At 38.2% G+C, this 72,089-nt stretch overlaps 3 protein-coding genes across 3 annotated transcripts; 2 read left to right on the top strand and 1 right to left on the bottom strand.

The window, feature by feature from the left end:
• The first annotated feature begins 29,155 nt into the window (after positions 1 to 29,155).
• On the top strand, positions 29,156 to 45,407 carry LOC136232984 (formin-like protein 14). Its single transcript, XM_066022489.1, has 18 exons — positions 29,156 to 29,366; positions 29,873 to 29,982; positions 30,101 to 30,807; positions 30,900 to 31,121; positions 31,196 to 32,781; positions 32,943 to 33,072; positions 35,697 to 35,768; positions 37,010 to 37,108; positions 37,718 to 37,759; positions 37,834 to 37,914; positions 38,000 to 38,050; positions 38,129 to 38,210; positions 38,294 to 38,388; positions 40,659 to 40,730; positions 40,848 to 40,964; positions 41,269 to 41,337; positions 43,855 to 43,921; positions 44,418 to 45,407. The coding sequence occupies exons 2-18, from the start codon at positions 29,910 to 29,912 to the stop codon at positions 44,615 to 44,617; spliced, it is 3,765 nt and encodes a 1,254-aa protein (XP_065878561.1). The 5' UTR covers positions 29,156 to 29,366; positions 29,873 to 29,909; the 3' UTR covers positions 44,618 to 45,407.
• Positions 45,408 to 45,521: 114 nt separating this feature from the next.
• Positions 45,522 to 48,530, bottom strand: LOC136232985 (urea-proton symporter DUR3). The gene is given in 9 exon segments (XM_066022490.1): positions 45,522 to 45,748; positions 45,751 to 45,881; positions 45,952 to 46,601; positions 46,683 to 46,921; positions 46,996 to 47,258; positions 47,425 to 47,645; positions 47,724 to 47,902; positions 47,987 to 48,094; positions 48,177 to 48,530. Coding segments are annotated over 9 exon segments (2,034 nt in total). The 5' UTR covers positions 48,381 to 48,530; the 3' UTR covers positions 45,522 to 45,709.
• A 15,688-nt stretch (positions 48,531 to 64,218) lies between these two features.
• On the top strand, positions 64,219 to 71,659 carry LOC136233887 (cyclin-dependent kinase F-4). Its single transcript, XM_066023613.1, has 19 exons — positions 64,219 to 64,435; positions 65,438 to 65,698; positions 65,820 to 65,871; positions 65,967 to 66,531; positions 66,616 to 66,694; positions 66,816 to 66,884; positions 66,969 to 67,058; positions 67,154 to 67,292; positions 67,606 to 67,708; positions 67,808 to 67,860; positions 68,609 to 68,675; positions 68,785 to 68,893; positions 69,099 to 69,164; positions 69,300 to 69,368; positions 69,456 to 69,519; positions 69,619 to 69,735; positions 69,972 to 70,003; positions 70,497 to 70,575; positions 71,069 to 71,659. Exons 4-19 carry the CDS (start codon positions 66,524 to 66,526, stop codon positions 71,287 to 71,289), a joined length of 1,365 nt encoding a protein of 454 aa, XP_065879685.1. The 5' UTR covers positions 64,219 to 64,435; positions 65,438 to 65,698; positions 65,820 to 65,871; positions 65,967 to 66,523; the 3' UTR covers positions 71,290 to 71,659.
• The last annotated feature ends 430 nt before the right edge of the window (positions 71,660 to 72,089 follow it).

Genomic DNA, 72,089 nt, shown 5'->3' with positions numbered 1-72,089 from the left:
ACATAAATTTAATTGTCTCTTAATCATGGATGATTTTGTCAAATCAAAATCTTGTGGAAAGGTGTTTCAACAGGTCTCACCGTAGTCAATACCTTCTTGCTGACTGTAGCCCTGAGCTACAAGTCTTACTTTGTTCCTGACCACGCTCCTTTGTTCATCCAGCTTGTTGCGGAAGACCCATCTTGTTCCGATGGTCTTCTGGCTTCTTGGTTTTGGCACTAAGTCCCATACTTCATTTCTTCTGAACTGATCAAGTTCTTCTTGCATTGCATTCATCCAGAACTCATCGTACTCAGCTTCAACGAAGTTCTTTGGTTCCTGAACTGAAACGAATGCTACGTTGCTGAGGTATCTCCTGAGTTGATTTCTTGTCATCATGGTGTTTTCAACAGCATCAAGAATGGCACTTTTTGAGTGTCCTCTTGGTATTCTGATCTCTTTTGGAAGAGTGATGTCTTGAGCTGGTTGTGTTTCAACATTCTCTGCATGTATAGATTGGTCAGTGAAAAAAATTTGAGTTTCGCTTTTACCTTTGGTCAGCCCTTGAGGTAGTGACTCAGCGGCTGTTTCTTGGTCAGTGGGTGCTGAGTATGGATCATCCTCAGTCAGCTGCTTATCTTTTCCTGCAGGGTTAGTTTCATCGAACTCAACGTGTACTGACTCTTCTAGGACCTGAGTTCGTTTATTGAAAACTCTATATGCTTTGTTGTTTGTTGAGTAGCCTAAAAAGATAGCTTCATCAGCTTTTGAATCAAACTTAGCAAGGTTGTCTTTGGTATTTAGAATAAAACATTTACAACCAAAGGCACGAAAGTATCCAATGTTGGGCTTTCGTCCTTTCCAAAGTTCGTAGGGAGTCTTCTTTAATATGGGTCTGACTAGAGCCCTATGAAGTATGTAGCAAGCTGTGTTGACAGCTTCTCCCCAAAAGTACTTTGGAAGCCTATGCTCACTCAGCATTGTCCTGGCTATTTCAACCAAGGTTCTGTTTTTCCTTTCAACAACCCCATTCTATTGAGGCGTTTGATAGGGGTCAAAAACCCCTATCTTTGGGTACGGTTTTAGGACGGTTTTTAGGTTTATTTGGCTAATAAGCGAGCAATTCTCGCATTTAAATGCTTTTGTGTGAGTTAGTTAGAAATTGGAAACATTCTATTTACTTTTCGTCGTTTAGGCTCGTTTTGTGATCAATTTAGGCAAATACGGTCGAAATAACATGCATATTAGAATTCCGTTATCTTTTGAAGCTAATTGGTCCGTCAAAAGTCGCACCAAACGAAGCGTTTGCTCAAAATAAGCGATTGACAGATCAATTTGGCTTTTGGACTAATGTTTTCTGGAGTTTTTATGCGTGTGCAGGTGTAAGTTCGGACGAAAAAGGGTTTGGAAGTCATCCGGCACGGATCGAGCGCGCTTCGGGCGAAAACGCTCGGCGAGCAGGGCCCCCCGGGCCATTTCTGCTCGGCGAGCAGGCCACCAGGCGCCTGCTCGGTGAGCAGGGGCTGCTCGTCGCAATCCTGCTCGGCGAGCAGCCTTTCCTGCTCGGCGAGCAGACCTGCGGGAATTGGTCAAAAAGACCAATTCCGCCCCCACGAAGCCACGTTCGGCCCCACATCTTCCTACACCAACAAGGACACGAAATTAGGTCAAAACGAGACCCAAGACGCGGCTATAAATAGGAATTTCCAATTGTAAATTAGATATCTTTTACTTTTGTAATTAGCTTAGCTTCCACCTTGAGAAATCCTCTCCACCTCCTCCATATCCTTCAAACCTCCATTGAAGATACCTTCGAAGCTCCGTTCACCGAGGATTACTCAAGCTCCATCCTTAAATCCTAGAAAGACGCCTGCATTGGTAGACAGGTTCCCTGAAAGGGATTTTTCTTCTTTTATACTCTGTCTAGCCTTTGATACATGCTATGAATTCTAGGTTTATTGTAACTTCATGACAATACATTCATCTTTGATATATAATATAGTTTTTGTTCATTCAATTGTTTTGATGTTTTAATCTTTGTCTCACGCTTTGTCTGATTGGTTTAACTCATTCGATAATCCCAAAATTAGGTTGGCACATATTGCGAGCTGAATCTGACCTAGTCAGTGCCTATAGGATTGACGACCCTATAGAAGATTAAGCCCAAATTACTGAGCCTTAGAGCTAGTTTCGGCCTTACAAGGGAATCACGAACTAGGGACTTTAGGAGGATAGGTCGGGTTAATCGCCTTGGACACAAGCGACTTAGTTTCAATTCAATTGCTTAAACATTCTATCATTGTTATCATCGTATTCCTTCATGTTCATTCAGTTAATTGCTTTGGTAAAAGATCAATTAGGGGTAGAGTAACTTAGTTAGGGTTAGAATAACTTAGTTAGAATTAGATAACTTAGCTAGGATTAGTATAATTCAACCTAGGAGTAGATTAATTTAATCAAACCAACTCAAACCCCCTAAGCCTAGATAACATCCGAGACTTAGTAATTCGGTACTTGCAGAAATAAATCCTGTGGACGATAACCTGGACTTAAACCCAGAAATTTATTACTTGATAACGACGGGGTACACTTATCCCTTAGTGAGTTCCCATCTCTAACCCAGGTGGGGACGCACCAGCGTTCTAGGAGCAGAAAAATTATGGTCAATGCCGTTGGCTTCACAGAATTCAACAAACTGTTGGTTTTTGAATTCTCCACCATTATCACTTCGGATGTGAGCTAACTTAAGGTCTTTATCATTTGAAGTTTTCTTACTAAAGTTGAAAACGTCTCAAAGGTTTCATCCTTGCTACTCAGCAAGATGATCCAAGTGTACCGAGAAAAGTCATCTACAATGACCAAGGAAAATCTTCTACCACCCAAGCTCAGCGGCTGGACTGGACCGAAGAGATCCAAGTGTAGCAACTCTAATGGACGCTTAGTTGAGACAATGTTTTTACTATGAAAAGATTGTTTGGTTTGTTTTCCAGCTTGACAAGCGTTGCATAATTGATCTTTTTCGAACTTAAGTTCTGGCAATCCCTCAACTAATTGCTTTCTTGCTAATTTGGCTAGGAGGTCTATGCTTACATGACCAAGTCTCCTGTGCCATAGCCAGGAATTTTCTTCCTTTGACACTAAGCATACAGTTTTTGAAAATTTCTTTTCTAAATTCAGCATAAAGACATTATCAATACGAGAGGCAATTAAAATCAACTCATTTGTTTTACCCTCGAATATTTTACATCCAGTTACATCAAATATAACTTTTCTCCCATTATCACATAGCTGAGCTACGCTGAGTAAGTTATATTTGAGTCCGCTGACTAAGGAGACTGACTCAATAGTAGGATTACCACCAACGGTTCCTGACCCTACTATCTTACCCTTTTTGTTGTCTCCGAAACTTACACTTCCTCCTCGTTTACGCACAAATGTGATGAACTAAGTTTCATCACCAGTCATATGCCTCGAGCATGCGCTATCAATGTACCACATCTTTGACTTCTCAGCACACCTCAGGCTTACCTGCAATATAGCTAGTTATCTTTAGGTACCCAAGTCTTTTTGGGTCCTTGTTTGTTAGGCTCAGCAGGTAAAGCATCATATTTAATCTTATGACGACACACTTGGACAGTGTGTCCATTTTTCCCACAGAAGTCACAGCTGACCTTCCGTTTAGGATATCTCACTGACTGGTCAGCACCCCAGTGTTGAGCATGCCAGCACACCTTTGTGGTGTGTCCTTTCTTCCCATAGAAGTCACACTGGACATTCCGCTGAGGATTCCATCTCTGCTGACTAGTACTTCGGTACTGAGTGTTCAGAGGAATATTTCTTTTATTCGGAACCTTGAGTTGGTTCTGAATAGATGTGACGTCCTTTTTTAGTTTCTTAGAATCTGACTGGACCTCGGAGACAAACTTTTGCATAATTTCTACGTTAGTATGCAAAGTTGAGTTATCTTGGAGAAGATATCGAAGGTCACTCAGTTTGACCTCTTCAATCTCGTCACATCGCCTGCTGAGTGCTCTAACCTTCTTGTTACTCTTTTTGACAAGTGTGTAGAGGTCACTCAGGGCATTAATCATTTCATTTCTGAGCAACGGTAGTGATATTACCTCAGTTGAGTGTACCTCATCGTCAGATGCAATGGAGGGGTCAGCATGCTCAGAAACACAAGGCTCAGCAAGCTCATCTGCCATGAAGCAGATCTTTGCTGACTCAGTGGCATCAGCTTCTGATGATGATGACTCATCACTATCACTCCAGGTTGCCACCATTGCCTTCTTGCCGTTCTTCCTTTCCTTCCTTAAGGTAGGACAACTTGATTTGATATGGCCAGTTTGATGACATTCAAAGCATATAATGGGCTTTGAGTTGTCCTTCTTGTACTTACTGTCGCTGGACTCAGCTTTGTACTTGTCAAACTTCTTGTAAGGCTTCTTAGAATATTTCTCATTCTTTCTGAACAGTCTTTTCATCTTTCTAGTGAACATTGCCATTTCTTCATCATCTGTTGAGCTCCCATCAGCGGAGTCAGCTTTCATGACAAGAGACTTTTGCTTCTTGTCTTCAGACTTCTCCTTCACCTCAAAGTTCTTCATTGAGATCTCATGGGTCAGCAGCGAGCCAATGAGTTCATCATACTTGTAGGTGGTTAAGTCTTGAACTTCCTCAACAGCAGTTTTCTTGGCTTGCCAGCTTTTAGGAAGACTCCTCAGTATCTTCTTGACTTGCTCTTCCTCGGTAAAGATCTTGCCAAGTCTCTTGAGCTCGTTGATTATGTTTGTGAATCTTGAGTTCATGTCAGAGATTCCTTCATCATCATTCATTTCAAAAAGCTCGTACAACCTCATGTGCTGGTTCACCTTGGACTCTTTAACTTTGTTGGTTCCTTCGTAGGTGACCTCCAGTTTCTTCCAGATCTCCTGCGCTGACTCACAACCTGAAATTTTGTTGTACTCTGCAGCATCTAACGCACAGTGAAGCATGTTTATAGCCGAAGCATGATTTTGTAGCTTCTTGAGATCATCTTCTGTCCACTTAGTTTCAGCTTTAACGACCATTTGGCCGCCAATAGTTTCAACAGGAACAAATGGGCATTGGACTACAGAAAGCCATGCACTCATATTTGTTGCCTGAATGAAATTTTTCATTCTGTTCTTCCAAAAGGTATAGTTAGACCCGAAGAACAGAGGAGGCCGAGTGATGGACAGTCCCTCAGGTAAAATCTGAGTTGTCTGATTTCCTGGGAGGAAATGAGTGCTGTTCTCAGCCATTGTGGGGATCAGCTCAAGATAGTTATATCTTGCTCAGTGAGCTTTTAAGCTCTGATACCACTTGTTGGTCCCTTATAACGTGACAATGTTAGTTCCAAGGGGGGGGGGATAGGAACTATTTAAAATTTTGTCCATTAAGGCTGACTTCTTTTCTTAAGAAAAGGTTTACACAGCGGCGCTAAGTAGTTTTGAGACACAAGCTTAGTCAACTTGTGACTAAGTCTGTTTCTTTCCTTGAGTCAGGAGATAGCACTTAGAGTATATTCCTGAACTCAGCTTCTTAGTGCACTCAACTCAGCGTGAGTTAGTTACTTAGTCAGTTTTATAGCAAGCAATATATAAAGGAGTTTAAGGGTTATAAATATGTTACTCAGCAGACATATCCTGGTTCGGCCTCTCCGCCTATGTCCAGTCCCCGGAACGCGTTCCGAGCTTTTTGAATTCTCTACTGAGCTCTTTAAAGGTAGAGCACGAAACCTTTTACAATAGAAGCTGAGTATACAAGAGTACCTTCCTCTATACCTCTACTCACTCCTATAACTACCGCTGAGTACTATAACCGAGTACTCAACCTCTCCTTTCTATTCTTTTAGAAATGATAAAGTGTTTGTCCTAAACAACAATTGCTAAGACACTTTAGATGATTGAAATCACTCTAGACTTTTACACCATGATTGGAAATTGGTGTAAGATTTTGCTTTGCTTTTCTCACAGAACTTCAAGTATGAATTTGGACAGCGTTTCGACTAATTGAAGATCTGCATCGAATGAAGCAATTGAGAGGCCTTTATATAGTGACACTTCAAGCACCGGTAATTTCGAATTTCGAAATAACCGTTGAAGGCAAACGGCTTCCTGTCGTTGTCACTCAGGACGTGCTCACTGTCGTTGGCCAATGAGATTCTTGCATCTTCTGTCTACGGCAGTTGTAGACACCGAGTCGGAGGACCTGTGACGAAAACCTGAAACAAGACGGTCGAAGCGATTGATTCCGGAAGTTTTGAAAAATATATAAAGAATAATAAGCTGAGGAAAATTAACGGCACGGCGCGGGCACACAACGGCATCCCGCACGCGGACGACGATGGTCGAACGCCCGCTTGACGGCTCGAGACGTGCGCACGGCGTCCGTCGGACGCACCGCGAGTGGCACGCTCTCGACGCCCGAGCAATGCCTGGGACCGCTGGCGGTGCGCGCCCTCGTGGGCCGTTGAGCACACGTGCCTGGCAACGCGAGGCGCGCATTCGTCGGCCGCGACGTGCGAACGTCTAGCTGCACGGAACGTGCGCTCGGCGGCCACGGAGTGCACGCGTCCGACGGCGCGGGGCACGCCCCGAGGGTCGCCGGGCGGGCACCCAACCACGTCGGGCGAACGCCCAACGCGTCGGGCGAACGCCCAACGCGTCGGGCGGACGCCCGACGAGGGTTGGGCGCGGGCGCCCAACCTCGCGTTGGGCGCTCGCCCAACGCCGTTGGGCGCTCGCCCAACGCCGTTGGGCGATCGCCCAACGCCGTTGGGCGGTCGCCCAACAAGGTTGGGCGGTAGCCCAACACTAGGTTGGGCGGCCGCCCAACCACAATGGGCGACGCCCAATTTTTTTTGGAAGTCGCCCATTGTTCCGGGATCCGTTTCCCTATATAAGGGCACGGATCCCAAGGTGAAGAGAGAGGATTTTTTGGGGGAGAGCTTTCTCACACTAGATATTTTTCTAGAGAGATAGGAAGTGGATTTTTTGGAAAAAATTTTTTTCCTAAAATTGAAAATCTCTAAATTTCCTAAGTTCAATTTTTACTAAATTTTTCATAAAAAAAACGGAAGTTCGCGGTTGGTGGAAACAATCGGTTTCGACGGTCAGATACTGAATTAAAGGTATTATCCGAGGACTAGACTCTTTATTTTATTTAATTTATGCTCTCTTTCTATTTATTTTTTTTATGCTATACTTTTTATTCCTTTAGTTATTTATTTATTTTATCACGTTTTATTTAGTTAGCGTATTTATTTAATTTTCGTTTCGTGTTAAATAAAATTCGGTTTTGTTTTAAAATAAAAAACCTCGTTTTGGATATCCCAATACGAACCGTGATCCGATAAAAAGGTAGTTCGGGTATCGAAAATGTTGTAATTATAAGTTTTTTAATTTAAAAGAGGTTTCCAAATAACGTTTTAAAATGAAAACATCGTTTTAGGAACTTCCGTTTTCAACTATGATCCATCTTTGGTAGTTCGGAAGTGCAAAACGATTGAATTAGATTTAATTTAAAGCTTTTGAATAAATCTGGAAAATATTGGAGTGCTGCTGTAATTTGCCAATTCTGTCACTAAATGCTGTTTACCGACGGATTTTCCATCGGTAAATCTGCTCAAATGTAAAAAATGTCATTTCGGTCCCTTTTTCTTAACTTTTAGACTTTTAATCCTTAGTATACATATATATAGTTAGTTAATATACGATTTTCAAATTGTTTTAGAACTTTAACATATATGATTATTTTAGGAGATTGGTTTTTTCCATTTTTACTCTATTTTTATATATATGTATATATTATATTACCTTCCTTTTTATTGTTATCCATTCAAGTTACATTAAGTTCTATTTTAAATGTTATTTACTTGGGCATTTTGGGGAGATAATTAGTAGATATTAGTATATATTATTTTTGATGTTTAAAACTATAATAATTATGTATATATGTAGTTTTGGGATAGTTGGGTTATTTCATTGATTATTATTTTTGGATAAATGTTATTTCCCTAGTTATAAGATTCATTTGCTATTTTCAACACTTTTAAAATGTAAATGTACTATATATAGTATTTTCATATATGCATTATGCAGTCCCTTTTTATTAATTTCTATTCTCATAATCTCCTTTTGATTTAAAGGTATATGTATATGTTAAGTTATTTTCTTTATTCTTTTGGCCCATTCATGGGCCCATATTTCAAGTGGGCTTTGTTTAAGTATAAATGGTGGTTTAAATGGATTTGTTAATGTGATTATAATAAGTAGAGAGTCCATTAAATAAGTGGGGAAAATAAATCACAAAAAAAGAGTTTTCAAATTGAATTATTTAAACTAATGTTTTTTTGTAATGTAAATAAATAGAGGCATTCTTGTTAATATTTCAAACCGTCTTCAAAATATCACGTTTTAAAACCTTAGCCCGTTCCAACGACGGATTAAGCGAACATTGTAATTAAAATCGTTTTCTTGGCAAATAATAGAGTTTTGAACCATTTCCTTAAAGAATTTGTACAAAGTAAAACTGACTTGTATGTTTAACCACGTTTTCTCATTAAAGGTTTTTATCTCAAACGTTTTCAAATATTCGAGTCGTTCCAACGGCGATTCGAGTGAACTTCATCAAACGGGGTTTTGAAACGCACCCTAATCGTTCCAACGGCGATTAAGGTGCGAACCATGTAAATAAATCCGTTTTGGGGAAATAAGTTAATGTAGAATAAGCACACGACATACTATTTAACACGGTTGTAAATAAACCACTTCTTTCTTCCCCCTCTCTGTGTATGTATAAACATAAATGGGTGATTCTTTACTAGTGTGGCTTTTCAATATCATATGCTCAAAACGGTTTCTAAAAAGAGAAAGAAAAGGGTTTCAAATGAATTTTAAACTTAAAGAAGTATACGATTAGTCCGTTATCGCCTAACATGCTGAGTAGGAGGCCGGTGGTTCATAACCGGGCGATGTCGGGGTGCCTAGTAGCCTTTCTTCGGAAAGGAGCTAGCCTTCTCGGCTCGTACCTAAGTTTCCCGAACCCACACCGGTCTCCCGCAAGGGATCGGTGTTCATTTTCCCATTCGTGGGTGGCGACTCTTCCATATCTCCGAGCTCCGGTCTTGCCGAGCAGCTTGATTCCACGATTGGTTGCTTTCGGCGCCAATCACCGCTTACGTCGCCATGAGGTTGTCCACCCCCCGATCCGCCCGGGAGATTAGGCCGCGGCACCTCGTCTAACAAGTGGCGACTCTGCTGGGGAAGCGAGAAATTTGATTCCGGAAGGCATGCACTAAGCCCTTAACGGGGACGGATCGTTTTACTTCTTTTCGTATGCATTCACGAGCATTATTGCAAACCCTTTGGGTAATTTCCGCGAAACCTCTAGCGAGAGTCCATTCGTCGCTCGAAAGAGGCTAGCGTAAGTTCCCCCTTACAGTAAGGCGCCAGAGGATCCCCATCCATTCGTTAGGGGCGAATCTGTGCGGTCCTGTGAGGTCCCGCAGTCAGCCGTGTCAGCATATAGTAGCCTTAGAAGTTTCCATAGGATTACCCGTTACTATTTTTGATGTGATAAATTAATCAGTTCGTGTTTTCAAACCGCCATGATACGTGTCTAATCCTAAATTATGTAAAGAAAATGAGACGATGCGTTAATATATACTCATGAATCGACATACTAATTACCCTAAAACATCGAAACGATTTGAACTAAAGACGACTTAGTCATCTCATATGAATGAACATGTGCGACCCGCCTTGTCCCTTTCGGTGTCCCGACGAAGGCACGTGTTCAGGAAATACGTTATGACGTAAGCACGTATTAGTATTAATCGGTTCGGTGTTAAGGATAGTTGCATTTCGATACAAAAGACTATATTAACGGTAGCCGTTATTCACATTCTTTAAATAAATTGGGATAAAACGAGATCACGATGAAACGAAAACGAAGAACATTTCTGTTTCGAACGACCTTGTTGTAACGTGAAAAGTTTCGCACAAGTAGCCCGTCCCTTCCGAATAAAAGACGAGCTTTTACGTTATGCCTTGTGTCATTCTTAAGAGAAATGGACGTGTCCGCAAAAGGTGACTAAGAAAATAAAAAGACAAAAAGGAACTAATCGACCAAAATCATTCTGAATCTACGATATATGTTAATCCCGCGAGTAGTTAAAGAAAATAAACCAATATCGTTGAATACGTGCCTCGGACGAGAGTATACCCCGTTTAAAATCTCGAAGCCGAATTAAGCCAAACCATATAATTGCGCCATATGGATGAGACTGCGGATTTTGACTAACGACTCGATCATTTCGACCGTTACCAAAACTGCAAGAAATATGGCCCGATATACGTGTTTGCTTAAATTCGCGCCTAAAGGAAGGAAAACGGTGATATCCTCGCTTCGAATAAACATGCGATTCAACGAAACGTTGATTTTCTATAACCACACTGAGATGATATATCCCGTGGATTGGGAGGAACAAAGAGTTGTAATTAGCCGAAAGATTATCGTGCGCTCAAATAAGACTCGCCGTCTTTTCATGTAGCAAAATGAGAAAACGGAATCTCAACGCTAAAAACAAACACGTTACGCAATGAATCCGTTCCCTAAAATAAATCCAAAAGTGATTCCATCACTAAACAAACGCATGGTTATGTTCTCGATAAAATCCCCATTGTAACCCAAAAATCAAGACATGAACCCACGCGAATAAAAGGGAACGAGTCATTGACAATAACGAACGATTGGACTAGAAGAATAACTCGAACCATGTCTAAAAACCAAGATGCGCTCAAAGGGAGTCAAAACCCGAATTAACGCATCTCGCGAAAGGACAAAAGACGAGTTATTCCGAAAGGACAATCCAACTTGGTCGATTTCTTAGTAACTGAATATGGATACGTCAAAACGAACCGTATTGTCTGATGGTTGATTTACTTTCCCACAATAATCGACGGCATCACGCGTCCCCTGGACCGCAATGTGAGCCAAAAAAACCAAAATCCTAGGAAAGAGACCTGGACCAACGAGTGTGTGGAGGAATAAGGGTGGAAGAGAGATGTTGTGATACGTGTAATTAGAACTAACGTTTGTTCTTCTTATCTTATAATCGCAAATAAATAAACGCACACACCACGAATCATGCATATGAAATCATATATACATACTAATGGATACCGTTCGCGCAGACGTCATCATTAAGCGGTTGTGGTTTCGCGAGATTAATCGGCTTGTCAGACAGTTTGATCAGTCGCGAGTAGACAGTCCCGAATCAGTAGTTGTGGCTTCTGAATCATCTTCATCCGAGTATACTCAGTCTTCCGTCAGTATGTCTGCAACCGACGAGAAGGTGGCTGAATTGGAGAATTCTGTGAACAATATCAACGACCAGCTGGCCGCAATCTTGGCCCAGCTAGCTGAGTTAGCACTGAAGGACAACAAGAGTGGTAGTAAGCGTGCGGAGAATGAGGTGAACGATGGCCCTCACTTTGGGAATGAGGAGGATTATCAGGATTATGTCCGAAAACAGTTAGAGAAGGAGAAAGCTAAGGAAGAGGAGTGGAGGCAACACATCACACAGGAAGTGCAGGACTTGCGTGGAGGAAGCTCTGAAAGTCAGGATTTCTATAACTTGAAGAATTGCTTGACAGCAACAGCTTTGCCTCTGAAATTTCGGCTCCCTGACATGAAAAAGTTCGATGGAACGGGAGATCCCACCGCTCACATGAATCAGTACGTTGCGGTAATGAAGCACACGATCCTGACCGAGGATCAAGTCTTGGGGCTGTTTAACACTTACCTGGAGGGGGATGCCCTCACATGGTTCAATGCGCTGCCAATGGTGACAAAGAAGGATTGGAAGGAGTTAGCGAAGTCATTCATCGCTCAATATAGTTTTAACACCATGTTGGAAGTCACTTTGAAAGAGTTAGAGAGCACTAAGCAGCAGACTGGGGAATCCCTTTCAGACTTCGTGAAGAGATGGAGGGCTAAGGCCGCGGTCATGAAACAGAAGCCGCTTGAGCAAGATCAGATCCGAATGGTGATTGGCAATACGTTGCCGTATATTAAGAATGAGTTGAGATATATGCCGTTCACAGATTTCAATCAGATGTATAGTTGTGCCTTGACTGTCGAAGGTGATGGGGAGCCGAAGAAAGCTTATACCAAGTGGACGAAGTCTGGATATAGTGCCGGAGGGCGTAGCGCGAGTACGGAATCTGCGACAGTGAAAGTGGTTGATCTTAATGCTATCGAAAAGAGGCGGTTCGCCAAGTTCGATCAGACCTATGCGAAAGTTTTTGAACGTCTACAGAAGAAGGGGTTGTTGAAAGCCCTTACCCCGTATAACAAAGCTCAACCTACTCCGCAGATTCAGGCTAGAGGGTATAGTGAATTCCACAGCAGTTATGGACATACGATTGAGAATTGCGAGAGGCTGAAACACGAAATCCAAGATTTGATTGAGGAGAAGAAGATAGCTGATCCTTCATCAGCAAACCCTTCCGTTAGGCGCAATCCATTGCCTAATCATAGGGTGAGCGTGATCGGAGTTGGTTTGACGGAAACTGTAGTGATGGAATCTTTTGAGGAAGATGTAGAGGAGTTGTTGGACTCCGTCGAAAGAAGCAATGTGGGAAATGGTTTGTATGTGTCCTTCTTGGGTGAGGAACAAGAGGAAGAACCAATGGAGGAGGGATCAGATGGTGGAGCACCATATGACGAGGATAGTGCTGAAGAGACCGGTGAAGGGGCGTCTCGGACTATCGTGCCAAATTTGGGTTTGTTCAGTGGAGGAAGGGATCCCGAAGTGCACTTGCGTGAGTATATGCACGACATGTTTATTGAATCCTTCGGGGTAGATGAAATTGCTCAGTGGTTCCACCATTCGCTGGTAGGTGAGCCTTTGCAATGGTTTCATTCATTGCCCGACTCTTGCAAGCACGATTGGGATCGGTTGTCGGATTTGTTTCTTGAAAAGTATCAGAGAACTGAGGATAGAACCGCGGAGCACTTTGCAATGCAGATTGGACCCATCAAGCATCCATTGCCAAGGGTGAGCAAGTATAACGGCAATAAGGACCCTATGGAGCACCTTCACTTCTATTTGTCGGCTATGACAGCCTTGAGTTTCAAAGAGGAAGAGATCACTAGCTTGTTTTGTAATTCATTGATGGGTGAACCGCTGATGTGGTACATGTCGCTGCCGATGTATGTTAAGACCGATTGGGCAGCTATGACGAAGAGATTTATCAAGGAATATACGGTATGGATGTTAGCAGAGCAAACCCCTGATTCCCAGTCTTACCAAACACCTGATGCGGTGTTAGCGATGCCTAGGTATGGTGGATACCAGGATCCTGTGGAGCATGCAAGGATATTCCGCGATCATATGTATAACGCTAGATTTCCACAGTGTGAGTTGCATGAACATTTTCCGGAAACCTTGATGGGTGAAGCCTTATTGTGGCATCAGGGTCTGTCGGAGGAAGAGATGTGTCATTGGGTACCACTCAGAAATGCCTTTGTGGCGAGATACGAAATGTACATTCCGTGGACGGGATCCCTGGATGATTTGGACAGGATTAGGCAATTCCCCGAGGAACATTTTGTGGATTATGCTAGGAGGTGGAGGCACCGTTATGAGCGGTGTAATGAGACAATGAGCGATAAGGTGCAGCTTATGTGCATACAACGAGGCGCTATTCCGTTGGCCGCAAGAAGGATGAGTAGAGTGTCCCTCCGTGACTATGATGAGTTGGTAGGTTGGGCCTTGTATGGATCGACGGATCCCTTTTTCCTGAATCTGAGTGTTCCTCACGTCATGGATTTAATGGTCGTAGACATTTGGGCGAGTTCCTCGGACGAGGAGGATGCCAATCGAAGGGTTCCTATTAACATTTGGGATGAGTCGGAGGACGAGCCGGAAGTTGCGGTGATGACGAGATCAGGTCGTGTGGCCGAGGGAAAGGCACCAATGGTAGAGACTGAGATTGGAGAAGGTTCGGCTCCTAAGCCCGACGACCAAGTTCTTGAACAGTTGAAGAAGACGCAAGCTAAGTCTACGGTCTGGGAAGTTTTATGCCACTCTAAGTACCATCGTGAGAACCTGATGAAGGAGTTGCAGAATTTGGTGATCTCCACCGACACTGAGCCGGCAGCGCTAGTAGGGGCAATAATGGCCCGAAAGAAGACTGAGATCACGTTTACCGATGAGGATCTCCCAGAAGAGGGGAAGGCTCACAACAAGCCATTGTATATCCGAGCGGAAATTAACGGGAAGAAGACTAGCTGTGTGATGGTCGATGATGGATCGGCCATTAATGTTTGTCCGTTGAAACTCTTGTCGAAGTTGGGAGTGGAGAGAGGAGACTTGACAGCTTCTGAAACAGTGATCAGAGCATACGATGACAGCCGTAGGCATATTGAAGGAGTCTTCAAGGCCAAATTGAAAGTAGGGCCGAATGAGGAAGAGACTGAATTCACAGTGTTGGACATCCCGGTAACTTTTGCTGTGTTGTTGGGACGCCCTTAGTTCCACAAGCTGGGAGGTGTGCCCTCCACGCTCCACCAAATGATCAAGTTTCCTTTCGGGGAGGAGATAGTAACAATTAGAGCTGAGAAATTGAGCTCGGTGGCAGCATTGGGAATTGAGCCTCAACTCTTCTCCGGATTCCAAGTCTCTGGGATTTACGAGTCGAGCATGACCACCGATGTGGTGAAGATGATGAAAGGAGGTTTCATCCCGGGAATGGGATTAGGAGCACACCATCAAGGGTTGTCGGAGTTTCCGGATTTTAAAAGTCAGAAAACCCGGAGGGGTTTGGGATATGAGCAGGGGAGTCCATCCAACATGAGTGCAGAAGGAAAAATAGGCTTGAGGAAGCATTTGGTAAGCGAGGGGCATGAAAAGCCATATTCGGGAACCTCCGAGTCGTGGACTAGCACGGAAGGAAAGATTCTGCCAGGGTTTGAAATCTTCAATGATGTCGCCGACTGGGGCAAAGGAAAGGCAAGCTGCTTTGTCGAGGAGATCATGATGCTGGATTCAAATGCCGAGGAGCAGGTCATTACCATTGAAGCGGCTACAGGAGCTGAAATTGAGCCTAGTACCTCGAGAGTATATGAGAAGTCCGAAGATATTGAGGATGAAAATTGTATTACTGCTTTGTTTGAGTCCGATGATGTAATCACCCACGCTATCAATGAAATGAATTCTGATTTTGCTTACTTGCTTGATGTTGATCATGATCATTCCATGCATTCTCATTCATATAACATGCCTACATTTGAAATCAATACAATAGAAATGTCAACTTTCAATCTTGGTACGGATGACAATCCTAAACTTATACAAATTGCTCAAGAATTAACTATTGAAGAGAGAAAAGAATTTGAGAGAATAATTAAAAAATACGAAATTGTATTCGCGTGGACATACGAAGACATGCCTGGAATCGATCAATCAATCGTAACTCACCGTATTCCAACATATCCCAAGGCGAGGCCCGTAAAGCAGAAGCTCCGACGTATGAGACCCGAATGGGCAGATAAGATCAGAGAGGAGGTGAAGAAGCAGTTAGAAGCAGGATTCATCGAAGTGATCGACTATCCCCCTTGGGTCGCAAATGTAGTGCCCATCGCGAAAAAGGATGGCAAAGTGAGGATGTGCGTGGATTACAGAGATCTTAACAAGGCATGCCCCAAGGATGAGTTCGCCTTGCCTCATATCGATGTATTGATCGATAGTGCAGCATCCAGTGTCTTACACACAAATATGGATGGTTTCATGGGCTACATGCAAGTTCAGATGGCCGAAAAGTACAAAGCGAAAACCTCGTTCACAACTGAGTGGGGAACATACTGCTACAGGGTAATGCCGTTTGGTTTGAAGAATGCCGGGGCAACTTACCAGCGAATGGCTACAGCACTGTTCCATGATATGATACACAAGGAGGTAGAAGTCTACGTGGATGACATGATGGTCAAATCAGAGACAAGAGAAGGGCATTTTGCCGCACTCGAGAAGTTTTTGGCCCGAATTGCAGAATTCAAGCTAAGGTTAAACCCGAAGAAGTGCTTTTTCGGCATTTCGTCGGGGAAAATCTTAGGCTATGTAATCGGAAATAAGGGAATTGAGGTGGATCCCGATAAAGCGAAGGCTATAAAGGAAATGCCGGTGCCGAGAAATGAAAAGGAAGTGAGAGGGTTTCTGGGGCAGGTTCAGTATATCAGTCGGTTCATAGCAAGACTCACCGCAATCTGCGAGCCAATCTTTAAGTTGCTAAGGAAAGACCAACCCGCTATTTGGAACGATAAATGTCAGCAAGCGTTGGAGAGCGTCCGGAGCTACTTGTCTAATCCGCCAGTGTTGAGACCGCCTAAACTGGGAAAGCCACTTCTCCTCTATGTAGCAATTGAGGAGCGATCTATTGGAGCAATGTTAGCTCAAGAGGGAGACACCGGTGTGGAACACGCGGTGTATTATTTGAGTAAGAAGTTCCTAGAGTATGAGCTCAAATACAACATGATCGAAAAGACATGTGTGGCAGTCGTGTGGTTGACGAAGAAACTGCGGCACTATTTCCAATCGTATAAAGTGATCATTATTTCTCGGATGGACCCCGTGAAGTATCTATACCGAACTCCATCCTTGACGGGGAAGTTAGCCAGATGGTTGTTGCTTTTGTCCGAGTTTGACATTGAATATGTGACAAAGAAGGTTATCAAAGGAAGAGCCGTGGCAGAATTTTTGGCTAATCAACCCCTGAATACAGAAAAAGAAGAGATAAGCTATGATTTCCCCGATGAACATTTGAATGCAATCGAAGTTATACCGTGGAAAATGTTCTTCGACGGAGCAGTTAATTCGAATGGAGCCGGAGTAGGAGTACTACTTATCTCCCCGGAAGGAGAAAGAATCCCGATGGCGAAGAAGTTATCCTTCCCCCTTACCAATAATATGGCCGAATACGAAGCATGCATTTATCGTTTGGAGTCATTAGCAGCACTGGGAGCGTCATATGTCGAAATTTGGGGTGACTCCAAGTTGATCATCGAACAGGCACAAGGAAACTGGGAAGTGAGAGAAGAAAGGCTACGTCCATATCTAGATCAGCTAGAAGGGTTGGCATTGAGATTCCAAGAATGTCGCTTCTATCACATTCCTCGAGCTCAGAATCAGGCCGCGGATGCCTTGGCCACTTTGGTGTCAGTTTGGGACAACCCCCGGAACCTTGCTTCGAAACCATTGGTATTGAGAAGATCTCACAAACCGTGCTACGAAGACGTAATGCTGTTAGGGGCAGATGAAAAACCGTGGTATTTCGATATTGTGAACTTCATAAAAGATGGAACATATCCGGCAGAGTCAGAACCTAGGGATCAAGCTGTGATTAGAAGGCTAGCTCGTCAGTTCGTCATCCATAACGACTTGCTTTACAAAAGGCACATTGACGGATTACAACTAAGATGCTTGGATGCGGGTGAAGCCCGCGAAGCGATGGAATCAGTACATTCGGGAATTTGTGGAGTCCATATGGGAGGAGCAGTACTAGCTAAGAAAATTATCAGACAAGGCTTCTATTGGCTCACCATGGAAAGAGATTGTAACGAGTATGCGAAGAAATGTCACGATTGTCAAATCCACGGCGATTGCAGTCATCTTCCGGCCATGGAACTACATGTGCTAGCACCTATTTGGCCATTCGCTGCCTGGGGCATTGACATCATCGGTGAAGTAAGGCCTAACGCTTCGAACGGACATAAGTTTGTTGCAGTCGCCATCGATTATTTCACCAAATGGGTAGAAGCTGAGTCGTTTAGCAAACTGGGATCCAAGCAGATGAGAAAGTTCATTGAAAAACACTTGATCACCAGGTTCGGAGTGCCTCATCACATGATCACGGATAACGGAGTCCAGTTTCAGGGGGAAGTAAGGAATCTTTTCCGAGAATATGGCATTGAACATCACAGGTCTTCTCCGTACCGTCCACAGGCTAATGGGGCAGTAGAAGCAGCTAACAAGAACCTTAAAAGGATCCTCGTAAAGACGGTGGAATCACATCGGAACTGGCATGAGCACCTCCCACTCGCGTTGTGGGCTTATCGCACGACAATCAGAACCTCGACTGGGGCAACACCATTCTCTTTGGTGTATGGCATAGACGCAGTTTTGCCGATTGAGATTGAAAAGCGATCGTTGAGAATCGCAGTGGAAGCAGAAATTCCCGAGGCGGAATGGGTAAAGAGGCGATGCGAGCAGTTGGCTTTAGTTGATGAAAAAAGGATGGAAGCCCTTTACCATGTACAGTTGTATCAAAGAAGGATGGCTCGGGCTTTCAATAAAAAAGTCAAGACCAGCCCTATCAAAGAAGGAGATTTGGTGCTGAAACAGATCCGTGTGACGCACACCGACCCGAGGGGGAAGTTCAGGCCTAACTGGGAAGGACCATTCGTCGTAAAGAAGATACTAAGCAAAGGAGCGGTGAAGTTAACCATAATGGACGGCATGGAATTCTTCGAACCTACCAATCTGGATAGGCTTAAGAAATACTTTTCGTAAAAAAAAAGAAAAATAAAGAAAAATTCCCGATAGGTTGAAAACCCGCAAAGGGCGACCTATGCAACAATAAGGGAAATCCCAATGGGTGAAAACCCGAAAGGGCACTCATTTAAAAATTCCGGGATAGTAAAAGGAGAGGAGAAAAATCGCCGGGATCCGAAAACCGAAAGGCGGGTCCTGGTAACAATAGTTATAACTTGAGCAATTACAAAAACAATGTATAAGAGACTAAGTATTTCTGTTGTTTGTAAATAAATAAAGGCATGAATATATTTGACGAGAATGATTGGAATCATTATAATCTACCGAATGCATGATAATATGAATCACGGGTTATACATTTCCTATCCTACTTTTCACAAAAAGCCTACCTACTATCCACCCCACTCCATATACATCAGCTATACATCGGGGAAACTCTAATAAAAGCTACAAAGCAACAATGAAAGCTACAAAGCAATACATAACGAGCCTAATACGGAGGGAAGTCCCAATAGTTCTCAAAATCTCTCAGGTGAGATGCCCGCTCCGCAGATAGTGCCTCCTCGGCAGCACGCGCTCTCTCATCAGAAACTCGTGCTCTCTCATCAGAAACCCGTGCTCTCTCATCAGCAGCTCGTGCTCTCTCCTCTGCAGCAAGGCGTCTGATCGACTCATCACGCGCCCTCTCCTCGACGGCAAGGCGACCCTCAGTCTCCCGTCGCATCATCCCCGACCAGTGGTCGTTCCTCTCTTGATACACATGACCAACTCGGGCATCAGCTTCCCGCACTAGCTCGCTCTGTCTCCGCTCGTGGGCATGCAGATCACTCTACAGAAAAAGAAAAAAAAAACAGATAAAAGGCAGCATAGGCAAAAGCATAAATCATACATACATGCATACATTTCACTACACTAAAGTACAGTAATGATAGATACCAGGTGATCGGTGCAGCGCAAGCTGAGGCGGTCTCGGAGATAACCAGACAGCCCCACGTAATCCGTACAAGTCTCTCTCGTGGTCAGAGAAGCGTCCGAGGGATCAAATGGGACCCTCGAGGAGAAGATAGGAGGGGCCGCCTCAAATCCCGCGTAAGGTGCCCCGGACTCGTCATAGCAGATCGTAGCATAATCTCTCCCATAGTCTGGTATAGGCACGCCTATGGATGACCCCTCCGGTCGAGCTGCACTGGATGACTCGCCGACAAAATAGGGCTGCTCGCACACCGGTGTTTGAGTCCGAGTGCCATCGAAAAAATCTGATAGGTGGGCACTCCGCCAGGATCCCTCCTGCAAAAAAGGCAAAAAAAACACACGATAAAACCTCCGAGCATATCATGAATAAAATGAAAAGAGGGCGGAATCACTTACCGGAACCTCCGCCTGACCAAAGACGGCCTCGACCGCCTCTCTCAAAAACACGTCCGCCACCGGATCTACCTCCATCGCTGCCGTCGGGGCATCCCTCGCGCTCAGTAAAGTGGACAAATAAGGCTCGCGGTCCCCGGCGTGAACCCAGACTACTCTACCGACAAAATGACGGGTCAGATCTCGACAAATGGTCGATAAAGGCAGAGTCCGCACAGCAAACATGGAAACGAGAATCTCCCCCGGCGTCCAGTGAACATCACTCACTCCGGTGATGCCTTGATCTCCCAAATACCACGCCCGCACACAAGGGCCGGTGAGCACGCACTGCTGCTCCTGGATCATCGATGTGTATGCATACTCGGGACCGAAGTCAAGGTCGTCCCACCTGAACTTAATCTAAAAAATATGCACAAAGAAAAGGGTCAGAAAGACTCAAGCCAAAGTCTAGCGAGACTAAGCGAAATCTACCTGTGTGAGGACCAATGAGTCAATCCGATCTAGGAGCCATGGCACTGTCCGCCTCCTCTCAGCGCTCAGATCAAAATCTCTCCATCGAACCATAAAAGGCGGCCTCTATGCTCTCAATCGAGGTCGAGATCGACTGGGAAGGATGCGTCTCTCGTACGCCCACACCTGCGGTATAAACAAGGACTAAGAGTGTGAGAAAGAAAAAAGCAAAGACCGGCGAATCAAGAAGGCGTCACGTACCAGCAGAGCAAAGGTGTAACCACCGAAATCCTTGCGCTTCCGGCAAGTCAGGTCTAGAAACTTGTAGAGAAAAGCTAAGCCTGCCCCCGCCCAATCGTAGGAAGCTGCGGCATCTAAATCACTAAGGGCCTGGATGAGACCCGCATGTACCTTTCCGCCCTTCGTGCGGAAAATCGTCTCACTCAGAGCATATACAAGGAAGCTACGAACCGCCAGATCAGTAGCATCAGTCTCACAGAAGTCCCGTCTACTCAAGAGGCTAGCAGTCGAAATAAACTTTGCCGGGGTAGATTTGACGCATAGGGGAACTCCTGGTCCTATCAAGGTGGCAAGCCTAGCAGGGTCGACCCGCGGTCGCATCATGCCATAATAGAAAGGGACGGGGGTGTTGCTCCCTCGTAATCCGGTCAATAATGAGAAATCTCGGGGCGAGATGGTCATCTCCCCAAAGGAAAGGTGGAAGGTGTGGGTCGAGTCAACCCACCGCTCACACAGGGCCCGTAGGCCAAAGGGATCGCACACCCCGTTGGTGCGGGGCAGCGCTGCAATGAAGGATCCGAAGCCCAACTCCTGCACGCGGGCTCTCGCCGCGGCGCTCAGCCTATCATACCATGAAAGAACCTCGGCAGTGGTCCCAGAAATCTCGATGAGCTAAAGAGGAACAAGATAAAAAAAATTTAATACAACTCCTAAGGCAAGCAAGTGATAAGAACGCGTTAAGACTAGGTATTCTTTCATTTTCTAACCTAGAGACATCCGGTCAGTTAGGACCAATTTTCTGTAAAAATCTCTCATGTAGGGTCCTTCACGTAAGGTTGAGTCAATTCTTTGATCCACTCTCGTCTGCGGTGACGAGAAGCGTAGATTAGGTTTTACTATTCACGTACGTTAACGGGTATTAGGTAAGTTTTTACTATTCACGTCGTTTTCACTATCCACGTGCATTAGCTAAGTTTTTACTATTCACGTTTTTACTATTCACGTGCACTATTCACGTCTACTATTCACATGCATTAGCTAAGTTTTTACTATTCACGTTGTCACTATTCACGTGCACTATTCACGTCTTACTATTCACGTGTATTAGCTAAGTTTTTACTATTCACGTTGTCACTATTCACGTGTACTATTCACGTCGTTTTCACTATCCACGTGCATTAGCTAAGTTTTTACTATTCACGTGCACTAGCTAAGTTTTTACTATTCACGTGTACTATTCACGTTTTTACTATTCACGTGCATTAGCTAAGTTTTTACTATTCACGTTGTCACTATTCACGTTTTTACTATTCACGTGCACTATTCACGTTTTTACTATTCGCATCGTTTTTACTATTAACATGCATAAATTCGTAGTGTACTATTCACATGCATATAGCGCGCATTCTTACAAAAACAAACAGGTGTTACGTGTAAATAAAGGAATTCACGTTTTCTAGCTAAAGTCCTCTAAGGCAGTCTAAGAGTTAGCATGCAAATCATGTTCGTATAGGAGTGCTAAAGCCTAGAGTTCAAATCAAATAAAAGTGAGAAACTACTTACCTCGTTGCAGCGTGTCCTGCTCAAGTGTGTCGTAGGGTCGTGGAAGGTATCCACTCTATCCAGGTTTACGTAAACCTCGTCCATGCCTCTGGTGCCATCCCATTCGTCTAAATCCATCCCGAGAATAATCCAAATTGAAGTCTAGTTAGAGAAAGAGGAGAGAGAAGGTGTGGGATTGAAATGAAACCCCACCACCTTATATAGGAAAAGGGAATGGCATTCCCGTAAATAGGGAAAAAAGTACGATTTGACATAAAGGTAAAAAGTAAATAATTAATTACCAGGTGCACAGACCTCCGATTTGCAGTCCGTTTCAGCCTGCATTTCTCCCAGACAGTGACTAACATTGTCAAAACATCAATTCCAGACAACAGCTAATTTTTACAGAACAGTGACACCAGTCAAAATACAGACGACAGTCAACAGAAAAACAATCAGTAGTCTATTTCATTTCGGACTCAGACGTGTGCCCATCGAATCATCGAGATGATAGCTCCAGTGAGAAAATACAGACAACAGTGTGGTAAGAAAATCCAGAAACAGAACCCGCTTTTTAGCCATTTGACTCACGGTCGCAGACCGGAGTTGCTTTTGAGCCATTTGACTCTCGGTCGCAGACCGAAGTTGCTTTTTAGCCATTTGACTCACGGTCGCAGACCGGAGTTGCTTTTGAGCCATTTGACTCTCGGTCGCAGACCGAAGTTGCTTTTTAACCATTTGACTCACGGTCGCAGACCGGAGTTGCTTTTTAGCCATTTGACTCTCGATCGCAGACCGGAGTTGCTTTTTAGCCATTTGACTCTTGGTCGCAGACCGGAGTTGCTTTTTAGCCATCTGGCTCGTGGTCGCTGACCGGAGTTGCTTTTTAGCCATCTTCACCACAGTCGCAAATCAGGGTAGCTATTTAGCCATTATCCCCGTGATCTTGAAATAGGGTAGCTGTTTAGCCATTATCCCCGTGATCTTGAAATAGGGTAGCTGTTTAGCCATTATCCCCGCGATCTTGAAATAGGGTAGCTGTTTAGCCATTATCCCCGCGATCTTGAAATAGGGTAGCTGTTTAGCCATTATCCCCGCAATCTTGAAATAGGGTAGCTGTTTAGCCATTATCCCCGCAATCTTGAAATAGGGTAGCTGTTTAGCCATTATCCCCGCAATCTTGAAATGGGGTAGCTGTTTAGCCATTATCCCCGCAGTCGTAAACCAGGGTAGCTGTTTAGCCATCATCCCCGCAGTCGTAAACCAGGGTAGCTGTTTAGCCATCATCCCCGCAATCTTAAAATGGGGTAGCTATTTAGCCATTATCCCCGCAGTCGTAAATCAGGGTAGCTATTTAGCCATTATCCCCGCAATCTTGAAATAGGGTAGCTGTTTAGCCATTATCCCCGCAATCTTGAAATAGGGTAGCTGTTTAGCCATTATCCCCGCAATCTTGAAATGGGGTAGCTGTTTAGCCATTATCCCCGCAGTCGTAAACCAGGGTAGCTGTTTAGCCATCATCCCCGCAGTCGTAAACCAGGGTAGCTGTTTAGCCATCATCCCCGCAATCTTAAAATGGGGTAGCTGTTTAGCCATTATCCCCACGGTCATAAACTAGGGTAGCTATTTAGCCATTATCCCCGCGGTCGTGAACTAGGGTGCAGCCCGAAGCAGAGTCTGATGCAGTCAGAGAGCAACGCCGGAGCGCGCAGCGCAAAGGTCAGGTATGTTTCCTCCTACTCGTTACGTGTCTTTTACTTTTATATGTTTTACATTGCATGTGTTACGTTAGCAAAAACGTTTTCGAACCACACACATCACTGTCAAAATAGAAAAGTAGGGGCAACTGTAGACACCGAGTCGGAGGACCTGTGACGAAAACCTGAAACAAGACGGTCGAAGCGATTGATTCCGGAAATTTTGAAAAATATATAAAGAATAATAAGCTGAGGAAAATTAACGGCACGACGCGGGCACACAACGGCATCCTGCACGCGGACGACGATGGTCGAACGCCCGCTTGACGGCTCGAGACGTGCACGCGGCGTTCGTCGGACGCACCGCGAGTGGCACGCTCTCGACGCCCGAGCAATTCCTGGGACCACTGGCGGTGCGCGCCCTCGTGGGCCGTTGAGCACACGTGCCTGGCAGCGCGAGGCGCGCGTTCGGCGGCCACGACGTGCGAGCATCTAGCTGCGCGGAACGCGCCCTCGGTGGCCACGGAGTGCACGCGTCCGACGGCGCGGGGCACGCCCCGAGGGTCGCCGGGCGAGCACCCAACCACGTCGGGCGAACGCCCAACGCATCGGGCGGACGCCCGACGAGGGTTGGGCGCTCGCCCAACGCCGTTGGGCGATCGCCCAACTCATGTTGGGCGGCCGCCCAACAAGGTTGGGCGGTAGCCCAACACTAGGTTGGGCGGCCGCCCAACCACAATGGGCGACGCCCAATTTTTTTTGGGCGTCGCCCATTGTTCCGGGATCCGTTTCCCTATATAAGGGCACGGATCCCAAGGTGAAGAGAGAGGATTTTTTGGGGGAGAGCTTTCTCACACTAGATATTTTTCTAGAGAGAGAGGAAATGGATTTTTTGGGAAAAAAAAACATTTTTTTTTTCCTAAAATTGAAAATCTCTAAATTTCCTAAGTTCAATTTTTACTAAATTTTTCATAAAAAAACGGAAGTTCGCGGTTGGTGGAAACAATCGGTTTCGACGGTCAGATACTGAATTAAAGGTATTATCCGAGGACTAGACTCTTTATTTTATTTAATTTATGCTCTCTTTCTATTTATGTTTTTTATGCTATAGTTTTTATTCCTTTAGTTATTTATTTATTTTGTCACGTTTTATTTAGTTAGCGTATTTATTTAATTTTCGTTTCGTGTTAAATAAAATTCGGTTTTGTTTTAAAATAAAAAACCTCGTTTTGGATATCCCAATACGAACCGTGATCCGATAAAAAGGTAGTTCGGGTATCGAAAATGTTGTAATTATAAGTTTTTTAATTTAAAAGAGGTTTCCAAATAACGTTTTAAAATGAAAACATCGTTTTAGGAACTTCCGTTTTCAACTATGATCCATCTTTGGTAGTTCGGAAGTGCAAAACGATTGAATTAGATTTAATTTAAAGCTTTTGAATAAATCTGGAAAATATTGGAGTGCTGCTGTAATTTGCCAATTCTGTCACTAAATGTTGTTTACCGACGGATTTTCCGTCGGTAAATCTGCTCAAATGTAAAAAATGTCATTTCGGTCCCTTTTTCTTAACTTTTAGACTTTTAATCCTTAGTATACATATATATAGTTAGTTAATATACGATTTTCAAATTGTTTTAGAACTTTAACATATATGATTATTTTAGGAGATTGGTTATTTCCATTTTTACTCTATTTTTATATATATGTATATATTATATTACCTTCCTTTTTATTGTTATCCATTCAAGTTACATTAAGTTCTATTTTAAATGTTATTTACTTGGGCATTTTGGGGAGATAATTAGTAGATATTAGTATATATTATTTTTGATGTTTAAAACTATAATAATTATGTATATATGTAGTTTTGGGATAGTTGGGTTATTTCATTGATTATTATTTTTGGATAAATGTTATTTTCCTAGTTATAAGATTCATTTGCTATTTTCAACACTTTTAAAATGTAAATGTACTATATATAGTATTTTCATATATGCATTATGTAGTCCCTTTTTATTAATTTCTATTCTCATAATCTCCTTCTGATTTAAAGGTATATGTATATGTTAAGTTATTTTCTTTATTCTTTTGGCCCATTCATGGGCCATATTTCAAGTGGGCTTTGTTTAAGTATAAATGGTGGTTTAAATGGATTTGTTAATGTGATTATAATAAGTAGAGAGTCCATTAAATAAGTGGGGAAAATAAATCACAAAAAAAGAGTTTTCAAATTGAATTATTTAAACTAATATTTTTTTGTAATGTAAATAAATAGAGGCATTCTTGTTAATATTTCAAACCGTCTTCAAAATATCACGTTTTAAAACCTTAGCCCGTTCCAACGACGGATTAAGCGAACATTGTAATTAAAATCGTTTTCTTGGCAAATAATAGAGTTTTGAACCATTTCCTTAAAGAATTTGTACAAAGTAAAACTGACTTGTATGTTTAACCACGTTTTCTCATTAAAGGTTTTTATCTCAAACGTTTTCAAATATTCGAGTCGTTCCAACGGCGATTCGAGTGAACTTCATCAAACGGGGTTTTGAAACGCACCCTAATCGTTCCAACGGCGATTAAGGTGCGAACCATGTAAATAAATCCGTTTTGGGGAAATAAGTTAATGTAGAATAAGCACACGACATACTATTTAACACGGTTGTAAATAAACCACTTCTTTCTTCCCCCTCTCTATGTATGTATAAACATAAATGGGTGATTCTTTACTGGTGTGGCTTTTCAATATCATATGCTCAAAACGGTTTCTAAAAAGAGAAAGAAAAGGGTTTCAAATGAATTTTAAACTTAAAGAAGTATACGATTAGTCCGTTACCGCCTAACATGCTGAGTAGGAGGCTGGTGGTTCATAACCGGGCGATGTCGGGGTGCCTAGTAGCCTTTCTCCGGAAAGGAGCTAGCCTTCTCGGCTCGTACCTAAGTTTTCCGAACCCACACCGGTCTCCCGCAAGGGATCGGTGTTCATTTTCCCATTCGTGGGTGGCGACTCTTCCATATCTCCGAGCTCCGGTCCTGCCGAGCAGCTTGATTCCACGATTGGTTGCTTTCGGCGCCAATCACCGCTTACGTCGCCATGAGGTTGTCCACCCCCCGGTCCGCCTGGGAGATTAGGCCGCGACACCTCGTCTAACAGCAGTGCTTAGCAGCTTTTCATCAAATAAACAGAATGTTTCGACATTTACGGCAAAGTCTTCCAGACAACTTCCTGCGCCTTCTGAACTTTACCCAAAGTAGAAATACTTTGTCTAGAAGTTGGTTCTGTTCTGCCGCTGACCTGACTGCATTGTCGCTCAACTCAGCAGCTTCCTCTTGAAGCTTTTGTTAGAAGGCTTCTCGATCCTTCTTCATGCTGAGTCGTCGTTTCACTTGATACGACTGCGTTTTATCTTCTTAGGCCGTGAGGTCTTGATGTGTTGACTTGGGCTTGACTTTCACTTATGGGCCTTTAGACTTTTTATCTTAATGTCTTATAAATCAATTAACTCAACATTGAACAAACACATTAGTGTGAATAAATCAAAGCATTTAAATTTAATGTGTTAGAATATTTTTTATCATTTACTTAAATAATTTTGTCAAATCAAAATCATGTGGAAAGGTGTTTCAACAGTTGGCATTGATTGTGGGGAGACATTCAGTCCAGTCGTCAAGCCTGCTACCATTCGCACTGTTCTTAGCTTGGCCTTGTCCAAGTCATGGCCACTCCATCAACTTGATGTGAAAAATGCTTTTCTCCATGAGGAACTCAATGAAACTGTTTATATGTATCAACCTATGGGTTACCGCGATCCTCAGTTTCCTAATCATGTGTGCTTGTTATGCAAATCACTTTATGGTCTCAAATAGGTGCCTATAGCTTGGTACAAATGGTTTGCCGACTATGCTTCATCCATTGGTTTCACAAATAGAAAATGTGGCAATTCTTTATTCATATCTCGACATGGCACTCATATTGCTTATCTCTTACTCTATGTTGATAATATAATATTAACAACTTCTTCTGATGGTCTGCGGACACATATCATTAATCTTCTTAGTTCAGAATTTGCTATGAAGGACTTGGGACAACTTCACTCTTTTTTGGGTATTTCATTCACTCATCATAAAAGATGGCCTCTTTTTATCCCAACGGAAGTATGCTACAGACATTATTGAACGTGCAGGAATGTCCAAATGCCAACCGGCCACCACACCAGTTGACACTAAACCCAAGCTTAGTGTGACAAGCGGTTCCTCTCATGCCGATCCCACACTCTATCGCAGTCTAGCTGAAGTGCTTCAATACCTCAATTTTACCTGCCCCGACATCTCTTATGCAGTTCAACAAATTTGCTTGTTTATGCACAATCCTATGGATCATCATATGCAAGCTCTCAAGCGTATCATCCGTTATGTCAAAGGGACTCTCACTTTCGGTTTACACGTGTACCAGTCCCCTTCATCTTCACTTGTGTCCTACACCGACGCAGATTAGGGTGGGTGTCCTAGTACACTGCGCTCTACTTCCGGATATTGTGTGTTCTTGGGTGACAATTTGTTATCTTGGTCTTCTAAGTGTCAACCAACCTTATCACGGTCCAGTGCTGAAGCCGAATATCTTGGAGTTGCCAATGTAGTTTTTGAAACATGTTGGCTGATGAACCTTCTTTTGGAGCTCCATTGTCCTATTCTGAAAGCAACCATGGTTTACTGCGACAATGTTAGTGCACTCTATCTCTCAGGCAACCCGGTGCATCATTAACACACTAAACACATTGAAATGGATATCCATTTTGTGCGTGAAAAGATGGCCAAAGGTCATGTACGGGTTCTTCATGTTCCTTCTCGTTATCAAATAGCCGACATCTTCACCAAAGGCCTTCCATTGGTACTTTTTGAAGACTTCCGCAACAATCTCAACATATGTCCTCCTCTTGCTTTCGATTGAGGGGGTGTATTAGGAAAATATATTATATTTATTGTTTTCATATTGTAATTATAGTGATTGGAATAAATTAAGAAGGTTATCATTCATAGTCAAATAGGGAGCTAGATGGTAGACATTGATTGTGTGAATATTTTTGTATAAAAACAGTGTTTGAAAAGAATTAATCAAGGAAACAAATTCTTTCAATTTTAAAAGTTCAGGTTGACAATAGATAAAACTTACCAAGTTAAGCGTCTAAATATGCATTAAGCCAAAATAGATTTTCTTTTTTTTTTCTAAATTTTGGAATAACAAAATGGAACTGATGTACTAATTTTACATAAAACTAATTTCCTACACCCAGTAACAGTCTAGTGAATGCATTCCGCCAATCTCGTTTTCTATCTATGGAGAGTGTCAGTTTCATCTGTTAAATATGGAAAGCCCTCCTTTCCTTTCTCTTTCTTCCAAATTGAAATTTCAAATTTCAAGGAAAAGATTGGGACTTCACTTCTCTCTGCACTGTTATCTCTTTCTCAATCTAGCTTACGAACCAGCCGCTGAGCTGCCCCTTTAGCGTCTCTTGTTCAGGTTTGCTGCTTAATTTCTTCATATTTCTTCCCGTGTTCTCCGTTTCTTTCGATTTCTCAACTCTAGAACAGGCTTGGGTTTGTTTCTTGTTAGGGTCTGCTTGTTTGGGAATGTTAATTAAAGGGAATTTATTTAGCTAACCTTGTTTGGAAAAGAGTTGAATAGAACTGAGTTTTTTCTAAATGGAGGTTAAATGAAGGTCAGAAAACCTTAGAATATCCCCAATTTCAGTCCCACTAAATTTTGGTGGGATTCTTAAGTTAACTAAATAACCTTAGCTTAACTTAAGCAAGCAAAGATTACTCTAATAATCACCTTCCCTCCCTTTAATTAACTTCGAACCTTCATCCAAACAGACCTTAGTGTTTGGCGGTTTAGAAAGTTCAATTACGAAGAAACTTTCAAGTGCGCACCAACTAATTCGTTCTCACTGATGCAAATTATAGTACTCGTGAATTTTGGTTGGATTGAGTTTTTATTTATTGATTGATTTATTTTTGATTCAGGCTATATCGCTGCATGTAAATCCCATTTTCCTTGGAAATGTCTCTCCTTAGTAGATTTTTTTACAAAAGGCCTCCGGATGGATTGCTTGAATTTGTTGACAGAGTATATGGTAACCGCAACTTTCCTTTTCCTTTTTATTTCGTGTATGAGATTTTGCTACTAGTAGATTCTCAATGACTGATCAATCTCTCTGTTTATTTGGTTTCACGTGTGATTCATTGTGGCAGTCTTTGATTCTTGCTTTTCCACTGAAGTTTTGCCTCATGAAATGTACCATATTTATCTGCATGAAATTGTGGCCGAGTTACATGAAGATTTTCCTGATTCATCCTTTCTTGCTTTCAATTTTCGTGAGGGTGAGAAAAGGAGTCAGTTTGCTGAAATTCTTTGCCAGTATGATGTCACTGTCATTGATTATCCTCGACAATATGAGGGTTGCCCTCTTCTTCCGGTGTCTTTGGTTCAGCATTTTCTTCGTGTTTGTGAGAGTTGGCTTTCCCTTGGGAATCATCAGAATATCATCCTTATCCATTGTGAGAGGGGGGGTTGGCCACTTTTGGCTTTCCTTTTAGCTAGTTTCTTGATTTTTAATAAGTTACATAGTGGTGACCGAAGAACTCTTGAAATTGTGCATCGAGAAGCTCCTAAGGGGTTCCTGCAGCTATTGTCACCTCTCAATCCCTTCCCTTCACAGCTCCGTTACCTTCAATATGTAGCCAGAAAAAATATATCACCAGAGTGGCCTCCTCCAGAGAGAGCACTTTCATTAGATTGTGTTATTCTTCGTGCTATTCCAAGCTTCGATTCTGAAAAAGGTTGCAGGCCCGTCATCCGTATTTTTGGTAGGAATCTCCACTCTAGGGGTGGGCTTTCAACACAGATGCTATTCTCCATGTCCAAGAGAAAGAAGACTACCCTTAGACATTACCGCCAGGTAGGAAGCTTCTTATTTTATCCTTTCATGTTGACTTCATTTCCTTTTTTCTTCAATTGGGCAATTTGAACAGTACAATTCTGCATTTGCAGGCAGACTGCGATGTCATTAAGATTGACATTCAGTGTTTGGTGCAAGGAGATGTTGTGTTGGAGTGTGTACATCAGGACTTGGATCCAGAAAGGGAGGTTATGATGTTTCGTGTAATGTTTAATACTGCTTTTATTCGATCTAACATATTGATGCTCAACTCTGAGAACTTGGACATTCTTTGGGACTCAAAAGACCGCTATCCAAAAGGCTTCCGAACTGAGGTAAATTCATTATTTTTTCCCCTTCCTTTTCATAGATTTTTATCCGTCTTACTTAATAAAACTTTGAAATTCAGATTTTATTTGGGGAGATGGAGAGTATGTCCCCACGAAAAGCTCCAACAACAATTTTAAATGGTGAGGAGAAAGGTGGATTGCCGATGGAAGCTTTTTCTAGGGTTCAAGAACTTTTCAGTGGACTTGAGTGGGGTGACCACAATGATGATGCTGCCTTGTGGCTGTTTAAACAACTTTCTGTAATAAGTGATGCTAGAGATCTGTCAAGATTCCAAAGTAAAGCCAGTTCATATGTATCACCAATTGACTCTGAAGAAGAATATAATGCGTCTAGCACTGCAGATAGTTCTGATGAAGCATTTGATCTGCTTCCCAGAACTTCTGTTGATTCAGTTCTTTTACCTATTGAAAGCGATGGTATTCTTGATTCTGATATTCAAGTTTCAACTGAGACTACTCTATCCTCCTTTCATCAACAACTATTAATCCCAAATGAAGGACCTCCAGCTTCTCAAGCCTCTCAAAGTCAGCTTCCAGAACCTATTGCCCACCCATCCCTACCCCCACCACTTTTTTCATCTAATGTTAATCAAGTTTCTTTGTCAACGTCCCCGTCTCCTCCTCCGTCACCACCATCATCACTTGGTCTCCCTAGCAGCACTAGTAGACCATCTCCACCGCCTTCTATTCCTAGTATTTCCCACATAGATACTTTGACAATTCCATCTCTCGCTACTAAAAATGGTCCTCCACCTCCTTGTCCACCCTTGCCTCCTAACTTTAATACACCAACTTTTTCAGCATCACCTCCACCGCCACCTCCTCCAATTCCACCTTACTTCTCCAGTAAAGATCCCTGTCCATCTCCTGTTGTTTCTAGTAAAAGTGCTCCATTGCCTCAAACACCACTAGGTCCACCTTCTCTCCCTCTTAATTCCACATCCAAGCAACCATGTATGGCACCACCTCCACCACCACCACCATTGCCTCCGTTTATGTCATCTAAGACACTGTCTACGAGTTCAAAATCTACAAATAATTCTCTTCATGAGGCACCAGCTCCTCCACCTCCACCTCCTTTGGACAGAAACACCAGTAATTCCCTGAGGGTACCTTCCCCTCCCCCTCCCCCACCCCCGCCACTTCCTTCAAACTGTAATCCTAGTAATGCATTGAGTCCCCCTCCCCCACCCCCTCCTCCTTTAGGACCTAAGCCCCCTAGTTCAGTGCTGCCACCTCCTCCACCTCCACCTCCTTCGGACCGAAATACTGGTAATGCAGTGAGGGCGCCTCCCCCTCCTCCCCCCCCTTCAAGACCTGCGCGCCCTAATTCAGTTACACCATCCCCACCGCCAGTACCCAATGCACCTATTGCTCCCCCTCCACCAACAGCTCGTGGTACTGTGCCTGGCCCGCCTCCTCCTCCTGTACCAAAGAATTCTAATGTGCCTCCACCGCCTCTTCCATCAATTGGAAGAGGTAAATCCGCTTCAGGGCCAAGTAATCATGCAAGGGACCGGAGTACTGGTGGGATTGGTAATGCCCCTAAGAAAAGTTCGTTAAAGCCCTTACATTGGGTAAAAGTTACTCGAGCAATGCAAGGGAGTTTGTGGGCAGATTCACCTAAGCAGGAAAATGAGTCAAGGTGTGTGCATATTTTACTGTAGTCATTTTATTTATATATTTTTTCTCAAGTTTGTTATAATATGTAATCTACTTATTAATTTGCCCTTCATTTTCCTTGTTGGTTGGGGAGAGAGAAGGGCTTCATTTTTTTTTATATGGCCTAATGAAGGTTTCTGTCAGGGCCCCTGAAATTGATATTTCAGAACTTGAAAGTTTGTTCTCAGCTGCTTCTGCTGCAGATGGGAGTGGCAGTAATAAAGTGGGTGGTCGACGTGGTTCTTCTATTAGCAAACCTGAAAAAGTGCAATTGGTAAGGTTTTGGTCAGTTTATTTATTTGTTGATTGCATTTATGATTTTTTCTGTTCAAATGCTTAGAAATCTAGGTGAAGTTCAATCACATTCTAACGGGATTCGATTGTTTTTCTGGATAATATAAAATATAATGACTATGGTGTTGTGGAATTGTGGTCTTCTGAAGCAGTAAAAGAAAACTGAGAAATCTATTAGAACTTTATTGCACGTTGAAAATGAAGAGAAAAGAGTTTTATAAGAACCGTGGAACAAATATCCAAACAAAACTGAAGATCGAATGCTCTGTCTTAATTATGAAGCTATTTCGTTATCTATACTCGTCTTGAACTTGTTTAAGATTATACTTCATTACTTGTACACATCCCAAATTCAGTTAACTCTCTGCATATACTATACTAACCTGTATAAATATCAAATAGATTAGTTTAGTAACATATCATATTTTGGTAATATATTTATTAATTTCATTAATAATATTTGAATTAAATGAAATATTTTTCATTTATCAAAATAATAAAATGAGGGCGAGCCTTGGCGCAACGGTAAAACGTTGTTGCCGTGTGACCTGAGGTCACGGGTTCGAGTCTTAGGAGCGGCCTCTTGCCAATTAAATTGGCAAGGGAAGGCTTGCCCCCAATACACCCTTGTGGTGGGACCCCTACCCGGACCCTCGCTCAGCGGGGACGCGTAATGCGACCGGGCCGCCCTTTTTTTTTTTTTTTATCAAAATAATAAAATATGAAAATTAGTATTTATGTATAATAATAAGGTCCCGGTAGCAGATATTTATGGGTCGAAACCTAAATCTTAAATGAACCTTTCACGGGTATTAGTTTCTCTGCTTGTATCTGTTGCAAATCCTATCATTTTGGCCTGAATTCTACTTAAATAAGGTGGATTACGAGGGTACCCAAAATACTCTGTTAGCTTCCATCCCTACCAATCATAGTTATTTAAGGCGCCAAGGCACAGGCACAAGGCACACTGAAATATATATATGTATATATATGTGTGTGTGTATATATATATATATATATATATAATATAAATGACAACAATTAACATTTCTAAAATACAACAAAGAGTCAAATAACAACAATCTTAGTTATAAAATGCATGAAATAAATTTCAAAATACCTATTAACTTTTTCATTAGTATAATTCATAATAAATTTTTGAATCTAAGAGCTTTGTTTTGCAACCAAGCTTCCTCACAGTTCACAAACACACACACAAAAAAAAAAGAATACAGTGGAAGTGTGGAATATTCAATATTGTATGATTTGTATCTATTTAGATCTCAATCTTCTGTCCTTTGCGGTTGCTATTTATTTATTTCTTATTCTAACTGATCTTTTTTCCTTTTTCTATTTCTTTCTTTCTTACTCTAATTGATGTTCTTTCCTTTTTTCTGTTTCTTTCTTATTCTAATTGACGTTCTTTCCTTTTTTCTGTTTATTTCTTTCTTATTCTAATTGAGACGTTCTTTCCGTTTTCTGTGTCTTTCTTTATTATTCTAATTGATGTTATTTCATTTTTCTATTTCTTTCTTTCTTATTCTAATTGATGTTATTTCCTTTTTCTATTTATTTCTTTCTTATTCTAATTGACGTTCTTTCCTTTTTCTATTTATTTATTTCTTATTCTCTTTACGTTCATAACTTCATCTTCTTTCCTTGTATTTTTTATTTTTTTTCCTCTTTCCAATTTAATCTCAGTCCTTGATCATAAAGATAGCATGCTTTTGAGATTAGAACATCTTATTGTAATTCAAAACCCTAAAACATCCTATACCTGTGCCTATGCGCGCCTCAGACAAGGCGACAGACTCCATGAGGCGCACCCCAGGCGTGCGGCCGTTGAACATTGCCCGCCTCTCTGCTGCTGAGGCCCTAAGCCCTGAGCATAGGGTCAAGCGTTCCCGAGGCGCGCCTTTAAAACTATGCTACCAATGTGTGGTGGCGTTTTGGGGCTTCTGTTTCGTCAATGACATAGGAAAGAATAGCAAAAATGGGGGAAATTCCATGGGTGGTAAAACATAAAATCTTGCTTATCAATGTCCTTAAGGAACCAAAGATTTTTTATAAATGAAAAATTGAAATAAAGGACTATCAGTTTTCTGACCGGAGCTTCAGCGATCATTTTCCTTCCATAAAATGTTAATCAGTTCATTTTGCGATCTTAACTTTATTTGTGATTCCTTTCTAATGAAGAAATTAGTCATTGTATGACCTAGTGAGCCTCAAAGAGAATCTTGACTTTTTTTTTTTCTTTTTTACATTAACATGGGCAGTTTTATGACGTTATTCCTAAGAATATCTTGGATATAGACATAGTAGAATTGTATTTAATCATAACACATTGGTAGTGAATTTTGAAGGTCAGTATTGGTAACTAATTGTCAAAGTGCAACGGTTGGATAAAGTTGTTTTGTTCTTTTCATTTTTTACTCAAACGCGTTGTTGCTCATGTCTGGATAGTACTGATATTTTTTCTGCTTGCATATATAAACATTGTCTATAAAGTGACATTGAAAAGGAAATTTATTTTTCTTTCTGTTGTAGAAGTATGCCCCTGTTCTTCTATTTGACACAAGTTCTTGATTATGTTTCTCTTGACAGGTGGATTTGCGTAGAGCATATAATTGTGAAATAATGCTGACAAAAATAAAAGTACCTTTGCCTGACATGATTGTAAGTCTCATATTACCTGAAGTGATTTGGAAATCTTATAATGTTCAATCTTAAAGCTGATGTGTATCTTGAGGATATAAATTGTCTTTAAGCTGACCATCTTTTATCTAAAGGGACTTCCGGTTATGTGTTCTGCATGCTACTTTTTTGCATCTTGTCATACCATTCAAATAACTCTTACCCTCCAAAAGGTTTATGTTTTACTCAGGTATGAGTTGTGTCTCGGTCTCTGGTGGTTTGAGACATTTGAAAGATGATTGAATAAAGTTTCCTTAAAGGGAAAGCTAACGCCTCAAAGATCATACATTTAGCAATTAAACATGTAAAATATTCTCCAGGTTTCAATCAAATATTTTTGGGTCTCAATATCCTATGTTGATTTTGCTCTGGTTTTTGGAAGTCCACACCCAGGTATAGGACATAAGTTATGAAATTTTTTTGTTACCTCAAGCTCTCCTCCCTATTCAATCAAACTTCACTATTATGGGTCATATTCTTCCGGACCCTAATATGATCAAATAACAAAATAAGACACCCTTTTAAAAATGATCTCGTTGATCATCGCTGAAGTTTGCGGAAGTTTTATCATAAATGGTCGTTACTTGTTTAGTTTTTCTTGAAGTGTTTAGTTTCTACGGGTTTACTTTTGAGGTTAAGAATCAATGCAGTGAAAAAAGAGGTGGAAGCTAGTCATGGTAGTCAGCCAAACTTTACTTGTTGGTTTTGATGATGAACTCAGTATTTTAGGAGTGCAAAAGGAGGATAAGCATGAGGCGGTTTCTTATTTTGGTTAAACTCAACGCTCTAGTAAGAAATACTTGTCGCTGTTTAGGAAGGACATTAGAGTTACTGTGAAGGAGAAAAAAGAGTGGAGGAGGCTCTTAATGACTCTTTCATTTTGCTAGTTTCTTGGTTAGTGGTGGCTTTTGCAGAACTGACTAAGAGTTGCTCTTTCCACATAATATTTTCATCTTACTTTAATTTAACATTTAAAATTGGAGTGCATTTTAGTCCTTGAATTTTAAAACTGTTGTGTTTTTAGCCCTCGAATTATCATAATATGGAACACTTTAGTGCCATAGAAATGTTATTATTTTCATGCATAATAATAATAAACTATTGGGAAAAATGGTATGTCGGAGGAAACTTCAGATTTTCTTTGGAACTTAATCCTTTGTCTATTTTCCAGTTTTAACTATGAATCTATGATCTATGTATTCATTTAATATATTTATTTCCAGAGTGCAGTTCTTGCTTTGGATTCCGTAGCTTTAGACATTGACCAGGTTGAGAATCTCATCAAATTCTCTCCCACCAAGGAAGAAATGGAGATGCTGAAGGTAATAAGTCTTTTATGCTTGTGATAGGCATAAAGTGCCTGCTATCTGTAGATTATGCTTGAATGTGGCTTATGCAATATCTTCCTGCCCAAACATTTTGGCTGATTTTTGTTTCCAATCAATTTCTATAGTCTTTTAACATTTCAGGGATTTCACGTCTGTTGTGTTCTTTCTTGGAGCAGACGCTATTATGTTCTTGCTATTAATTTACTAGTTAGTTCTCACTTATACCGTTTCTGGAAACAGATTTTCTTTTATCTCTTCCCCAATGTGGGTGGGAAATGCAAAGTACACTAGTTGCCTTTTCTAGGTGTGTCTGAGCTGAGATGAAAAGCCAGCATATTAGCTGCCGATGTATCCAAAGAGTTAATCTGTGAAATCATTTTGTACAAGATTGAACATCTTTGCTATTGCAATGAAAGCCTGTAATTTTCTATTCACAAAGATGATCCCTTGCCAACAAAAAGCATTGACAAACTGAAATTAAGCATGTCCTTGGTTTATGGAAGAAATATGGACAACTGATAGTTTCTAGCCAGTAGTCACCTTCACATTACATAGGAATTGTACTGTTTGTTGTTTCTTACTATTTTATATTACAATCTGCAGAATTATACAGGTGACAAGCAAATGCTGGGAAAGTGCGAACAGGTTAGCTGCAATCTAACATTTAGAATTCTTAAAAACCAACAATTTGATTGCTGATGTACAATTCATCTGTCTAGTTTTTCATGGAGCTGATGAAAGTTCCACGAGTAGAAGCCAAGCTTCGAGTGTTTGCCTTCAAAATCACCTTTACTAGTCAGGTATATTTTAGATTTTAAATGTATTCAATTCTCAATCCAATTACATGGGATAAATATCAACCTGTTTTATGGCTTGTGCTGTCAGGTGGATGAATTAAAATGTAATCTCGATACTATTAATCAAGCTACCAGAGAGGTACCATAAAAATAAAGGATATTTTGACATATTAAAACCCGATTTGTTTTGCACATTGAATACCATGCATATTTTCAGGTAAAAGAATCAGCAAAATTACGTCAGATAATGCAAACAATTCTGACCTTAGGAAATGCTTTGAATCAGGGCACTGCAAGAGGTGCCATGTTCAAGTTCTATTCATTTTCTTAAATTTCCGTTCCTTTATGCTTCTTCGTTAATCATGCCACCTTACTGCTACAGGATCTGCTGTTGGATTCAAATTGGACAGCCTTCTTAAGTTATCCGACACTCGTGCAAGAAACAACAAAATGACTCTAATGCACTATTTATGCAAGGTGGTTATTGCTTATACTTTAAAGTTTGAATCCTGGACTTGCATTGTCAACAAATAAGATTGTGGTTGAGAACATGAATTTTTTGCTTTTACATACAGTATGTAATAGATTTTGAGTATCCTGTTTTGGTGTAAAAACTTGTCAAAATTATTTCTGGTGAAACTACTATGTATCGCTAATCTCTTTATTGAAGAGCCTTTCGGGTGTGGTTTTAAGCAGTAGAGGTTGGTAGTTGGTGGCCAACGTTTTGCAGCCATTAGTTCATAGTCATTTGTAAAACTTTATAACTTTGCTATTGCTAAGTTAGTTTATGGTGACACTGCTCCTTAGGCTTGTTGTGTGCTATCTAGGGTTGAGGGTAGACATTTGACTCTACATGCTAAGAGCCTTTTTGGTGTAATGATTAGCAGTGAGTAGTTAATATTTGTTATTGGTAGTTGGAGGCGAACTTAATGTAGCCATTAGCATTTTTACATGCTAAAGAGCCTTTTTTGTTGACTTATTTGAAAGTTACATCTCATATTATAAAATCCCTTGTAATGACATTTGCACATACCCATTAGTTTATTGATCTCTGCTGGCAGCTTACCATTGGTCACCAGCAACTGCTCAATCCACTGCAGTTAAACAGTATGTTATTTTGCTTTCAACTATAAGTTGATAGATATGACTTTTTTTCTTGAGAGCAAGTGTTAATAGCTTTAATAATTAAAAAGGATTCCTATTTTTTGGTGCACTCTATAGATAGTATTTTTCTGTCTGATTTTCAGTATTCTTACCAAACAACTGAAATCGTCATCTTCTAAGTCACAAAACATTTTACTTAACAAATATTTCTACAAATAAGCGATTGAATGAAATAAATGAAGCCAGCTCTCAACTTCTCCTAGATATTTGCTTAATTCCTCTTGTATATTACTTGCATCATACATGTGTTCTCTTTCTTTCTTCAAGTCTTTTTATTTTTGTATTCCATGAATTTAGCTGCAGGTAGTGCTTTCAGTGTTTTTTTTACTGGAATGCATGTTATGTTCTGTTGGTTTTTGCTTAATTTCTCTACCTGCTCACTAGAGCAACTTATAGATGGAATGATTCTGATATTGATTGATTTCCAAGTTCATTGTCTGAGCTCCCTGGGACTGGCATTAGTTGCTCTGTATTAACTTTCTTATAAAAACTGAAACTTAGTGAATTACTTCATGGGGGTATTCCAGATGAAAAATGCTGCTACTTAGGGTTTTTAATCACTTATCACCAACATTTAATGGCCTTGGTTGTCTATAATGGCTTTAAGAAGTATCATATGATGATAAGGGCTATTCTGGGTAATTTATGTACAGACTGCAGGTGTTTCTTTTAGGTTGGTGATTGTCCTAAGCAGCAGACCTGGAATTTCTTAGTAGTAGTCACAACTGAGGGTCTAGTAGAAATGGCATCTAAAGGGAGAATTTGTATCACAGGAATAAAAAACAGTAACTGCTGGAAATATATTAATTGATTGCAAACTAAATTAAAAATGCAATATGGAAATTAGTGTGTGTAGACTTAAATTAATCCTAGACTGGTTACTCGACTCACACTTATCCAAATTTTATAAGGATTTGTGTTCTTAAGGGAAACATACAGAGGAATTAGTAATTTAGTATCTTCCTAAAGTTCTTAGTTCAAAAATAAAACCTTAATGATGAAAAGCAGTTCCTTAAAAGATCCCTGTTCCAGAAAATGTGGAGACTAAAGCACATTTCCTAACAGGCTAACCAATGAGCATCTAATTGATTAAACTAGGCATGACTGGTTTTTCTCTAGCTCCAAGTCATTTTCAGCAGTTTGTGTAGCGCAACAATTAAAATCTGGATGCGAATAGATATATGTCGCGCTTTTAATTATTATGGACTTGTTGTTCTGACTATTAATTGCTGGTCAGTTAGTTTTTCCTTAATGTGCATTGCAAAATAGGCGATCAAAGAATTTTCTGGATTTGAATTAGCTGTAGAACTTCAAAAATGGGTTACTATCTATTCCAGTTTTGCAGTTTTCTGCAATAATATAGCACATTATCTCGACACTGCTTTCTGCAGTATTTGTCAATTCCTAAGTGAGTTTTATCACAGACAACAGAAAAAGGACATTCATTCAGCTTTGCTGCAATTGATATACAGTACCCTATTTGTTTTAGATTACTAATTTTCCTGTCAAGTTTCTGTGATGTCTCTTTGCCAGGATCATGGGACTTCCATGTAAATTTTAATTGTCCTATTCTCTTTTTGTAGATCCTAGCTGAGAAAATGCCGGAGTTGCTAGATTTTGATAAGGACCTTGTTCATTTAGAAGCTGCCTCAAAGGTATACTTCATAAGGTGCTTGTATTGGCTTTTCTCCTCAGTACTTGTTCAACTTTCCAATACCCTGTCTTCTAAGATGCTCCTTTTCATTCTCCTTTCGTCGTCTTCAAATTGCTAGATTCAACTAAAAGCATTGGCAGAAGAAATGCAAGCTGTGAGTAAAGGTCTTGAAAAGGTGGAGCAAGAACTCGCTGCTTCATCAAATGATGGTTCTATATCTGCAGGCTTCCAGAAGGTGAGGAATAATGAGGATTTATAATTACTTTTTTTTAATAGCTGTTATGCTTATATTGCTTCTTTACAGTTCCAAAGTGTTGACTAAGAGGTTTAACTTTAGGACTCACTTCGGCCAATTTGCAGTGTTGGAAATGCTATAACATCAAAATTGCTGGATCTTAAGCTCTAATACAAAATTTTAGTGCAACAAAATTATTTCTTGTCTAATTTGGATGGTAGTGTGATGATTGGCTTAGTAAGTGATTTAAGCATACCTTTGAGCAAAATTATACTGAGTGAAAATAAATTTTCCTTGTTTAAAGGTTTTGAAGATCTTCCTTGATACTGCTGAAGCTGATGTAAGGTCGCTTACCACCTTGTATTCTGAAGTGGTTAGTGCTCTATGCCTTCTAGCTTTTATTTAAGGGAAAAAGCATATTGAGGCCCCTGAACTTTCATTTTTCGGTTCATTAAGTACTTGATCTTTTATTTGGACACATTAAGCCCCTAATCATTTATATTTGCTCGCATTAAGCCCTTGCTTGTCGAATTAGTTAGTTGTGAACATCTAATCAGTTAAAAAAACGTTATTCATTTCATTTGTGTTTGAAATTATATTTTTACAGTTTGAAATACAGTCACATTACATATCAAAAACTGCTTTCAAACTGTTAAAAATACATATTTTGAACGCAGAAGTCGGTGATAAGGAGAGAGCTTGGTAGTTCTAACTTTACTATTGATGACGAAAAAGAATAAAGGTGTTTTTAAATCCTTGACTTTATAGGGTAAGGCTAGCAAGACAGTTCATTGCTAAGTAATGTGCTCAGGAATTGGATTAGTTCCAATAACTTTTTTCTACAGCCCCAATCAGTATATTATCATTGGGTCGTAGAAGACAAATAGAATAATCATAGGAAGAAAGATGGGTAAATTTCATCAATGGTGTATAACTTTTGCCTTGTTTCACACTTTGGTGTACAACCTTCAATATGTCTCACTAATATGTACGAACTTATAGCTGACCTCCCAATTTGGTGTACAGTAGGTAAAAATGACCGGTCAACACGAAGTCAACGCGCCACATCAGCAGGTTGACCGGTCAAAAAGTCAAAATTTGACCAACTAATATAAAATTACTACTATACTCCTATCCTTCCATCTCTTCATCATCTTCTTCCATTGTTTCTTTCTCTCTCTTCAAATTTCTCTCTCTAACTCCTTCCTCTAACCTCTTTCTCTCTCTTCTATTATGACGAGATTAATGAGTTTTCACGTTGAGGTTTAAAGCTAAACATTCTTTCTGCCAAATGAGTTCAGTGTGACATTCATAAGCTAGGTTTTGTCATTTACCAGCTAAAGTGGAAGAAAAAAAACCTTTGTTCACATGTCTCCATTAATTGCTGCAAGTTTAGATAGTACTTCAATTTAAAAGGCATAATAGAAGAAGACATCAACTAGTCGAGAAATTAAAAATTGATCCCAAATTGACAAGCATTTGAGCCAAAGAAAATTTATTATCCAATATACATAAATGATGCCATTTTTAACGTGTTCCTCCTTAATTATGCATATAAGTCTCAGTAATTTCTGTACTTGCACAGAACCAAACTCAAGGCTGCTTTCTAAAATTATACCAGCAGAAACCCATAAACCTCATGGGCTTCTGGTCGTTTCCCTCGAATCAGAAAAATCCAACTCCAGAAATTGATGGGGCAAATAAGATAAGCTTCAACATAATAACAAAATAAGTAGCTAATTCACCCGCTCAGTGATTCAAGGAACCAGAAGAGGTAAAAGCGAAATATCAATAAATTTCTCAATTAGATCCCATTTCAGAAGACGTCGAACCGGATCTCTCAAAACCCTTATCTCCACCATCAGCAACCACCTTTGAATACTGGGATGAAGATGAATTTGAAGGCCTCCCTATTAATCAACCCAACAGTAGTCGTTTTACTGAAGAAGTCTTTTACTGCTTCTTGATCATTTTCATTATCAATTAATTCACCAGGAAACTTGAGAATGAGAAATTTGACACTTGCTTGGGCAGCAAATTTGTTGTTAGGATTCTATCTTTTTGGAAGAATTTTAGTAAACGGTGGATTTAGAGAGAGAAATGATGGATTTATGGAAAAGATTTAAGAGATAGAAAGATAATTTTAGTAAGAAAACCCAAATGATGGTAGTTTAGTAATTGCATATGTATTGAGTCAATTTTTAAGTTTTTGACTGGTCAAACCGGTCATTTTTACCTGCTATATACCATAATGTGAGGTCATCCATAAGGTCGTATATATTAGTGAGACAAATTAAAAGTTGTACACCAAAGTGTGAAATGGGGTAAAGGTTGTACACCATTCATGAAATTTACCCTAAGAAAGATAAATGAATTGAGTAACCTCAATCGCCCTCTCCACCAGAAAGGTAGAGCCTCTACACAAGCAGCCAAACAACAATAACAATATTCTCAATACCCAAAAGAATCCTCTGACACACTCTTATACCTCCTATTCTCTTTATAGCTCATCAATCCCAAAATAACTAACTCTTACTACTTACCAATATGCCCTGTATTTCCCTTGCCCCTCCTTGTGTAAACACTCTCCACACTTTGGGCTTACCTTGATTAGAATCCAACAGTTAGCCCGATCCCTGTTACAGGTGAAATGAATAACACTCTGTTAATTGAGTTTTATGCTCAAAGCTGACTTTTTGGGTCATCTGGGGCTTAATGTGACAAAAAAAAAAAAAAAAAAAAGATCAGAGGCTTAATGTATCCAAATAAAAGATCAAGAGCTTAATGAACCAAATAATGGCCTCACGATGTTTTTTGCCTTTATTTAGCAGCTCAACTATTTGCTTTAAGTGCTGCTTTTAGTTTTCAAGTGTTGGTGCTTATCTTTCAGGGTCGAAATGCGGACTCATTGTCCCAATACTTCGGAGAGGATCCAGCACGCTGTCCTTTTGAGCAAGGTCTCATAACAAAATGCTCCTTTTCTGTCATTTCGCTAGATTTACCTAATTTTGGGCTCTAATAACCATTCTATTTTTTTTAAACAATGTCCATTCTATTTTAACAGGGTTGATTATTTTGATCATCTCCTTGATGTAAAGTTTTTTTATTACTGTTTTTTTTTTCAAATATAAAAGCCTATGCCAAAATCAGGTGATCAATTGCTAGTCATTATAGGGATTTAGAATTTCTATTAGCTTTGATGTTTCAAATTCTAAATCCAAAGGTCATGATTATGTAATGGTTTTCTTATTATGTTGCTTTAGGTTGAAATTTTCTTGAAACAAGATGAAAGTGATAAATTCCAAAGGATCTCTGTTCTTTGTGTTGTTTAATGTTTCTGTTACGCTGACATTAGATTGGTCTTAAGGAAGAGATACAATAATATTTTCAACTTATCGTAATCTGAATATTTTAAGCTCATTCATATATTTTTCTTGTGCCTTCACTTTGCAGTGACTCAGATCTTGGTCCTTTTTGTAAAGATGTTCAAAAAGGCACGAGATGAGAATGAAAGACAGGCCGAGGCTGAAAAGAAAAGGTTGGAAAAGGAAGCTTTGAAAGAACGGGCAGCAGCTAATTCAGCTGCAAAGAAGGATGTTATTGATACTGACAAGTCTAAAACTGGTTTTCAATTCCAGAAACATGCTTCATAGTCTTTTTCTTCTCAGAATTGGATATGCTGGATGTCAGTCACACCTGCTAATAACTACTCATATTTATACCTAGGCTACAACTTAATGTTGGATTAGATGAAGAGCTATGGCGCAAGACATTGAACAATTTATACTTTGCTCATAAGCTTCAATGCACTTGGTTACAGACAAGACACACAGTTTGTGTTACGCTCTTCCTATCATTGAGGTAAATCTAAATTCCTGGCAGAGATAGCAGTTTCCTTGGAAGATGTTGAACACATCAGGTTTATATTTGTGCCAAGCATAGCATCTGATAATCAAGATCATGGTATAAATCGAAAATTAGGTGCAGCCTGTTGACTTGGTACTGTGGACAAACAAACCGTTTCTCATATTGCGGTGAAGCAAGAGTTTGAGGAACTGCAGGCAAAAGGCTACAAGAAGGGGGATCCAGTAATTGTTCAGAAATTTGAAAATTTGGCAATCTGATTCAACCGAAGTGAAAAGGCATGTTCAGTTTGTATTTCAAGGACCAGTACACATAAATGGCACACAGATTAAATTTTAAAGTTAAGAGATGTATAGATAATGATACACAGTTTTAGCCGTTGACAGATTGTATGAGCAGTCCATGGGCACATCTTTAAACTACCTGGTTCACTTCATTTTGACTTGTTATTCATTAATTCCTTTAGCTTGTATTACATAATTTCTCGTGCATTTGTTGCGATGATGTTTTTTATAATTGCCAAGTCATGGCAAAAAGCTTATGTGAAACTCTAGCCTTTAAATATGATCAAATTTTGCATTCTACAGATGTTCCATGAGAAAACCCATTACGGTTTAGAGCTTAATCAACATACCAGGAAGCATTTTATAAGCAAAAATCTTCTTATTGTACAATTGAAATGTACATTTTATATGTACATTTTGTGTTTTATGAACAAAGTGAGATTTTCTTTACACAATGAACATGTCAAATAATTGTTGATCCATGGCTGTTAAGCCAAGTGCTCAGATGCTTCTTCCTTTTTGGCTTTTTCTTTCTTGAGAAAGCAAGTTTACTGAGTTTCAGGTAAAGACAAAAATTGTATTTTAGCTTTGCTTTATTTACATAATTTTCTCCATAAGCCTGTCATTTGTAAACATATTCCCAGAAATACACTTTGAATGGTCTCCCAGCTCTCGATCAGTGGTAGAGCAATAATTGCTACTGATCCAATGGTGCCCCATGCTATAGCTATCACAGCCCATAATGTGAAGTATCCCTTACTGAATTTTCCTGCATTTAATCAACTTCCATTAACCTTAAGTAGAGAGCATTATATATATAAACATCATGATTTTGTTACCTGCTGGAAGAGTGAGAAGAGGCCATAGTATAACAATCACAACTGTGAAACCAATGCCCCATTTCACTATCCAGGCTTTTGCTCTGCTAAGTGTCTCCTCTTCCAACTCCTCTGCTGGCAACTCATCTTTTTCCTTTTCAACTACTGTGATCTGTTTAGTGCTCTCCCACTCATAGTTTTGCGGCTGAAGAAGACTGCAGACGACATGGATAGCTCCACCTGTCAGTATGGAAACAAGGTTTCCAGCAAGCATCGGTGCATTACGCCCTGTTGTGTCAAGATTTACATGGCTATACTCGATGGCTGTAACAGATAACCAAGTTATAATTCCTAGCAGGCAACCGATGATTGTTCCGAGTATTGCACCTTTCGCGTTTGCTTTGCTCCATAGGAGCATAAAAGCTATAGGAAGAACAGCAGAACCAACAAGAACTCCCATTGCAAGATACATCCAACCTAATGATACTCCAGCCTTATTTAGTATTACTGCTAGCATTCCCATGAAACACCCGAACCCTAAGACAACAGCACGTGATACCATGAGGATCTTTTTCCCGTTTGCATTTGGATTTATGTAAGTTCGGTAGATGTCGTAAGTGCATAACGACGAAACAGCAATGAGCTCAGATGAACCAGCAGACGTAACAGCCCTGATCATATCAACATGGATGTCAAATAGATACAACTGAAGAATATAAACAAAACTGAAGCTAGTTTAAGCTGAGGCTTACATAAAAAGCATAGTAAGAAGAAGTATAGACCCTGCCTTCCCCATCAAAGCTATAGCAGTAGCAGGAGGAACAAGTCCGCGACTTGCCTCACTCGCACTTATCGGCAGATCAAGAGCAAGTGCACCAAGACCTAAGGATGTAGCCAACGAGAATGGAACTGCGAACCACACTAGACCCCCGAGCAAGTAGCCTTTATGAGTTGATGAAGGCCTAGCAGCAATGGCACTCACCCAATATCCCTAAAATTTCCAAAAGTTAAAACATCAACTGTGGTTAGCGAAAAACTATGAAGCTGCCAAATGCGGAAGCTTACATTGTCAACGAAAACCATCCCAAAATTACCAACAATGTTTATAACACCGAATACAAATCCGCCAGAACTTAACATTGTGAGGTAAGACCCTTTGTAGTTTCCAGTGACAGGACCACAGGATTGTCCTTGATGTGAAATTGGTTCTTCACATACTCTTGACTTGCTTGTTATCTCCACCAAACGGTTATACACTACGCTTGGACTTCCCAGTTTACTGCTGCTTGTGTAAACTAGGTACACAAAAATGACTAGAACTACATGAACTGTAGGGGTAAAAGATACAGAATTAGATTAATTATAAAGAGAGAGTTTATAAAAGTCTTTCTAAGGAGTGACTGTGCAGGTTTATAAATGAATAACGAGTCAATGTGTAAAATTGAAGGGCCTGACGATGCTTTAATCCTAAAAAAGAAGAGTATGGGAAAAAACCTATAACAGAATGCATATAACTAGCTAAGAAAGTAGCTTTGAGGCCTCCAGCAAGAGTATAGACAATAACACCAAGTGGAATAAGAAAGGAAGCAGCATAAATGTTAACACCAGTGAGTGCATTTACAACAGCAGAACCACCAAGAAGAAGCATAGCTGTTACTATAATATTAGTGAGCAAGCAAAAACCAAGGAACACAATATGTGCAGCAATCCCCCACCTGAACATTTTTTAAACAGATCAGTGAGTTCCTTTCTTTTGTTGCATTTTTATAATGGTTAAAGAGTAACAAACATACCTAGCTTTTACAATTTCACAAATAGTATGTGCATTAGGAGCTTTTCTTTTGATCTCTATAGCCATTACACCAAACAAGAGTACCTGGATAGTAGCCCCACTAGCATACCAGAAAGGTCCACTTACTCCATATTCCCAAGCTACATTTGAGCTTTGCAAAATGGTAGCAGCCCATGTCCACTATTTCATTCAAAATTCATACTTTATCATTCATTTTTATACTGAAAACAAGAGAGAGAAAAGAAATGAAACAGGTTACATTACCTGGGATACAATTGCACTAGCAATAAGTCCAGTTTTGACATTCCTGCCTGCTGTGTTGAACCATTCAGAAGTATGGCTAGATCCAACATATCTTTTCTCCAACCATACCTTAAAGAAATTGAAGAAATTAGAAACATGGAATCAAAATTAAATTAGTAATACAAGGGGGGAGAGGTATCATGGTACCAACCAAGAAAGAAGTGAAGAAAGCAAAAAAAAGACCAAAACCAAGAATAACAGAGTATCCAACGCCTTGATTAAGGACATGCTTTCCTTGAAAAAAACTTGACTGTCTCATGCAATTACTAATTCCATCCTCTGTTACAGATACAGTTAGTAATTCATAATACTCACTCGAGAAATCAAAAGGTGGACACTTTACTACTTGTTCCATCCCCCCAAATACAATAACTGAGGAGAGAGAATATGGAAACCACCAAGAATCTCCTATTCCTAAATAAAAGATTCTCTTTCCTACGCTATCTATTGATATTGGAATCTTAAGCTAACATTTTGACTTTCACTAGGCCTTTGGCCTCTAGCCGGCCGCACTCTTAATCTATGCATAGTGTCCGGTCTAAATTTGTGTATGATGATATTAGTTCATTGTTAATAAGTGTTTTTATAAAATGATAAACAAAAGATATTAATATTTTATGGTTATTATTTTCTTTTAATAATTCATACTATCGCTTTTTAAAAGAACGTTACATACGTATAGTATAACTTAGATATTTATTAATATATAAAAATATATTTAAAACAATAAAAATTATTTTTAGGTATTTAATGCATAAAAATTAAAAAAAATATTAAGAAAAACATGTCTATCCATATAAGTAAAACAAATGTTTTCAAACGTAACTCTACTCAAATTCCCTTATGGGGTTTGGTATTCTATGAGAATAGGGATAAAGATAAAAGTTGAGATATGGATAAAGATAAAAGATTGAGATAAAGATAAAAATAATAAGATCGGATGATTTATTATCACATGTTTGGTATATGTAGGATAAAGATAAAATAATTCATTTTACTATGTTGCCCCTATCCAAATTTAAATTGACTCGTATATTATTGTAGTATCAATATGGAATAAAATTAATTATATTTAATCTATCATGTTAACTTGAGAAAAATACTTGGAATATTATATTAAATTTTCAAAACACAAAAAATGAAATAACTAATATATTTAGGGTTAAAGCACTTTTTGGCCCCTGACCTATCCAAAATTTGTGCATTTGGCTCCTGACCTATTAATTGGTCATATTTGGCCCCTAACCTATCAAATTAGATAAAATCCAACCCATATTGATACTACAATAATATATGGACAAATTAACGTTTTCAAAAGTTCAAAATTAAAATTAACTTGAGAAATATTTGGAACACTCTACTAAATTTTGAAAACACAACAAATAGAATAAAGAGATACGGTGCAAAAATACCCCTAACGTTTACAACCAATAGCAATTTTACCCCTAATGTCTAAAATGGTACAATTTTACCTCTAACATTGGTAGTTAAAAGCAATTTTATCCGTAACGATGTCAAGTTGTGTCAATTCAATAAATAATTCATCAAACTATCTCTTCGGTCATGAATCTTGTCATTTACACATATGTGAGTCATTTTATCACTCATTAGTAACAAATCATAAACATATGACTAGACGTGATATTTTTTAAATAAAAAATTAAAAAATATACTGTTTTTTGTACGAAAGTGACAAAAAAAATCATAAAATTTCACTAAATTTATAAATATTAATTTCCAATTCTATTATTAAAGTAGAGAAAATATGAAATCTTTTTTTAATAAACTGGTATGCAATTAGTGCATAATAAGCAACAAAATATCTGTGTTTTATAATAATGTCTGAAATTGATTCAACTTGACAATTTTAGGAGTAAAATTGCTTTTCGCTGTCAACGTCAGGGGTAAAATTGCACAATTTTAAATGTTAGGAGTCAAATTACTCATGACGGTAAACGATAGGGATATTTTTGCACCTTATCCCTAAAATAAATAATAAAATCTGAAGGGACAAATTAGACTATTTTATCTAAATAAGTAATCACCATGTCTTATACCACTATTTTCTAGGTATAACTTTAGAGGGATAATCGTTTATCTCATCCTCATATCTCCTAAACAAACATAAGATATGTTATCTTATTTTTTTTTTATACATATCCTACCTTTTATATCTACTCTAACAAACATGCGTTGTTGGTGGACTTATTTTGAATAAAGGGGATTCCCCATGGAAAATCGTTGACCTACATATTCAAAATTATGGGATTGAAAGAGCCATGGAGACTATCTCTTTGTGGAAAGGGTATTGCAATGTTTTTCTAAGTTCTCCTGGGACTAAGGCTATGGTTTAGGGGTGTGGTGCCCTCAATATTAAACCTAGTATATTTCCTTTGCAACCGTGAGTGCAAGATTTTGATCCGAATGTGCAGAAGACCACCACGTCGCAAGTTTGGGTTCAGATTTATTATCTTCCATGGAAATACTAGGATCTCCAATTCTAGCTGATAACGTAAAGTTTCTGGGTTGTTTGCTTCATATTAATCATGCTACTCTTGAGGATGATTTTGGTCATTATGCTCGAATACTTGTTAATGTCACCATTCTGATCATCATCGCATCTTGCTCTCGTGTTTCAAGGGCACACTCCTATAGCTTGTTTTCCTTTCCAATGTATGTGGGTCACGCACCCTTCTTTACGGGCTTCAATGATGAATTCATGGAGTAGCTCTTGCCCGCCTTTGCCTCCAATGCAAATGTTAGGTTTCAAACTTAAACAATTGCGAGGTGAGCTTCATGTCTGGAACCGTGATGTTTTTGGACACCTCGACGTGAATATTACTGGTGCTGAGAAGAAATTGGCTGTTATTCAAGCTGAGATTAGTGAGCAGGGCCGGCTCGGGACTACTTGAGGCCCTAGGCGAAATATAAAATATGGACCTTTATATACTAGTAAAACTATAAAAATAAAAAGATGTATTTAAGTATAATATCATCCTTTCTTTTGGCGGAGGAATACCTTACAACATTTATAAATACATGAAAAAAATATATATATTTATATACATGAAATTAAAAATTTAATATTCATCTAAAAATTGCTGTAGCCCGTTGAGATGCAAAATCACTAATTAAGCTTTTATATTCAATATCCTTTAATGTCTCATTTTCAACAGACAATAAAGCTAATCCATTTAATATTTCTTGTGACATAGTAGAACATAAATAATTTTTAATTAACTTTAATTTTAAAAAACTTTTTTCTGCAGATGCTACTGTTCACATTTTCTCTTCATTATAAATTGCAATTTTTAATTTAAATAAAAAAATATACAAAAATAACAAACAAAATATGGAAACTATAAAAAATATAGCAAAGTCACCTAAAGAAAAATCAAAGGAAGTATTAAATGGGGAACAATAATTTTATACCTGATAAGATGAATCGGTGAACAAAAATCAATCCAAATTAGAATAGTTGAGCAAAATTGTAAGTGAGTATAAAAAAGAACTTGTAGAGAACCATATTAGAATAATTGTAGTTGAACATAATTGTAAGTGAATATAAAGAAGAACGTGTAGTAGAGAAATTTAATTGTAAAGAACTCAATTTGTAAGGACCGATGCATATAAACACCTTGTCTTTTCAATTTTTTGAACATTAGAAAACTGATAACAATTGAATATGTTTTCCTTTCCAAGTCTGTGATCAAACAAAAAAAAAGGAGATTATAATCTACTTGCTGACATTTAGTCAATTGAGTGAGGTCTTTTTTATCATTCCAAAATAATAAAATATGACAATATTTTGTACTTTCCAATCTCCACATTAAATGAAACCGACAAATTTTTTTAGCTTAAAATTGTACATATATATATAGCAAATTTACCCCAACTCTATTTTTTACCAATTAACTAAACTAACCTATATATTACTATAATAATATATATATGAGGCTCTAATTTTTAGGGGGCCCTAGACAATTGCCTAGGTTGCCTAGAAGCTCAGCCGGCCCTGTTAGTGAGTTTGGGTTAACTGATGTTCTTCATCATTGGGAGCTTGAGGCACATCATATTTTAGATGAACATTTGCTTAGAAAGGATCCTCAAAGAGACAATCATAATTAATTAGTTGGAGGCTGGTGATCATAACACAATTTCTTCCACTGGATGGCTTCTTAAAAACAAATGACTTCATGTATCCCACCTTTACTTATTGATGGGGCTTTAACTTTTAATGAAGTTGATATCTCTAGTCACATTATCAATTTTTATGAAAATTTGTTTTGTGGCTCTAATGGTACTGTTGCATAATATGCTAACATGAGTGAAATTATTCCTAATCTCGTGAATGACCAAGATAATAATTTTCTGACTTGTTGTCCTTGCGGAAGCTGACATTAAGCAATCTATTTTCTGACTGGTTTGTTATTATCGTGGGAACGAAAATTAACTAGAGAGTACTACATGCCTTGGTTGTGATGGTGTTTCACCGATCACAGATATGGAGTGTCAAACCAAAGGCATTGGGGTTTATGGGAAGTAAAGTCTGGATTGATCCGCTATGAGAACACCACATGGTTATCAATTTCATAGGTGGTTCTCATATACCCAAAAATTCACTATGGGACCTGGATGAGACACTGCATACTTTTGTTATCACCTAAAGGGCAAGTAATTTGGTGCCAAATATTGAATCATGCTGAGGGACCATGAGTGAAGTGAGGGAATTGTTACTTATCTAAGGGAGATCATATATCATTGACCACTTGATTAGTGAAGCTGAGAATAGTGAAGGAATGTCTGAACACTATATGAGGATGACAGTACCATGCCTCATGTTCAACATGATATCATTTAGCAAGGGATTACTATGAGGTTACTATTGGATTCTTAGTCTTCTAATATGAGATTAACATTTGAGTTGGATAGTCATAGAGGTCAACTAATACCTACTGATGTCTGGTTAGACGAACCGGAAGTTCAGTCTAATCATCACTTCTAGATATACCTATCTAAATCGCTTGTAGAATGGAACTATCAAGAAATCAAGGTTCTGCTTAAAAAATGTTAGAATAGTGTTATTGGGCCCAGATGAAAGGCCCAAATCAAAGAAACAATGGGCAAGGTTAATCTGAAATTTAGTGTCAGTTTAATTAGATTAAATTGGAAATGTAAATTTAGAATATATATATTGGATAATATATATTTATATATAGTTTTATATAATAATACAAAATATTATAGTTAGAACTTTATAATATAACATTAGATGTTATATATATAATTAGTTAGTGGTGTCTTCTATGCTTACTTTGTTTTTTACAAAGTAAGTTTTATTTGGGATATTATTATTTTTAATTAGACATACATGTTTAATCAAATTGGATTTGATTAAAAGTAATTGGATAAAAGGTCAACATAATCAATGTAGAATAATATTGGATATTAATTTACATAAATTATTTTAATGCATAATCATATGTATGTAAAATATATTTTAGATTATGTTATTTTTTTTATAATTAGAATATAAGATAATTATATTATCTTAACTAATTATTTATAAAAGATCTACGGGATAATTGTGAATGGTCTAAGGGAAAAAAAACTACTCATTCCCTTTATCCTAAAACATGTGTGCCCCCTAATTAGAATAGGTTTGGAATTGTTTCTTTTGATTAAAAAGGAGAAGCTTAAGTTTTTAAGTCTACAAAAAATATCATGAGAGATAGAAGATAAAAGAATATTGTTCTTCCATTTCAAAAGCAAAGTTGCCCCATGTACTGGCTGATTCGGGTACTTGGAATTGATTCCGGCGATTCCAAGTAGTAGATCCTATTCCGCAAGTGACAAAATAAAAGGAGTTCGCTTTTCAACTCCTCTATCTCGTTCAAAGATTCTGATTGCTCCACCAAAGGTGAAAGGTAGTTTTCCCTAATCTTAATCATATATTGTGTTTTAAACCTAAAGGCATGATAAAAATCCAACAGTTTTTGGGGTTACATGGCAATTAAAGTTGATATCCATAAACCTTTTGATACTCTAGGCTAGGGTTTTTTACTTTTCGTTTTGGAAGCTTTTGGCTTTTCTGCAAAGTTCAGAAAATGGATTCATAATATTATTTCTTCTGCTCGTATCTCAATTCTTATTAATAACAAATGCAAAGGACGCTTTGCTTACTCTCGGGGTGTTCGTCAAGGAGATCCTTTTTCGCTAATTTTGTTCGATATCGCCGAGGATTATCTTAGTCAATGGCTCAACTCTCATGTTCATCATGAGAATATTCACCATATGCTTTGTTCGGGTAGTGTAAATTTTCCTACACATTTGCTATATGAGAATGGCGTTTTATTGTTTTGTAAAGCTACTACCTGTAATATGAGGTTATTGAATAGTGTGATCCAAGATTATGGTATTTTTTTGGGAAACAGGTCAACGGGGGGTAATCGGAAATCTATGTTGGTAGCTCGATCATAGTTAGTCGTCATAGTTTTTTGGCTGGTGAAGTTGGTATTCGGCTTAGGTCTATCCCATTTAAATACTTGGGGGTTATGATGTTCACTGGTGCTCCTAAACGCTTTCTTCTTCAACCTATTATAAATAAATTCATCACCAAGCTAGAGGGTTGGAAAGGGAAATCGTTATCTACGTTGGGTAGGGTGGCGTTGGTTAATTCAGCTCTAATAGGTTGTTTTTTGCATTCCTTTTATGTTTACTGCTGGCCCATTACTCTTCTTCATCGCTTAGAGAAGAAAATTAGAAACTTCATCTGGACAAGTTCTACTTCGCATCACAAATTGTTCACAGTTCCTTGGAGAATTTGTACTAAGAAGGTTAAGGAAGGCGGTATTGGTATTTGATATGATATTGAGTCATTTGGGTTTTTGCTAGAAAGCCCTATCATGACCCAAAGACCTTAGATGGGCCTTGGCCTAATCAGACCTGTTACGATCATTAGTCTTGGCCGAAGCTTGACCAAGGTCAAAGCTTCAGCCACCTTAAGTAGCCGAAGGCTGTCTTCAGAGAGGTGTTTGGAAACACGTGGACCAATCATCACGTTGGATTCCAAACACACGCTTCTCGTTTTCAGAAATACTTTGGCACGGAAAGATAGGGTCCAAAGACCTATTATGAGTTGCCACATGTACAAATGCGTCTCAATTTATCTATAAATAGTAGAGGTATTCCAGGATACTAGATATATTAACTTTAGTTATCAAAATTTCACTTTTTCTAATTGCGTTAGCTTGATATTATCCATAATATCACTGACTTTAGCATCAGAGAGGGTTTGTTTGAACTCCATCCCCTTTTCTAACGTCTATTGTGATTTTAGGTGACCATAAGATCAATCAAGGATCATTCATCAGGAAATACGATAACATTTTGGTGCGTTGAACGTGGAACTTACTACGTAAAAATACGGTTCAACTTCACAGTTCAGTGGTACCCCTGCAAATCAGTCAATGGAGCAATCTGCAATTCAAACTAGATTTCTGCCCAATCAATGGGTTGCTGACATTCCTAGTACTTCAACTTCTCCATATCGCGGTTTAACACATTCTCGAAACATTCCAATTTCACCTCAGCTGGTGTCGCAATCATTGGATAGAAAATTGATGCCTCTTTAGGATCTCTCGATCTTGAACAACACTCTTTTATGGATGGTTTAACGAAATAGTTAATCTATAATATGAGGTTTGTTCAAGAGTCAATGAACATCTTTCCTGCGGAGCATGCCATATAGGGATGCCACATAGACGAAAAAACGAACAAAAATTAACAAATTTTTAACCATCATATATGGATGATATTCTAATTCATATGAAAATTTGAGAATAATTAAAGTTTCTAACTATATTTGACGAAACACATATAAGTATTGTAATAATAATTACATTTCACCAATTTTTTTAAGGGAAAATTATAAAATTGAGTAAAATGGGAGACCAATTTACATATTTAGCCCATTTACCCAACTTACTACACATCTAGACTATTTTTTTGTGACTTTCCCAAAATACCCTTAATATATATATATATATATATATATATATAACACTTAGAATTTTTTTAGTCTTTCTTCTTTCTCCCTTCCATCTAACTTTGCATATTGCGAAATATGCGAAGATAATATTTGGTTCAGAACATTTTTTTAATTCGCATATTTCGCAATATGCGAAAACAATACTAATTCGCAGAATAACTTTTATTTTTACAGATTTCGCATTATGCGAAGTAAAAGATGTGTTTTTAAGCAGTATTATCTTCGCATATTGCGAAATATGCGAAGTGGTATATAACAAAAAAGGCATACTAACAAAATTGCAACAATAATTCTAACATTAAAATCATAACATTATCAAAATTTAGAACAAGATTGCAACAATAACAATATTAAAATCATAACATTATCAAAATTTACAACAAGATTGCAACAATAATTCAAAATCTAAACCCTAAACCCTAAAAGCGAAGAAAATCAGCGGAATAAATGTCCTTTTGAGATGATAAATGGAATCCAAAGTTTGTGGTGATTTTTCTTTTCTTTTCAGAAAATAATCCAAGAAAAATCGGCAGGTTCCCACCTCACCTCCCCTGCATCCCAGTACATCGTCTTCTTAAAAGGGATGTTATGTATTCAACCACCTTCACAAAAATTAAATCATGTTAGCAAGAAAAATAACGATTTGGCTTCACGAAAGAAGATTCTGCGAAGTCTACAAAGAGAAATGTGCAAAAAAGAGGATGATTTTACTTCGCGAAAAAAGATTTCATGAAGTCTATGAGGAGAAATGTAACAGAAAAAGAACGATTTTACTTCACGAAACCAGATTATGCGAAGTCTGCGAAGGTAAAAATCGTGAACATTTCTCTTCGTAGACTTCGTGTAATATGTTTTCGCGAAGTAAAATTGTCTGTTACAGCCTCTTTTTCCTCGCAGACCTTCGCAAAAAACTCATTTCGCAAAGTCATTTTCTGAAGAAAAAAACGAAGAGAAAACAGTAGATGTTTACATTTTTTTTCCGCATTTTGCCATTAAAATCGTCAATAACCATATGGTAAACGCAGAAAAATAATCAAAATAACATCGAATAACGATGTCTTCGACCCACACAAGAATAGACCCGACTAGGGATGGCAACGAGTAGGGTACCCGCGGGTAGTGCCAATCCCAATCCCAATCCCAAACTCTTACCCTTTTATTTTTTAATTACCCGTACCCTTCCCATTACCCTAACGGGTATATGTTTTGCATCCCATACCCTTCCCATTTAATTCACGGGTACCCGCGGGTACCCTTACCCGTTAAGAATCAATAAATAAAATAAAAAATATTACAAATTTAACAAAGTATAAATTTAATAAAACATCGATTTAAAAATTGAACAAATTGAACCTTAATCAATAAAAATAAAATAGTATAGTGGTATCACTTAATGGTTAAAGAATAAAAGTTTAGTATTCAAATCTCACATCTTACATCCAAAACACAATAATATTTTTTAATATATAAAAAATTTAAGACGGGTAACGGGTACCGGGTACCCTGGGGAGTCTTCCCATACCCGTCCCATTACCCTAACGGGTAATGGTTTTAATCTCATACCCGTCCCATACCCTTTTATATAGGATACGGATAGTCCCATTAGCGTCGGGTAGTGCCGGGTACCCGTGGGTAGAGTACCCGTTGCCATCCCTATACCCGACAAAGCGACACACGACCCGATGACACGACACGAACACGACATGCTTTTTTAGTGTTAGTGTTTAGGGTTTTATGACACGACACGAAATGACACGTTAATTTTCGTGTCATTTTCGTGTCAACCTGAAAACACGAAACTGACCCAAAATTTAATTAAAGAAATTAAAAAAATTAAAAATTATAATAAACTAGGTTAAAAATAGACATGACTTTTCTTATTTATTAGAGTATAAATATAAAGAGTATAAAAAAAAGCAGGTCAGGTCGTGTCGTGTTAGCATGTTAGGTCGTGTTAGCAGGTCAGATCGTGTCAGTTTAATTGGTTGTGTAAAAAATTTGTGTCGTGTCGTGTTTACCGTGTCAAGAGCAGGTCGTGTTCGTGTTCTGATTTTGTGACACAAAAAGTTTTTGTGTCGTGTTCGTGTTACAGGTTTTGACACGAACCCGAAACCTGACACGAGACGAACACGGAAATTGCCAGGTCTACACAAGAATAAAGAAACCAAGAGACGAGAAGAAACAAGAAAATGAAGAACCATAACTTAATTTTTTAGAAATAAAAAGATCAAAAATCAAGAGAAAAAGAGAGGAAGAAGGGAGAGACATGGTGATGAAAAAATTGGTGGAGATTTCGCAACATAAAGGAAGAAAGGAAGATTAAAGGTCTGAGAATGAAAAGGGGAAGAGAAACCATAAGGAAGAGGAAGAGGAAGATGAAAGGTTGGGTTTTTTTGAAAAGGTCACACAAAAATAGTCTAGATATGTAGTAGGTTGGGTAAATGGGCCAAATATGTAAATGGATCTCCAATTTGACTCAATTTTATAATTTTCTCTTATTTTAAAATTTGTCAACAAAAAATTGGAATTGAACTTATCACATTCAATTACATTACAACTTTGATTATATTAGAGTTTTTCTAGTGCTACTAATTTGTTTGTTACTTTACATTGTGGAGTTATCACCAACCATTAGAGTATATATTACTCTTTTTGGTTTGTTACTAATAAGAGTTACAAACTCATGCCAAAACCAAAAACCAACCCAAATAGAGAGAGTGAGCTCCACCAAGGCAAATAGAGAGTGAGCCAAAACTTCGTGTTACTCTTTTATGGGACCAACTCTTTTATAAGTTTTGTTTTTAACCATTAATAATAATTGTAAAAATACACTTTCAGTCCAATTTTTTTTATTAAAATAACATAGTATTATAATGAATTGTTATATTTGGGTGTGATGTGTGTCTACATAGCAAACAAAGTTGTAACCACCCATTATTATTGCTCTTACCTTGCATTACATCGTACCAAATAAAACCTTAGTTGTTACCAAACTCAAATTGGTAACAACTAACCATTAAACCTCATGTAACTTAATTTAGTTTGTTTACTCTTTTTGGTAACAACCAAAAAATCAATTAGGATTTGCACTTACCCATATAAAGAAACATAAATTGAACATCACACATGTATCTATTAAAAATTGAATCGTACTCGCCGTCACATGTCTGATAAAACATAAATTTCCACTTTTTCTTTTTCCTATCAAATTACAATATCAGTTTTCTATTCTTAATTAATATTTTCTTTTTACTCCATAAAATTATATATATATTATAAAAGTGAAGAGATTGAATAGTGGAATTGAAAAATTTTTGCCAAAATTTTCTAATTACACCCCTTATCCCTTCTTTATCTTTCACTTTATGTGCCCTTTTTTGCAAAATTTTTTATGAATTTATCCTTCAATTGGCCCTGTATAAGAACAAATGATGTAGATATTTGTGTAATTAGCACACTAACATCAAAACGACGTCGTTTCTCTATATAGGGATACATGCGCATTCTTCCACCCATTTTCTTTTTCACTTACAACGTTATCTCTTTTTCCCACCACTGCTCCAGATAAGGTTGAGCTCACTTCCTTTTTCTCCTTATGTCTGTTTCAGAATTTTGGAATTCCTCTTGGCTTTCATGAATATTTCTGCTCGAAATTTCGTTTACAGTTTTCTGGTGTGCAGATGTTGATGGTTAGATTCTTCATCTCAGCGTTTGGAGAATAGTGTTTTCCTGACTCTATTTAAGCGAAGACATGATGAGAAGATGCTTACAGGAGATCGTAAAACACAGTCGGTTCTCCGGTTCAGTTGGCTATGTGAAATCTTCGATGGCTAAGTTTCAGATCCGTGCTGATCTGTTAATTTTTCACGGTACTCTTCTTTCCTTCATTCCATCTTTGTAGTAGAAATACACGAATTTTTCATATTTCACTTTTGATTAATTGTTTTTGGTAAACCTCTCCGTTTAGGAACCTACACTTACAAAAGATAAAAAAAACGATATGTTCTTCAGTTCAGACAGCGATGACGCGACCTTGAAGGTTTAGGTTTCAAATTCGAATGAATCTGTTACTTTTTGGGAATGGATCTGTTACTTTTTGGGTCGACAAACCTCTCCATTTATAAGATGACACCTACAAAAGATCTATTACCCATTTCAGACTGCGGTTGTGAGACCTTGAATGCCTGAGTTTCACATTGATCTTTAACTTCTTTGCAGTAAGTTATTTTCCTTGATGGTGCTATCAACAGTTTCATTTTATAGGTTCATGTTCTGTCTGTACCGTCTTTGTGGACCCGTTTTTGTTGTGTTGTTATGTTGTTTAGATGCAGATGCATTTTTTTTATATGTGCTGCGCTACACCTTTATTTTGGTATGATTCCAATCTGTGGTTATTTTTTTTTATATCATTATATAATTTTTCTTCTCTTTTTTAAAATAAATCTGCTTTTTTTTACTAATATACCAGATGTTTTCACTGGATCCACTCGAATCTGGCACTAATAGCATTTTCACCTTTTGATCTTACTGGGTTTCGTATCTCTATTTTGCTCGAGTTGTACCTTTTTTCGTTGAAGATTTCCTAAAGGCAACTAATCTATGTCTTTCAGTTTTTGATTCTACTGGGTTTTGTTTCTCTGTTTTGCTTGAGTTGTACCTTTTTTCGTTGAAGATTTCCTAAAGGCAAGTAATCTATGTCTTTCAGTTTTTTGTTGCATTCTTTTGTCTGGTGAGTTTTCATGCTTTTATCGTTTTGATTTGTTAGTGTTCCCTGTTTCTTTTTTTTTCAAACTTTTATTAGCTGATGTTTATTCAGAAGTGCGTTTTATATTTTAACTTAAACTTTAATTTTGTCTTTGTTATTTGATTTATGTTACTTTTCGTGCAAGCAGATTGAGTTAAAATTTTATTTTAGGTTTATGTTGTCGTGGGTTGGGTCTCTAAGTTTTGGTACAATTCTTATGTTGTTGCAGCTTGGGTCTCCTTACATAAGTATTTTTTTTGCAGATTGTTTTAGAAAGAAGAAATGAATATACCCAGATTGAGATTTTCTGCTCATCAAATCCAAGGTTGCTGCTATCAACAATGTCCATTATCAGAAAAAACTGTACGCCTTCTTACTTTCTCCAGTCTCAAAAATCCTACTGCTTTTGATTTTATTTTCCTAGACAGACTTGGAGCTAGCACAAGATGAAACCCATTACCAAGAAATTGTGAGGTTTTTTTTTGACTTGGATGGTTTCTGCATCATTAATGTTACTTCCAATGCGGAGCATGTCATCATCCGCAGATGAATCGGTGACAGTTCATGTCAAATTGCCGCTACAGAAAGAGTGCTCCTTTTGTTGAGCAATTTGCTATAATATGAGAACTTTAATTATAGTTATCCTCAATTTGAATCTAATTATATGGATTTCCAGCTATAGGCTGAGTTTCAGTTATCTGTTTATCTCATTGTTGATGGGTTTGGAGATGATTCGCCATCACAAAGCTTAGTATCATCTGAGCAACAAGTTGGATAAGTTGATGGAAACTAACTAATGCTTACACAACATGATTATCCATTACGAGTTGATTTGCTTTCTGTCAGATGGTGTCTTTCATGTTGAAATCTTAAAGGGAAAATATTTTATTTTCATTTTCATTGCTTTTCGTTTTCATGTGTGCTGATATAGAAACTTATTTTGGTAGGTGAGTTGTTCATAATTTTGAGTTCTGCCACTCATTTTCGTTGTGTTGATGGATGAGTGGGATTGGAGGTGTTAGTTTTGATTGTAATAACATCAACTTTCTTGCAGTTGCTTTGTATTGAGGAAGAGTTGGTCGAGTTGAAGTGATCAATCAATTTATGTCTGAGGATTGGAGACTGGTCTGATTTTTCCTTGATAGTTTAATGCACAAAATTTTGGTTTATACTCAAGTTGTGTGAGGCTTACAACTTAGTATATTAGATTGTTTAGTATAGTGAGCAACTTGGTATATGATGTAATATTGAATGTTGTCCAACATTTTGAAATTTGAAGAAATATGAAGTTTTGAGGCATCTGCAATGTAGTCATCAATATTTAAAATGACAGCACTGAATTTTAAAGTTTCTAAATTGTTATGTTTGGTAGGTCTAATGTTATATTGTTGTGCACTTGAGTTGCACATTTTTATTATGTTGCATTACATAAAGTTGCAACAATTTTTACCATGAAATATTTAATGTTTTTTTGAAATAATATATTAAAATTAATTCAAAGTTACGCTCATCGAATAATGCAATTAAAAAATCACAAATATAATCTGAGACATAAAATTATGAGGTTCTTAGTTCACTCTTTAAAAAAATAAGGTTAAGGTGCAAAAATACCCTTAACATTTTGGATCAAGAGCAGTTTTACTTCTAACATCTAAAATGGTGCAATTTTACTCTAACGTTGGTAGCCAAAAGCAATTTTCTCCCTAATATTGATAATTTGTGTCAATATCAGATATTATTATAAAACACAAATATCTTGTTTCTTATTCTGCACCAATTGCATATTAGTTCTAAAAAATATTCATGTTTTTTATAATTTAATTAAAAATTAACAATTATTTAAAAAATGTCTAATGCTTCTCCAGCTCTCTTAATTTGTCCAAATTGGTTATTTTACCCCTCCAACTCATCGAATGTCCTATTTACCCCCTTAACTCCATAAAAATGATATTTCTCACCCCCCTTAACTTATCCAAATTGATCGTTTTACCCCTTCATAACTCATCGAATATTCTATTTACCCTCTTAACTCCATAAAAGTGGTATTTCCCACCCCCTTATGATCTTATTTACGCCATTAACTCCATAAAAGTGGTATTTCTTACCCTTTATAGCGCAAAATTAATAGGATTTATGCAAATGAGTTTGAAAATATTTTTTTTTAATATCAACTTTTTATTTTGTTAAACAAGTTAAAGACATTATATGTAGGGATAATGTACCAAAATAGGCCTATGGTTTTTAGGGAAGTATCAATTTAGGTTCCACGTATAAAATATCACCAATATAGGTTTAACGTTTAAAAATGATATCAATTTAGGCATCGATAACGGATTGTAAGGGGTGAGAAATACCACTTTTATGGAGTTAAGGGGGTAAATAGGACATTCTATGAGTTGGGGGAATAAATGGACAAGTTGAGGGGGTGAGAAATACCACTTTTATGGAGTTAAGGGGGTAAATAGAACATTCGATGAGTTGAGGGGGTAAAATGACCAATTTAGACAAGTTAAGGGGGCTATGGAAGCATTAGGCCTTTAAAAAAACTAATTATTATATTCTTTCTACGTGGAAATATATAGTTTAAAAGGCTAATACAAAGTTTATGTATAGAATAAGATTTAATTGATAAGGATAATATATAAGGACCGAGGACGATATTAAGGAAATAGGCAAATAACATGAGGATGATGACAAAAAGAAGTATCTACGTGATTAGGAGGCAAGAGATTTCGTCCATGGATCCTCACTCTTTTAAATTCGTCATTCTTTGATGTGGACGAAGAGAGTCAGAAAGATGGTGAATATGCAGTTTGGTTAACGGATACGTATTATATAAGTGGCATTATACAGTGTGAAAGTTTTAGGGTTGAATATGAGTCATTTAATGATTGTTGTACGAAGACGTATTTGATACAAACGACAATTCTATATTTCAGTTATCATTGAGTTTATTCTTTTTTATTTTGTTAGATAATTTTCATGAATTTTTTTATTATATTTTTTTATTATTTTTTACATATTATTTAATTATTTTCTTAATTATTTTTTCCCCGAAGCAAAGCAATGGTATCTTTCTAGTTCTAAAATTAAAATAGCTTCTAATGAATATTTTTGATTGTAATCTATATCCCTAATTTGCAACGGTGTTTCGTTTTGGGTTTACCTAATTACTTATTTGGACATTATAGTTGTTGCCCGAATTACTAAATGGCCAAGATAGACTACAGTGGTCCACTGGTCCTAAAGCCGTTTTTATGTTTTTAGGTTCTGTTAGGAATCACCAAAAAATTGATCGGCGTGTCATGCGTAACGTAAAAGGATAGAACCTGCTATACAGAATTAAAAGGAAGGGCAGCTATAAATAGACAGGAGGCCCACATTTGATGCAAAGAAATTTAGGTATTTTCTTGGTACGCACGGGAAATAGATAAAGAGAGAGAGAGGAGAAAGAAAGGGATATTTGTATGCGGTGGTTGCGCCTTAGCTTTTGCAATTTGGGCTGTCTCTCTTTCTAAAATACGGAAAACACTATAATTTTATAGCACACCCGGGACGAAGCTCTGGATTCCTCTTCCCGTCCTGCGCGACGGTTCATATGCCGGTTAGCTTTCAGGTTTTTATTTTTCTCATTCTCTGCGTCTTTTTAATTTCTCAATCACCTTCGATTTGGATCAGATCGGGTCTTCCTTTATCTTCTATCTCTTCGATTCGTGTATGCTCTTTTTTTAGGGTTAGGGTTTTTATTTGTGCGGACAATTTATCGAAGTTCATTCCTGTTTTTTTCTTCTTTTTTTTTTCTTTGAGATCTCGAGATTAGGTGAAAATGGATGAATTATAGCTTAAGAGGTCTTGATTGATTGTTAGGCACTCGATTTTTAGCTAATCTGGTTTATTATCTTTCGAAGTATGGATAGGATTCTCGGACTATTTGCTTTGCGATCTAACACATTTCGAAGTTTCCTGGTTGTTCTCTTCCTCGGTAGTTAATTTCTCTTGTGATTTTTCGTGATTGTTGAAATCGATTTGATGACCGCTAAACTTCAGCTCTTTTTTTCTTGTATTAGATCTAGTACATTTGATTTTTTTTAATAACCTCAGTTTTATACGTGGCTCCGAGACGTTGTGTTGATCAATCCGTTCAAACTAAAGAAAATTGTTGTCCTGAGTTTATGAAAATTCTTTGGCTTCTGCAATTTTATTGCATGTTATGAATCTATATTTTTCTCTTTATGCTACTTGGCTTGTGTGTTTATCTTTAAGCATAGCTTTCATTAAAGATACCAGAGTATGTTCTGGTGCTTTTGTAGCTCTTTAGGATGTGCAATAAGGACGGGCACAATGTGAACCCCTTTAAAGTAAAGCCAATGACATTAGTTGTTGTTTTTTTATGACTTATATCGAAGAATTTGTGCCAATTTCTCAATTATGTGATTAGTTCAATTTCGGTAGTGAAAATTCAGGTTATTTATTTGGTTATTTTTTTTGACGTTCCTGTTTTAATGCATTATTATTATTTAAATATTCAAGATCACTTTTGTAAATTATATTATTTAGTTCATACTGATTTATTTTCTAGATGTTTTAATTTAAGTTTGTGTTTCAATTGTAATGATAGGTTGTGCCGGATTTGGATCTGAACACCTTAATTTCCTATCTTGAGACATGGAGAGAGTGTGTTTTTGGTCAAATTGCTTCCATTTTCGAGTTTTTTCATTTCAAGAAGTGCTCGACTGGCGATTTCTTGTCCTTGGAGACTTTCTCTTGGTTTCCTTTGTTAATTGCACTTAGTGGTCAGTTTCTCTTTAATGAGCAGAACAGGAGGCGTGATGCAAAGTATTTCTGAGATAGGTGTTGGATCTTTAGTGCACATGTTCAAGTAAGCAATTTAATTTTATCCTTTGAGCAAAGTTTATGCTTGACCTTAAAGCAATTGACCACCTTTTTCTTATGATCAAATTCTATACTGGACCTTTTCTAAGAAATTATTTTGTTTGTAGTGCATTGCTGATACAACATCCAGTTGAAGTTTTTGGAAACACGTCTTCCGGGGTACATACATATTATTCTTTAGTTTTTTTTTTTTTTTTTTTTTTTTTGTACATTTATTTCTTGATTTTGCTTTGAACTCTTATTTTTTACTGCAGGGTTAAAGTCTGCAAGGAATCAAAGGTGCATAGGTAGTTAATATTTAGATAAGCCATTCACTCAAGTCCGCAGACTGTATTTCTTAGCTCTCTCGTTTTGTTGTTGCTCCTGATGGGTCCTGGTTTTCAGCGTCAAGATCTCAGTTCACTGAAAAATTTCTACATAGCATAGATGAGGTAGCGTTGTGTTTTGTTTTCGAACTGTTGAGTGATTGTCTTAAGCATAGGGATCAGTCCTTTCAACTAGAATTGTCGGTTCCTACTTTCTTTGTTTGTCGAAGATATGTTTTCCGGTCATTTCTTTCTCCTACTATTCATGCCTTATTTCCATTTTGAAGTTGTGGGTCTAGTTACGAATAAGGCTTGTAAGCCCATCAATCAAGAACATTCTGGTTTTTTGCTCTCAATTACCTCGGAAGAAAATTAACTCGAGATTAGCCGGACCAAGGTACCCTTTTGTACTTTCTACTAGGGTTCATCTACCATAGATGTCATATAGAGTTTTCGGGACTTGCAATTTTCGTGAATAAAGATCTTCATTGTTTTCCCCAAGGAGGATGGAGAGGTTAGTAGTTGCATTAACTTCCGAGTTTTATTTCTTGTAAAAATGTTGACTTATCTAAAACCTTCAATGACTTGATATATGTAGGTACAAGTTAATCAAAGAAGTTGGTGATGGTACATTTGGTAGTGTCTGGCGAGCAATTAATAAGCAGTCTGGTGAAGTTGTAAGTGTGCTTTTCTTCTATTTTGTTAGACCTAGCCAACTAGATTATCATATTGTTGCCCCTTCAAAGTTCCAGATTTTCTAATTTCTACTCAAATGCTTTTTTTCTTAATAATAACCAGGTTGCCATAAAAAAGATGAAGAAAAAATATTATTCGTGGGAAGAGTGTGTTAATCTGAGAGAAGTTAAGGTAAATATAGATGGTATTAGCATATTTCTTCTGCATGAGCTTTAATCTGCCTTGATTCTTAAAACTGGTCCTTTCTTGTTGCAGTCATTGCGGAAAATGAGTCATCCAAATATTGTGAAACTCAAGGAAGTCATACGAGAAAATGACATATTGTATTTTGTTTTTGAGTACATGGTAATTTTTTAATTTTTTTGTTATTTTGAGATCTAGATTCATTTTTGTTCTGTAGTTATTTTATGTTTCTTTATAACAATGTTTTTCCACTTCAGGAATGCAACCTTTATCAACTTATTAAAGATAGGGAAAAGCTATTCTCTGAAACTGAAATCAGGAATTGGTTTTTCCAAGTATTTCAAGGTCTTGCTTACATGCACCAGCGAGGATATTTTCATCGTGACTTGAAGCCAGGTATTTCTATCTGTCAAGAAATGCTTTTACAGTACATATTGTTATCGACATTCAAACTTGGGAAGAATAATTCTGATCCAGTTTTGTATTCTTATTCTTCTCATCCTTCTAGATGGACTTTTAAATTTTTTTTTTCTGGTAAAAAATAGTCTTGTTTTTTTTATGTATTCTTCTCATCCTTCTAAGATGGACTTTTTTTGTAACAACTGCGTTACTACATGCCATTACTCAACTGGGTTTCTTATTTAGTTTTTTAGTCATTGGCTCCTATAAGATGTGATGTAATTTTCATTATCTGGAGTACTCTTTACAGAGAATTTGTTGGTCTCAAAAGATGTAATTAAAATTGCTGATTTTGGACTTGCACGGGAAATCAATTCACAGCCACCCTATACAGAGTATGTCTCAACTCGGTGGTACGTCATTTGTCTTCTCTTATTTTGAAATTTGTTTTCTTGTTGGATGCAAAAGGGCTTGGTTTTGGCTAGTGGTTACCAACCTATCCCCCCTGCCAGGTATCGGGCTCCAGAGGTGCTGCTGCAGTCATATCTGTATAGTTCTAAAGTTGGTAAGTTTATATACGAAGAAAACAAGAAATTATAGTTGTAATAAGTTTAGGTGTGTATATGTGCGTGGGTACATATTACTCCGTTTTTTATGTCGTTTAAGATTTTTCATCAAAACCAATCAAGTATTAATTAGATTATTAATTGTATAATTCTATTGTTTGCATTAATACTAAACCTCTCTCTTACTACACACTTACAGGCTGTTTGTTAGAAGGGATATAAGAGATGAGATAGGGATAAAAAACACGAGATAAGTTATCCCGTGTTTGTTTAGGAGATAGAAGAGTGAGACAGATGAGGGATAAGCCTCTTATCCCTCAAATCCTATACCTATGAGGGGGCTGGTATAAGGAGGTGGGATAAGCTCCTGCAATTTTAATAGGATGGAAAAGTCCATCTTATCCCTCAAATTAATGTTATGTAGTTTAAATAAGGTTAAAATAGTAAAGTGTATTATTTTATTTCTATCTCTATCCCACATACCAAACATTGAATAATAATTCTCGACTGTTATATTTTTATCTTTATCCCAACCATTTATCCTTATCCCTATCCCAACCTTTATCCTTATCCCTATCCCAATAGAATACCAAACGCCCCGTTAAGGGCAAATTTGAGAAAAAATTGCCTAAAGTGCATTGGTAATACAATATGTAATGTAAAAATGAACAATTTGATAAACCTTTAAGGGCATATTAAAAAAGAATAGGAGTACATTTTAACTCTTTTTGCTTCTCTCCTCCACAGATATGTGGGCAATGGGTGCAATCATGGCTGAGTTATTCACTCTTCGACCTCTTTTCCCTGGAAGCAGGTGAATTTCCAAATTGTGGTTTAAGTTGGCCAAGAGCTTGGGAATTGCTAATCGCTATAGTGTTGAAAAGATACAGATGTTTGAATTGGTCTCATTTTTATGTATGCAGTGAAGCAGATGAGATTTATAAAATATGCAATGTAATAGGGAGTCCAACAAAGGACACATGGAATGATGGACTTAGCCTTGCAAGGGCTATTAACTATCAATTTCCGCAGGTTAGATTTGCTTTATTGGATTGTTTCGAAAAAACTATTTCACTATCAATATCTAAATAACTGGTACTGCAGTTCTTGGTATAGTTTTCGCTCATGTACTTCAATTGTTAGTGTTATTGTTGTTTGTGGCTTAGTACTTTAAGCATTTGTCCCATTCTGTCTACACCACTATAGGGATTTAAATATCATCTGCTTGATATTTCAGTTTGATAGTGTCGATCTATCTTCACTCATACCATCAGCAAGTGAAGATGCAGTCAAGCTTATCAAGGTTAGTTTTTTTTTTTTTAAACAATACCTGCTTCAAGAGTTGGACAGAGGTTTTGAAATTTTAGGTAGGAAGATTTATTGCTTTCTGGGTCCCTTGTTGACTTGTCTGGATATCTTCTTCATTTTCAACTTGTAGTTGCTTTGTTCTTGGGATCCATGCAAAAGACCTACAGCAGCAGAGACACTTCAACATCCCTTCTTCCAGGTTTTTACCTTTTGCATAATAATTAATGGTAGGCTAGTAATATTATTTGTTTCATATTTATGATTTCATCTACTTTTGATGTGACAGAGTTGCTTTTATGTCCCCCCTACACTTCGTTCTAGATCACTTGTTGCTAGAACACCTCCATCTGGTTAGTCTTACTTGTTACTCATGATTTGCCAAATGTTACAGTAATACAAGTCTATTCTCTTACAGAATTACATGATTTAATCGTTTAATCTGTTTGCAGCCGGGACAAGGAGTGCTTTGGAGCAGCAATGTGTTAGGAGGTATCCAGGGTCATTGTATAATTCAAAGGTCACCCACAGTTTTCCTTCTCCAAAGTCGAATCTTCCCTTGAGCATAGGTTGGTATATATGTAGTCATATTTAAGCTATACATTTTGTATATTGCATGAGATTTTTTTATCATTGGATTGTTGACATAGTATTTTTGGGTTATGATTAAACTAGATTTACAATTTTTTGAAATGTGTGCTTGTGCACATTTGAGATGACATGTACTAATCCTCAGATACATTTTTTGGTCAACTGAGATTGTTTGCAATATAATTTGATATTCTGATTGTTTTTAATGTGACAGGTGTGCAACGTAAACTGGACCTTGTTAACCAGGTAAGAAAATATCAATTTTTTTCAGTGTTCGAACTTTCTATCTCTCAAGTGTTGGTCAAATATTGATATCAGTATTGGAGAATCGGGTATTGAGTAGTAGGTTAACTGAGGATTATATGCAATGCCATGGGGAACATAGTATTGTTTCTACAGTGTTCACCTGCACGAGATTCACTATATACTATGTTTAATACTGGCATATGTATTTAACGCTGTCCTGTGTTTTCTCTTGTGATACAGTCACTTTGTTTATCTCATGAGAATTACGTTTTAGAATGATGAATCTTTCAACTCGGCACTTGCATATTAGAGTTCTTTGCTGCACTTAATTGATAGAAATCTGACAGATTTAGGCATTGATTCCAGTTCTTTGAAGTGGTATAACCATTTTTTAGACCAGTTGGTGTGTTATATGTAAAATATTTGTCATTTTGAGTTGGTCGAACTCATAGTGTAATAGTTTCTGTTAGTGACACTTTCTTTATTGATGAAGGATACAAGCAAGAATGATAAATCACTGAAGAGTGCCACTAAACAGCAGAAATATCGTCCGCCTGGTAGGAAGAGCCCAAGTAAGCTTTTCAGCTACCATCGACTTTTAACTTTTGTTATAGGATAGTCTTTCAAGATATTTAATTGATCCATTTATCTCATTGAATTGCGATATATCATAGATCTGTTTCCTGCTAGGAAGTACCGACATGGGTGCGTCAAAAGTCATTTAAAAAATATGAGACACGGTTACGGCTGGACACGCCAAATTTATATATATATTATAAATAACATTTATAAGTCATTATAAACCATAAATAACATTTGTAACAAGTCATTAATTCATTGAAAAGAAATGTTTAATACTTACCCCTCTTTTTCATAAAATTATTAAAAACTCCCCTATATTCTGCTTAATTAACTCAGAAGCGGTGTCCCCGGAGTATAGTGTCCAGAGAGCCTGACACAGTGACACTTATGTTTGGTATCTTGCTTTGATTTATGAATCCTGTACTTGTGCCCCCTGGTATGTGTATGTTGCAAAATGAACTTATGGGCGGTATTGTTTGACAGCAATTGTGAACAAGGTTAGAGGTGCACGTGGAGTATCTGATACAGCCGATAAGTTGGCAAGTATGGCAATCAGTTCTCACAGGCACACAGTGGCACAACCTAAACCACCTGCTATGAAGGCTGGAGTGCAGTGGAGTGCTGAATCTGGGGACATGTTTCTCAGACCGACCCATCAATTCCACCATGGGAGAAGTACTTATTCTAGGAAGGTTGCTGGATGATCAGTCCGAGATGGGAGTGAGTTAACCTTAGCATGCGACAAATGGAGCTTTTGTTCGTTGTGTTAAGTGCAGTTTCATGGCTTATCTATCTATCTATCTTATCTACATAGAGTGCTTAAAGGTACTGATATCTTGGCACGTGGAAGGTTTCAGTTGCTGTTATAGGCTGCAGCTCTGGAGTTACTGTTATTATGAAGAAATAAATAAGCGGCATATCCAGCCCTTGTGAATGATAAAACAATGGTTTGTTTGTGGGATTTTTATGTAATATTTAGTCTTTTTTTTTGTTTTTGCTTTTCTGTTGGTGTCATAACCTATGCCTAGCTCCTTGTTGACATTCGCATCCAATAAACTTTTAATTGGTTCTCTACTTTTTCAATGCCCAGGATTTTTTTTTTTTTTTTTTTATCCCTTGCTGTAAATGCAATGTTTAAGTTGTTTTTATTCTAAAATGCTGATAAGATAGGAAATTGTTTACTGAAATATAAAAACATTGGTTTTGAAGGTCAGTTGCACCGATGGTCACTGACCATTGAATTTAGTTTCAAAAGGGGAATTTTCATTTTGATTTTAAGAAAGCCATTTTGGCTACTAATAGTGAAAAAACAGCTATATTAGAAATAAGGTTTAATGCATATTTACACCTTTAAACTTGGCACGTTTTGCTTATTGGCACTCCGAACTTTTAAAATAACCTATCACACACCTATAGTTGGCTTTAAAAACTTATTGTACACCTATAGTTGGCTTTAAAGATCTATTGCACACTTATACTTGACTCATTCGGACCTTCTACACAT

The sequence above is a fragment of the Euphorbia lathyris genome, chromosome 6 (genome assembly GCF_963576675.1).
Source record: "Euphorbia lathyris chromosome 6, ddEupLath1.1, whole genome shotgun sequence".
Lineage (NCBI taxonomy): Eukaryota > Viridiplantae > Streptophyta > Magnoliopsida > Malpighiales > Euphorbiaceae > Euphorbia > Euphorbia lathyris.
This window is presented reverse-complemented; position numbering and strand designations above follow the sequence as displayed.

Coding starts and splice junctions, on each gene's coding strand:
- LOC136232984 (XM_066022489.1), top strand. CDS start 29,910: ATGTCTCTCCTTAGTAGATTTTTTTACAAAAGGCCTCCGGATGGATTG. Junction 29,983..30,100: donor ATTTGTTGACAGAGTATATG/GTAACCGCAACT, acceptor TCATTGTGGCAG/TCTTTGATTCTTGCTTTTCC. Junction 30,808..30,899: donor CCCTTAGACATTACCGCCAG/GTAGGAAGCTTC, acceptor CTGCATTTGCAG/GCAGACTGCGATGTCATTAA.
- LOC136233887 (XM_066023613.1), top strand. Junction 69,165..69,299: donor ATGCAGTCAAGCTTATCAAG/GTTAGTTTTTTT, acceptor TTCAACTTGTAG/TTGCTTTGTTCTTGGGATCC. Junction 70,004..70,496: donor AACTGGACCTTGTTAACCAG/GTAAGAAAATAT, acceptor TTATTGATGAAG/GATACAAGCAAGAATGATAA.